The sequence below is a fragment of the Hyla sarda genome, chromosome 10 (genome assembly GCF_029499605.1).
Source record: "Hyla sarda isolate aHylSar1 chromosome 10, aHylSar1.hap1, whole genome shotgun sequence".
NCBI lineage: Eukaryota > Metazoa > Chordata > Amphibia > Anura > Hylidae > Hyla > Hyla sarda.
Genome location: NC_079198.1, coordinates 7,604,160 through 7,676,248, shown reverse-complemented (window position 1 = coordinate 7,676,248; position 72,089 = coordinate 7,604,160). Strand labels below are relative to the sequence as shown.

Below are 72,089 nucleotides of genomic sequence, written 5' to 3'. Positions count from 1 at the left end.
GTAAAATTCATTCACTTTGAAAGCCCAGCGTCCCGGAAAGTTGACATTACTGGTGGACCATATGTTGAGAATGTCCGGTGACAAGGAACCTGGGATTGTGTAGTAGCTGGTGCCATCAATATTGTTTAGCCCGGCCTGAGAAACATAAGAGGGTTTTATTATACAGGGTAGTGTAATAGTACTGCAGTCACAAGAATGGGAGCTGCCACCAATGACAAGTAATAAACTAAAACATGACTATCATTGAAAAAACAATAACAAATGCTCCAGTGCCTGTAGGTGTAAAATAAATAAAATGCCAACAGTTTAAAGTTTGTATCCAAGACTAATGTAACGGAGCTGGATGTGGATCCTCTAACCTGTGTGGCTGATGACTTGGACCGTATCGGGGATCGGAGTCTAAGGTTCTGCTGGTCTTCACTAGAGCCCACCCCAAGGCAGGATAGACTTGCTGCGGCAGGCGACACCTAGGTCACTACCCCCGACATGGCTCGACCACACAGGTAGCTGGGCAAGGCGAGGTACCGAAGGATGAGGCAGTAGCTTAGTCAGATGTAGCAGAAGGTCAAGGCAGGTGGCAAAGGTTCGGAGTCTAATAACGTAGCGGAAGATCTGGATACACGGGAAAGGCTAACAGACTATCGGGGTCACTTAATCTGAGGCTGGGGCACTGAAGATCTGGCAGGGAAGTGTGGGAGGTGCAGGGACTTTATAAGGTAGTGTCAGGGCGGTGACGCTTGCGCCGGAGCTGAGACACAGGAGAGGAGGCGGCAGCGGTATATGGTGAGTGACGGGTCAGGTTTCGCATGCGGGCACGTCATGCAATGCGAATCCCGGCCCCGCCGGCAGACGGGGTCACAGAGACTCTGTGCTCACGGCCGGTGCTTGCGGCCGGAGCGCAGAGCGTAACAACTAAATTTATTCGGAAGCCACTTAGTGGAAACTCTGAAGCGTCTGCTACATGTTGACTCTTCTCAATGGTTTTCAACTATTTGTTTATTTTTTAAACCATAACCTTCAGGTCCAACTTTAGATACTAGATAAATACATTTTAGATACAAGTAACTGAAGGAAGGGAAAGAAAACGAGGAACAAATCTTTTGGTATAAATAAATAAAAATAATAATAATAATTCATAAATTTAATGTAATATTCACCAGTGCTGGAGTTCCACCAAACCCTGTGGTACTGTTCCCCCCACTGGCTGTACCCGTTGTCCACTGGATCTCCGCATAGTTAAATATAGTATAAGTCGACTTTCCATCACTGATCATCACGGCCTGGAATGTATTCACCTACAATGGAGCAACAGAAATTGATAACAAACATGACAAAAGAATAAATAACAAGAACCATTGCTGTAGTGCCATAATCTTTGGACCATAAGTCCCATATATAATCCAAGTAAACATTCACACAAATCCCTTTAACCCCCTAGAGGATGCATGACATACATGTACGTCACTGTGCCCTGGTCTTAAGCGCACAGTGACGTACATGTACGTCGCGCACTTCCGCGATCACCAGTTGACTGCTTTTATCAGCAGTTGGGACTTCATGGATAATGGCAGACATCATCAATCACCATCAATGTTGCAATTGCGGGGGTCCGATGTGCTAAAATGGCCGGCAGAGTTCCACTCACCTGCTTTGGCCGGCTGCTGAGCTCTTCTTCTCTGGTCTACCTTCTAGCAGACCAAAGAAGTAGATCGCAGATAATACTGATCAGTGCTGTGCCTATGTATAGCACTGTTTAGTATTTGCAATCAAGTGTAACTAGTGTATTAGTTTTTAACCCCTTAAGGACCACAGGTTTATCCATTTTTGCACTTTCGTTTTTTTCCCTCATCACCTTCTAAAAATCATAACGCTTTCAACTTTGCACCTACAGATTCATATGAGGGCTTATTTTTTGTGCCACCAATTGTACTTGTTAATGAAATCAATCATTTCACCACAAAATTTACAGCAAACCCTGAAAAAAAATACTTGTGGAGCAAAATTGGGAAAAAAAATTCCATTTTGTAGATTTTGGGGGCTTCCCATTCTACGCGGTGCACTTTTCGTTAAAAATGACACCATATATTTATTCTGTAGGTCCATATGGTTACAATGATACCCAATTATATATAGGTTTTTCTTTATTTTACTACTTACTTTAATTTTACTACTACTTTGCTAAAATTATAACTACATTTATTATGAAGTTTTTATCGGTACCATGATTGTTTTGATCGGACTTGTTTATCACTTTTTATAAATTTTTTTAGGGTATACAAAGTGACCAAAAATACACAATTTTGTATTTTAGAATTTTTTTAAGTGTACGCCATTGACCGTGTGTGGTTTAATCAACATTATATTTTTATAGATCGGACATTTATGCACGCGGCGATACCACAAATGTTTATTTTTATTTACATTTTTTTTCTTTATGGGAAAATGGGGGTTGATTTCAACTTTTATTAAGGAAGGGGTTAAATCACATGTATTCACTTTTTTTTTAAAACTATGTTTTAGCCCCCATAGGGGACTTTTACTTGCAATCCTTTGGTTGCATACACTGTTCAATGCTATGCCATAGCATAGCATTGATCAGTGTAATCTGCACTTGATTGCTCAAGCCTGGATCTCAGGCTTGGAGCAATCAAATGACGATCGGACAGCGTGGAGCGAGGTAAGGAGCCCCCCCCCCCCCCCGCTGTCTTCTCAGCTGTTTAGGACTATTTAGTACTATTTAGTACTATTAGTACTAACCGCCAGTGATTTCTTCCGTTTCTAACTAAAAGGTTAATACCGGACATCAGCACGATCGACGGTGTCCGGTATTAGCCCTGCGTCCGTGGTCTTTAAGGGGTTAAATGCTCCTTTAAGACAGGAATGGTCTATGACTACTTCTTTATATGACTTGTACAAGTTTTACACACATCTTACCTTGTTGGTTGTTGATCCATAATAGGGGACATGATCCCATGTGGCAACAAACACCCACTGGGCTTTGAAGCTCTGATCATCGGTATAATCTCTAATATCAGATGTTGCACGAGCTAGAAGTCCTGTATCGCTGATGCTCTGCCGATAATATATGTTACCCCCACCAGGGTTGTAGACATCAGCCCAGAAAGGAGCTATGAATGGATTATTTATAGATAGTGGGAGACTTTGGGGTGTAAATGATGAAATTGGGGAAATGAACGACAATAATCCATTGTTGTCTACCTGTTAACACAAAATCAGTAATGTTACATCTTGTCAAGATAACACTGTAAAGGAGTACTCTGGGGAACTAAGCCCATAGCACATCCTTAGCCTCTCATGAACTATTTAATTGTCTAAATATCATTCATTAGCTCTATAGAAGCAGTTTCCCCTCTGATCGTCACTTACATGCACAGTGAGGGAATTACATTATCCAGCCATCTACTCTGTCTCTGTCCAAATCCCTCTTTGATAGCAGCCCCCACCCTCCTGAATGACAAAGACCATGTGGTTTCTGCCCTGCCACAATAAGTCATGCTCTTTAGTGCTGAGAACTGGGAAGTGTGTGCAGCCTTAGCCAATCAGACACTGAATCTCTCTCTGCAGTACCTCTTTAAGCATTATTTGTCATCATTTTCCAAATAGACCTTGATGTTAAGACTTCTATATGTGACAATAAGGAAACCTATGTCACACAAGAAATTACCAGCATTTTAAAGGGCATCTCCATCATTTCATGGGATTACTATCTCTGGATGAATACTGTTGACTTTCCCCTATGATATGATACATTAATTATCATTGATGTATAAAACAAAAGCTCTGCCCCTCCTCCACAGCTAATGTAGGTAACAATATTTATAATACATATTAACTAGTAATGCCCTGTATCCTATATACTTACATAAAGATTGGAATAATTACTTCCAAACAAAGGAACGGGTATTGAGAGAGGTATTAATGGTGATGACCCATCATCAGATACTGGACTGAGAACATCAACCGTGGATCCATATGGATAGAGAAGATCTGATGAGGAACAAGACATATATATATAGATCGAACTTCTTCACGTCTTGTCGAACCCCAATGGAAGGAACATATTACTTGTAGATTATATATAGTAAGAGAAGAACTGAAGCAGAAATGATAAAATATACATCTGCTAATCACATCTCATGAGGTTGTGAGATGATGTACCTGAGGGTTGTTGTCTGGTCGTGGAAGAAGACGATGTCACCGTGTCGGCAGTAGATGTCGTTGTAGATGCTTGGTTATTGGTCAACATTGTGGTTGGTGGTGTTGAAGTAGGAGGATGATGGGAAAAAAGAATTGAAATAGTTGTAGTTATTGTTAGTATTACATTAAAGTAACTGTCTGGAGCAGGAGGTGGATGACTGATTTAAAAACATTTTTTTCCTCCGGAGTACCCCTTTAATGTAGTATCGGGAGAAAAGATAAAATTTTCTTTGATCACAATCCACGTAGCCGAAGAGGATGAACAAGCCATTGGTTGACTAATGTATTAAACATATTGTAATAAACATTACATTTATTAAACAACTTTGTTGTTTTTACATTTCAGGGCAATAAAAGCCCATGCAGAATAGATCAACAGCAAATTACTTACCCAGCAGAAGAATAAGTGTCACAGCAAGGACCATCATATTTCGATATGACTAAGGTTCTGTAACCTACAGATGTGGAAATTCTTTCACATTCTTCTATAACAAGAAATAAATAATAAACAATATTAAATTATATTCACTTAACTGACTGTAAATTGTGGCCGAGGAAATGGATAGAAACAATAGATGAAGGAATGTCTTTATCTATTGCGACCAAAGTTCACGCCATGTCCCCGTCGATGGCAAAACAAGCCACGTCGGAACGCTTAGGGTCTATTCACATGGCAGAATGCCGCCTCAAATTCAAAGGGTACTCCGGCAAAAAACATCTGATCCCCTCTCCGAAGGATCTCCAGCTCCGTAGCGAACTCCGCTCCGTGGCAGATGACTGGCGACTACAGCTGCCACGCCCCCCTCCAGTCATGTCTATGGGAGGAGGCATGACGCTGTTACGCCAATCGCTCCGGGTCCCCGCTCCTCCCCGGAGCGCTCGCTACACTCTCCTCACTGCAGCGCTCCGGTCAGATCCACTGACCCGGGGCGCTGCGATACCGCCTCCAGCCGGGATGCGATTCGCGATGCGGGTAGCGCCCGCTCGCGATGCGCATCCCGGCTCCCGTACCTGACTCGCTCTCCGTCAGTCCTGTCCCGGCGCGCGCGGCCCCGCTCCCTAGGGCGCGCGCGCCGGGTCTTTGCGATTTAAAGGGCCACTGCGCCGCTGATTGGCGCAGTGGTTCCAATTAGTGTTATCACCTGTGCACTTCCCTATATCACCTCACTTCCCCTGCACTTCCTTGCCGGATCTTGTTGCCATCGTGCCAGTGAAAGCGTTTCCTTGTATGTTCCTAGCCTGTGTTCCAGACCTCCTGCCGTTGCCCCTGACTACGATCCTTGCTGCCTGCCCCGACCTTCTGCTACGTCCGACCTTGCTTCTGTCTACTCCCTTGTACCGCGCCTATCTTCAGCAGCCAGAGAGGTTGAGCCGTTGCTAGTGGATACGACCTGGTCACTACCGCCGCAGCAAGACCATCCCGCTTTGCGGCGGGCTCTGGTGAAAACCAGTAGTGACTTAGAACCGATCCACTAGCACGGTCCACGCCAATCCCTCTCTGGCACAGAGGATCCACTACCTGCCAGCCGGCATCGTGACAGTAGATCCGGCCATGGATCCCGCTGAAGTTCCTCTGCCAGTTGTCGCTGACCTCACCACGGTGGTCGCCCAGCAGTCGCAACAGATAGCGCAACAAGGCCAACAGCTGTCTCAACTGACCGTTATGCTTCAGCAGTTACTACCACAGCTTCAGCAATCATCTCCTCCGCCAGCTCCTGCATCTCCTCCGCAGCGAGTGGCCGCTTCTGGTCTACGACTATCCTTGCCGGATAAATTTGATGGGGACTCTAAGTTTTGCCGTGGCTTTCTTTCCCAATGTTCCCTGCACCTGGAGATGATGTCGGACCAGTTTCCCACTGAAAGGTCTAAGGTGGCTTTCGTAGTCAGCCTTCTGTCTGGAAAAGCCCTGTCTTGGGCCACACCGCTCTGGGACCGCAATGACCCCGTCACTGCCTCTGTACACTCCTTCTTCTCGGAAATTCGAAGTGTCTTTGAGGAACCTGCCCGAGCCTCTTCTGCTGAGACTGCCCTGTTGAACCTGGTCCAGGGTAATTCTTCCGTTGGCGAGTATGCCGTACAATTCCGTACTCTTGCTTCAGAATTATCCTGGAATAATGAGGCCCTCTGCGCGACCTTTAAAAAAGGCCTATCCAGCAACATTAAAGATGTTCTGGCCGCACGAGAAATCCCTGCTAATCTACATGAACTCATTCACCTAGCCACTCGCATTGACATGCGTTTTTCCGAAAGGCGTCAGGAGCTCCGCCAGGATATGGACTCTGTTCGCACGAGGCGTTTCTCCTCCCCGGCTCCTCTCTCCTCTGGTCCCCTGCAATCTGTTCCTGTGCCTCCCGCCGTGGAGGCTATGCAGGTCGACCGGTCTCGCCTGACACCTCAAGAGAGGACACGACGCCGCATGGAGAATCTCTGCCTGTACTGTGCTAGTACCGAACACTTCCTGAAGGATTGTCCTATTCGTCCTCCCCGCCTGGAAAGACGTACGCTGACTCCGCACAAAGGTGAGACAGTCCTTGATGTCTACTCTGCTTCTCCACGTCTTACTGTGCCTGTGCGGATGTCTGCATCTGCCTTCTCCTTCTCTGCTGTGGCCTTCTTGGACTCCGGATCTGCAGGAAATTTTATTTTGGCCTCTCTCGTCAACAGGTTCAACATCCCGGTGACCAGTCTCGCCAGACCCCTCTACATCAATTGTGTAAACAATGAAAGATTGGACTGTACCATACGTTTCCGCACGGAGCCCCTTCTAATGCACATCGGACCTCATCACGAGAGGATTGAACTTTTGGTCCTTCCCAATTGCACTTCTGAAATTCTCCTTGGACTTCCCTGGCTTCAACTTCACTCCCCAACCCTGGATTGGTCCACTGGGGAGATCAAGAGTTGGGGGCCCTCTTGTTCCAAGGACTGCCTAAAACCGGTTCCCAGTAACCCTTGCCGTGACTCTGTGGTTCCTCCCGTAACCGGTCTCCCTAAGGCCTATATGGACTTTGCGGATGTTTTTTGCAAAAAACAAGCTGAGACTCTACCTCCTCACAGGCCTTATGATTGTCCTATCGACCTCCTCCCGGGCACTACTCCACCCCGGGGCAGAATTTATCCTCTGTCCGCCCCAGAGACTCTTGCCATGTCTGAATACGTCCAGGAAAATTTAAAAAAGGGCTTTATCCGTAAATCCTCCTCTCCTGCCGGAGCCGGATTTTTCTTTGTGTCCAAAAAAGATGGCTCTCTACGCCCTTGCATTGACTACCGCGGTCTTAATAAAATCACGGTTAAGAACCGCTACCCCCTACCTCTCATCTCTGAACTCTTTGATCGCCTCCAAGGTGCCCACATCTTTACCAAACTGGACTTAAGAGGTGCTTATAATCTCATCCGCATCAGAGAGGGGGATGAATGGAAAACGGCATTTAACACCAGAGATGGACACTTTGAGTATCTGGTCATGCCCTTTGGCCTGTGCAACGCCCCTGCCGTCTTCCAAGACTTTGTTAATGAAATTTTTCGTGATCTTTTATACTCCTGTGTTGTTGTATATCTGGACGATATCCTGATTTTTTCTGCCAATCTAGAAGAACACCGCCAGCATGTCCGTATGGTTCTTCAGAGACTTCGTGACAATCAACTCTATGCCAAAATAGAGAAATGTCTGTTTGAATGCCAATCTCTTCCTTTCCTAGGATACTTGGTCTCTGGCCAGGGACTACAAATGGATCCAGACAAACTCTCTGCCGTCTTAGATTGGCCACGCCCCTCCGGACTCCGTGCTATCCAACGTTTTTTGGGGTTCGCCAATTATTACAGACAATTTATTCCACATTTTTCTACCGTTGTGGCTCCTATCGTGGCTTTAACCAAAAAAAATGCCGATCCCAAGTCTTGGCCTCCTCAAGCGGAAGACGCCTTTAAACGGCTCAAGTCTGCCTTTTCTTCGGCTCCCGTGCTCTCCAGACCTGACCCATCTAAACCCTTCCTATTGGAGGTTGACGCCTCCTCTGTGGGAGCTGGAGCTGTCCTTCTACAAAAAAATTCTTCCGGGCATGCTGTTACTTGTGGTTTTTTTTCTAGGACCTTCTCTCCGGCGGAGAGAAACTACTCCATCGGGGATCGAGAGCCTCTAGCCATTAAATTAGCACTTGAGGAATGGAGGCATCTGCTGGAGGGATCAAGATTTCCAGTTATTATTTACACCGATCACAAGAACCTCTCCTACCTCCAGTCTGCCCAACGGCTGAATCCTCGCCAGGCCAGGTGGTCTCTGTTCTTTGCCCGATTTAATTTTGAAATTCACTTTCGGCCTGCCGATAAGAACATTAGGGCCGATGCTCTCTCTCGTTCCTCGGATGCTTCTGAAGTTGAACTCTCTCCGCAACACATCATTCCTCCTGACTGCCTGATTTCCACTTCTCCAGCCTCCATCAGGCAAACTCCTCCAGGAAAGACCTTTGTTTCTCCACGCCAACGCCTCGGAATCCTCAAATGGGGCCACTCTTCCCATCTCGCAGGTCATGCGGGCATCAAGAAATCTGTGCAACTCATCTCTCGCTACTATTGGTGGCCGACTCTGGAGACGGATGTTGTGGACTTTGTGCGAGCCTGCACTATCTGTGCCCGGGATAAGACTCCTCGCCAGAAGCCCGCTGGTTTTCTTCATCCTCTGCCTGTCCCCGAACAGCCTTGGTCTCTGATTGGTATGGATTTTATTACTGACTTACCCCCATCCCATGGCAACACTGTTATTTGGGTGGTCGTTGATCGATTCTCCAAAATGGCACATTTCATCCCTCTTCCTGGTCTTCCTTCAGCGCCTCAGTTGGCTAAACAATTTTTTGTACACATTTTTCGTCTTCACGGGTTGCCCACGCAGATCGTCTCGGATAGAGGCGTCCAATTCGTGTCTAAATTCTGGAGGGCTCTCTGTAAACAACTCAAGATTAAATTAAATTTTTCTTCTGCATATCATCCTCAATCCAATGGACAAGTAGAAAGAATTAACCAGGTCTTGGGTGATTATTTACGACATTTTGTTTCCTCCCGCCAGGATGACTGGGCAGATCTTCTACCATGGGCCGAATTCTCGTATAACTTCAGAGTCTCTGAATCTTCCTCCAAATCCCCATTTTTCGTGGTGTACGGCCGTCACCCTCTTCCCCCCCTCCCTACCCCCTTGCCCTCTGGTCTGCCCGCTGTGGATGAAATTTCTCGTGATCTTTCCATCATATGGAGAGAGACCCAAAATTCTCTCTTACAGGCTTCATCACGCATGAAGAAGTTCGCGGATAAGAAAAGAAGAGCTCCTCCCATTTTTTCCCCTGGAGACAAGGTATGGCTCTCCGCTAAATATGTCCGCTTCCGTGTCCCTAGCTATAAGTTGGGACCACGCTATCTTGGTCCTTTCAAAATTTTGTGCCAGATTAATCCTGTCTCTTACAAACTTCTTCTTCCTCCTTCTCTTCGTATTCCTAATGCCTTTCACGTTTCTCTTCTTAAACCACTTATCATTAACCGTTTCTCTCCCAAATCTGTTCCTCCCACTCCTGTTTCCGGCTCCTCGGACATCTTCTCCGTCAAAGAGATTCTGGCATCTAAAAAGGTCAGAGGGAAAACCTTTTTTTTAGTGGATTGGGAGGGTTGTGGTCCAGAAGAGAGATCCTGGGAACCTGAGGACAACATCCTAGACAAAAGTCTGCTCCTCAGGTTCTCAGGCTCTAAGAAGAGGGGGAGACCCAAGGGGGGGGGGGGTACTGTTACGCCAAGCGCTCCGGGTCCCCGCTCCTCCCCGGAGCGCTCGCTACACTCTCCTCACTGCAGCGCTCCGGTCAGATCCACTGACCCGGGGCGCTGCGATACCGCCTCCAGCCGGGATGCGATTCGCGATGCGGGTAGCGCCCGCTCGCGATGCGCACCCCGGCTCCCGTACCTGACTCGCTCTCCGTCAGTCCTGTCCCGGCGCGCGCGGCCCCGCTCCCTAGGGCGCGCGCGCGCCGGGTCTTTGCGATTTAAAGGGCCACTGCGCCGCTGATTGGCGCAGTGGTTCCAATTAGTGTTATCACCTGTGCACTTCCCTATATCACCTCACTTCCCCTGCACTTCCTTGCCGGATCTTGTTGCCATCGTGCCAGTGAAAGCGTTTCCTTGTATGTTCCTAGCCTGTGTTCCAGACCTCCTGCCGTTGCCCCTGACTACGATCCTTGCTGCCTGCCCCGACCTTCTGCTACGTCCGACCTTGCTTCTGTCTACTCCCTTGTACCGCGCCTATCTTCAGCAGCCAGAGAGGTTGAGCCGTTGCTAGTGGATACGACCTGGTCACTACCGCCGCAGCAAGACCATCCCGCTTTGCGGCGGGCTCTGGTGAAAACCAGTAGTGACTTAGAACCGATCCACTAGCACGGTCCACGCCAATCCCTCTCTGGCACAGAGGATCCACTACCTGCCAGCCGGCATCGTGACAGACGCCTATGTACTAGGCATGAATGGAGGGGGCGTAGAGTGGCGTGACGTGGAGCTTCCGGGTTTCCAGTGGGACCCCCACGATCAGACATCTTATCCCCTATCCTTTGGATAGGGGATAAGATGTTTTTTGCCGGAGTACCCCTTTAAAGCCCATAGACTTCTATGGGATTCCACACTCCCATTCACACTTCTGAATTTCCGCTTGCGGAAATTCAGAAGTGTGAATGGGAGTGCGGAATCCCATAGAAGTCTATGTTCTTTAATCTGAGGCAGAATTCCGCAAGCGGAAATTCTGCCGTGTGCATAGACCTTTACTCTACTAAAGTAAATCATTTTAACCTTGAAAATTCATTAAGCTAAAATATTTGCTGAGAGGTAGATCTGTCCTATAGTTTCCGGATCAACCAGTTACAAACAAAGCAGATTTAAATGTACTTATTTTAGGAATTATTTTCAGCCAGATTGTTCAATTCTACTGGCATCTCTCTTAGGGCAGGAATCAAAAGTAATTATTTGACGGTCTATTGACTCTAGAATGCAGATATGTACAGTCATGGCCGTAAATGTTGGCACCCCTGAAATTTTTCTAGAAAATGAAGTATTTCTCACAGAAAAGGATTGCAGTAACACATGTTTTGCTATACACATGTTTATTCCCTTTGTGTGTATTAGAACTAAACCAAAAAAAGGGAGGAAAAAGAGCAAATTGGACATAATGTCACCAAACTCCAAAAATGGGCTGGGCAAAATTATTGGCACCCTTAACTTAATATTTGGTTGCACACCCTTTGGAAAAAATAACTGAAATCAGTGTCTTCCTATAACCATCAATAAGCTTCTTACACCTCTCAGCCGGAATGTTGGACCACTCTTCCTATATCCATCAATAAGCTTCTTACACCTCTCAGCCGGAATGTTGGACCACTCTTCCTTTACAAACTGCTCCCGGTCTCTTATTGGAAGGCGCCTTTTCCCAACAGTAATTATAAGATCTCTCCACAGGTGATCAATGGGATTTAGATCTGGACTCATTGCTGCCACTTCAGAACTCTCCAGTGCTTTGTTGCCATCCATTTCTGGGGGCTTTTTGACGTATGTTTGGGGTCATTGTCCTGCTGGAAGACCCAAGTTCTCGGACGCAAACGCAGCTTTCTGACCCTGGGCTGTTCAGTGTGACCTAAATCCATTGGTAATCCTCAGATTTCATGATGCCTTGTACACATTCAAGGCCCCCAGTACGTATGTGGTATGCACTTATGAGGGGGACAATGAGCTCCAGTACGCTTAAAAAAGTATTTGTGTACAACACCAGCAGTACACACCAGTGATGCAGCACACAGTCGCTGTGTACTTTCTCTCTCAATCTCACTCCCTACCCTATCAGTGCTTCTAGCCTGGATTTGGGCTTGAGGTGAATCGCTGCTGTAAAAATTCTTTTCTGTGCAACACACTGCTCTCTATCCCTCTCTCTGTGCAACAGAACACTGATGTGACTGGGAAGTGAATCGCTGCTGGAAAATTGTTTTTCTGTGCAACACACCGCGCTGTCTGTCCCTCTCGATCTCTCTGCAATAAAAGGATGAAGTGACTGGCCACAAGATGACTGCCGATTATATAGGGCTGTGACATCACAGGGGTGACTGGCTGCTGATAGACTGCATGCTGCATGTGATTCAGGGTCATCTCGCCTACCCGCCTTCCCACCTTCCCAGCGTTCCTTTCCTCATGTCCTCACATGGGGATCTGCCATTTTAGATGCCCTGGAGCCTGAACCGCACTAAATGGAGTTTAATGAAATGATTTGCGTGATTGAATCGCGGTGATATTCGCATTCGTTGCAAACCGAATTTTGCCTGAAATTCGTAACGAATTCAGATTTGTCAGATTCGTTTCGCTCATCCATACTGTACAGATTTCCTCTCTCTCCAGGGAACTGCATTGTCAGTAAATTAATGGAAGGAGGTATTGACCAATGGGTCATGGAAAGCAAAGGGTTAATAACCACCAGACCCTTCTGTCCTGGGGGGCAAAATCAGACGTCATAATATGAGGTTAATTTTGATATTTGCTATGGGGTCTCCTTTCTTTTATGTGCGCCACTGCATGCTAAGATTAAAGGGGTTATCCAGGAAAAGAAAATCAGAGCTAATTTCTTTCAAAAACAGCTCCACGTCTGTCCCCAGGTTGTGTGTGGTTTTACAACTTGGCTCCATTCACTTTAGTGGAACTAGGCTGCAGAACCACACCCAACCTGGAGACAGAAAGGGAGCATTTTTTTAATAAAATAAATTAGCTCTGTTTTATTTTTTTTAATTCCTGGATAACCTCTTTAAAACTATCATTTGAAGGGGTACTGTGATGAAAAACACTTTTTTTTTTTAAATCAACGGGTACCAGAAAGTGAACAGATTTGTAAATTACTTCTATATAAAAATCTAAATCTTTCCAGTACTTGTCAGCAGCTGAATGCTCCAGAGGAAGTTGTGTAGTTTTTTACCAGTCTGACCACAGTGCTCTCTGCTGCCATCTCTGTTCGTGTCAGGAATTATCTGGAGCAGGAGAGGTTTGCTTTAGGGATTTGCCTGACACAGACAAAGGTGGCAGCAGAGAGTACTGTGGTCAGACTAAAAAGAACTATGCAACTTCCTGTCAAGCATACAGCAGCTGATGAGTACTGGAAGGATTTAGATTTTATATAGAAGCAGGCATCAGTGTCGAGATATACAGATCTTTATGTACAGTATTATCTAAGGCAATGTTTCCCAATCATGGTGCCTACAGCTGTTGCAGAACTAAAACTCTCAGCATGCCCGGACAGCCAATGGCACAGACTAGAGCAGTGTTTTCAAATCAGGGTGCCTTCAGCTGTTGCAAAACAACAGCTCCCAGCATGTCTGTCCGGGCATGCTGGGAGTTGTAATTTTTGCAACAGCTGGAGGAACCCAGGTTATACATATAATTATTTTTATTCTTTATTACATTATTTTATTTAAATAGGGGGCTAAAACATGTAATCTTCTGATTGCATATACTGATCAATGCTATGCCATAGCATAGCATTGATCAGTGTTCTCGGTGCTTTGCTGCTCCTGCCTGCTGAGCAGGCATGGAGCAGTAGATCACCGACAGAGCAGTAGATCGGACGACGGAGAGGCAGGGAGGACACTTTCGTCGTTCGGTAAGCTGAACGGGATATCACGATTTTATCAGGACAGTCCCGATCAGCTCTGCTGAGCTGCCGGGACAGTTTTAGTTTAGTTTTAGATGCCGCTATCAACTTTGATCATAGCATCTAAGGGGTTAATGCCGGGCATCGGCCCGATCGGTGTTGCCCGGCATTAGCCGTGGGTCCTGACTGCCGGTAACAACCGGGACCCATGGGGTTTAACCTGTTCTCCGCTGGTGAGAACAGTTTAAGCCCTGTTAACGGGATGAGGGCGTACAGGTACGCCCTGCGTCCTTAAGGACTCAGGATTCAGGGTGTACTTGTATGCCCAGCGTCCTTAACAGGTAAATAATAATCATCATAATAACAACAACAATAATAATAATAATATTAGTAATACAAATTATATTGATAATAATTTAAAAAACACACCGTTAATATTTTGATATTGTCATATTCTGAAATATCTGATCTAATAAAATATAACCTTTCCATTTACTGTGTATCGCACAATGGACACTGCAAATGAATACAAATAAAGAAAAAAAACACAATGTTTTTTGGTTACCTTGCAATAGACAAAAAAAAAATTATTAAAAAGTTATCAAATAGTCCCATTTACAAAAAAATAGAATAAAATACAACAGATCACTGCAAAAAAAAAGACAACAACAACATAACCCCAGACAACTCCGTAGACTGCAAAGAAAGAAATAAGAGAAAAAAATAATAAACAATTATAAATATGTAAAGAAACTAAAGAAAATGTTTTTGCTGTTCAGATCAAGGCTTCAAACGCTGCTATTAAATAAAAATCTGTCAGCGTCAGTAAGGATTATTAAGTAGAATATTTAGCTTTTGTGTTGTAGCTCTGGTTAGAGACTCTTCCAAATTATTGGAAGTTTTGTGTAAAAAATAACAAGAATAAATAAATATATTCAATACCTTAAAACTTCGTGGGTATTGGAACTTAAGAATGTAGGATGTTTAGATGATTCCATAGATTATTAGATAAAATAGACAGGATCCTTACATAGCGTCTTCTCGATGTCTCTTGGTGACAATACTAAAACATTAGTGAACTCTTCCTACTTAAATTCTATTTGTCACCTGATGGTTATGAGGTGTGTCTGTATATGAAAGGTCGTGCAACAAGAATTTCAAGTGTTTGCACCTGACCCTTTTGCATCGCACACATATACTGTATTGCAAAAAATGCTTTATATAATTGTTTTTTAAAAAAAATATAATTATAAAGGATTTATTTTATTGAAAAGTTTTCACCCATACATCAGTAGATCAGTGTATAGTAAATAAACACAGTGTAAATTGCGTTGTTCCATAAACACTTTGCAAAACAATGCAAAGAAATGACAACAGAAAAATGCAGCAACAAAAAAATTCTTCATGTGTCATGCTAATCCTATCAGGTGGGTTAGGGGTGAAAAGGGACACAGAAAGGGGCAAAGAAGGATGGAGTCAGGAAAATGGAATGGCGCTAATACTCAAACACTAATTTAAAAACACTTTGTAAAAAAAAATTTGGAAATGTATTATTTATTTATGTATTCATTTTGTCTTAAAATAATTGAATATTTACAATTAAAATTAAGTTATAATAATTGCAAGTCATTGAAACTTTACAACACATATCGACAATTCATTGATTGTTTAATCTTTTATTTTAATTGTACAATTGAAATCAACAGTTCATTAATTATTTATTAAATTTAGCTTCATTACCAAATCGTTGAAAAACTACAACTAAACTTTACACTTATTTTATAATTTTTATCTTAGTTGTAAATCATTGAAAATCAATGTATTATTTATTTAATCACTGAAAACTTTCAATTAAAGTTGACATTTTTTTAGTGATCTATATAGTGTATATCTATTTAGTGATTTATTTTATTCTAATTACAAATTACTTAAAATGGACAGTGAAAATTGGCAATTTATAAATGATCTATTAATATTATTTTGATTGCACACAATTAGAATGTATAATTAAATTTGACAATTTATTAATTATTGATTACTTTTTATCTTAGTTACATATAATTTAAAATTTACAATAAAAATTTGCAATTTATTAATTATTGATTCATTTTAGCTTAACTGAAAATTACTAGAATTTTACAATTCATATTGTTTTTATTGGAGCTGAGCTAATTTTCAAAAGTTCAGGTCAATGGCTCGCCAAACTTTTCAAAAAAGTTTGGTTCACGGCAATCAGGATCTTCAGCAATAAAATAACACTTGTATAACACTACTCTAAAGCTGTGTACAACTCTACTACTATTTACAAATAGGTTTTGTAAATTCTGAAAAGTTTAAAAAAATTATAAAGAAATTTCCCTTTTTGGGAGTAGCTACAGTTTTGTGGCTGGCAAGTAATGAAGACGCAATAGCTTTTTCCAAGTGTTTCAAAAATGTTCCTTTTTGGGAGTTGCAACAGGATTGGTGTCCCAAAATTGTAAAGAACAAATAGCTTTTGTATGAATATCAGAAAATAAAATGATCCCTTTTGGGTTCAGGAGTTGTCCTAAATTTCTCCCTTCATGAAAGTTGCAACCGGATTGGTGTCCCAGATTTGTGAAGAATAAAACTTTTACATGAAAAGCTGGAAAAAAATATCCCTTTTTTTTTTTGGAAACATGAGTTGTGTAGGTGTAGGTCTGGCTGGTATTAGCAGCAGAATCTCTATACTGTATTGCAAAAAATGCTTTATATAATTGTTTTAAAAAAAAAATATATTTATAAAGGATTTATTTTATTGAAAAGTTTTCACCCATACATCAGTAGATCAGTGTATAGTAAATAAACACATTGTAAATTGCGTTGTTCCATAAACACTTTGCAAAACAATGCAAAGAAATGACAACAGAAAAATGCAGCAACAAAAAAATTCTTCATGTGTCATGCTAATCCTATCAGGTGGGTTAGGGGTGAAAAGGGACACAGAAAGGGGCAAAGGAGGATGGAGTCAGGAAAATGGAATGGCGCTAATACTCAAACACAAATTTAAAAACACTTTGTAAAAAAAAATTGGAAATGTATTATTTATTTATGTATTCATTTTATCTTAAAATAATTGAATCTTTACAATTAAAATTAATTTATAATAATTGCAAGTCATTGAAAATTTACAACACATCGACAATTCATTGATTGTTTAATCTTTTATTTTAATTGTACAATTGAAATCAACAGTTCATTAGTTATTTATTAAATTTATCTTCATTACCAAATCATTGAAAAACTACAGCTAAACTTTACAATTGTTTTATAATTTTTATCTTAGTTGTAAATCATTGAAAATATACAATTAAAATCAACAATGTATTATTTATTTAATCACTGAAAACTTTCAATTAAAGTTGACATTTTTTTAGTGATTTATTTATTTTATTCTAATTACAAATGACTTAAAATGAACAGTGAAAATTGACAATTCATAAATGATCTATTAATATTATTTTGATTGCACACAATTAGAATGTATAATTAAATTTGACAATTTATTAATTATTGATTACTTTTTATCTTAGTTACATATAATTTAAAATTTACAATTAAAATTTGCAATTTATTCACTATTGATTCATTTTATCTTAACTGAAATTTATTAGAATTTTACAATTCATATTGTTTTTATTGGAGCTAAGCTAATTTTCAAAAGTTCAGGTCAATGGCTCGCCAAACTTTTCAAAAAAGTTTGGTTCACGGCAATCAGGTTCTTCAGCAATAAAATAACACTTGTATAACACTACTCTAAAATTTACAAATAGGTTTTGTAAATTCTGAAAAGTTTAAAAAAATTATAAAGAAATTTCCCTTTTTGGGAGTAGATACAGTTTTGTGGCTGGCAAGTAATGAAGACGCAATAGCTTTTTCCAAGTGTTTCAAAAATGTTCCTTTTTGGGAGTTGCAACAGGATTGGTGTCCCGAAATTGAAAAGAACAAATAGCTTTTGAATGAATATCAGAAAATAAAATGATCCCTTTTGGGTTCAGGAGTTGTCCTAAATTTCTCCCTTCATGAAAGTTGCAACCGGATTGGTGTCCCAGATTTGTGAAGAATAAAACTTTTACATGAAAAGCTGGAAAAAAAAATCCCTTTTTTTTTTTTGGAAACATGAGTTGTGTAGGTGTAGGTCTGGCTGGTAGTAGCAGCAGCATCTCTGGCTGACTGGGGGTTCTTGTACTAGCCAGTGAAAAGCAGACATCGGTGGACTGGTGGTAGTTGTAGTAGCCAGCAGAAAGCAGGCAGTGGTGGACTGGTGGTAGTCGTAATAGCCAGCGGAAAGCAGGCAGTGTCGACAGCGAACAGCCGACATTGGCGGACTAATGATACTTCTAGCTAGACCTTGTGATGCCGCTCCATGTGCTTACTTAGAGCCGTTATTCCAAAACTGGTGGCAAAAGCTATCCTTCTGCTTAGCGCTAGGGGGAAGCAAAGGCAGAGATAATGGAATAGACCATCTAGGATGGATATTTCCATCATGCCATGTAGACAATGAGGAATACACTGACACCATGTCACTGACACCATGGTCAGACACTTCCTCCTTCTCAGAAGACTTGTATGACTTATACAGGCAAGCAATGATCTTGTTGCTAGCTGTAAGGTATGGACTACCCTGGTGTCATCTCAGTGTTTCTAGTACGTTCTTCATTCAGGTGCCAAAACACCATTCCTCCAGCTATTATTACTGCCATTGCCAGGCTCACTGGGCTTGGATTGCTTGTCTCTAGTTTCTACCTAAAATATCACTAACCCAAGTATGGACTTATACCTTTTTAAAATATTTCACTAAAGCAAGGTTTGGATCTTGTGCAGAGCATGTTGTAGGATTTGTGTAAAAGGGGAATTCTGGCCATAGACATAGCCGCTGGGACCCCCACGATCTCCTTGCAGCACCCGCATCTAATCCCGGGCTGCTGCTCCAGTCTCGGAAACCTCTGTGTTTCTGGGACTGGAGACATGACGACACTCCACGCCCCCTCCATTCATGTCTATGGGAGGGGGCATGATGGCCGTCTGGTCTCCAGTCCCAGAAACACAGAGGTTTCCAAGACTGGAGCAGCAGCCCAGCATAGTATGCGTGTGCTGTATGGAGATCACGGGGGGTCCCAGCGGTGGGCCTCCCGCAATCAGACATTTTATCCCCTATCCTTTGGATAGGGGATAAGATGTATATGGCTGGAATGCCCCTTTAAGCTTACAGTTTTCTCCTTTAATGATGTTCAGGAGACAAATTTTGCCAAAGGAGTCTGGCAGTGGCTTTTTTCTATTTCCTCATTGCGCTAAGCATGAAATTGTATGGATGAATTTAGGAGGGAGAGCTTTCATCCAACAGCTACATTGCAAATAGGAAAATAGATCATATCTTAAAGCATACCTGTCAGAGTGCCAAAAAAAAGTGATATGTTACTCAGTACCTAATCCTAATCATTTACATATAATTTTTATGTGTCTAGGACCTATATATCCTGGACAAATAGCATTTATATATTACTTACTTGCTTTGTCTTGTTACCTTGTGGAGGGGGCGTGTCCGTCTCTCTCCCTCACTGTGGATGACTCATCTGCTCTGAGTCTGGGAGCAGCCGGGCAGTCTGCAAATCACTGCACAGTAGTTTTTATGCATACATTTTCTATCTGTTCCTAGTAAAGCTGGATGCTATTCATCATAGCTGTCACTATGTGTATCTATCATTTAGCTTTCACATACTCCTGAATGTCTGATCAGCTTCTTTGTAATTCAGGAGTCAGAGAAAGCTTTGGCTGTTCAAGCATGCTGGGAATTGTAGTTTTGCAAGAGCTGGAGCTGCAGTGTTTATAAAGCATTGTGTTAGAGCAGTGTTGCCTTTAGCTGTTGCAAAACTACAACTCACAGCATGCCCACACATCCTTTGTCTGAAATTTTTGCTAGAGCTGGAGGCTACACAGCTGGAAAATACACAGCTCTAAAACAGAGTTTTACAAAGATTTTATCCCCAGCTGTTGCAAAACTACAACTCCCTAGTTGTAGTTTAGGAACAGCTGAAGGTTGCAGTGGTGCAATGGTGATCTCCTATACTGGATACCAACACACTTTAAGGCCGGTATCCAGTATGCTGCAAAATACAGAGTAGTCTGTCTGCATAAAGATAGATGACCCTAGTGGCGGCTATTTTCATTTTTTACTTTTTAGTAAAATTGACTTTTTAAAAAAAATAAATGTATATTGAAAAAAGTAATCTTATCAGTAGTACTACAAAATATAAGTTTTTCATAATGACAGTGCCTATTTAAGTAGAGTAATGTAAACCTTGTGAGGAATGTTTTTATATCAACTTTAATAGCCCAGGGGCATAGATGAAGGTCAGCCCAATGATTTTCACCGTGTGAGGTAAGTTATCACTTGACATCAATTATACATTTTGGAAACACCGTAATTGAAAGGAATTGGTGCTTGTACCAGGAATATATGTAGCCCTGTCTGACAATTAACACATGTACAATGTATTCAGGAAGTTTTCAGATCTTTTTGCTTTTTTCACATTTTGTCATGTTGCTCCTTGTGCTGAAAAAACAAAAAATGGCCCCGATCAATCTGCACTCAATTCCCTCATAATGACAAAGTGAAAATAGAATTTTAGACATTTTGGAAAAGGAAAAACTAAACTTTTGCAAGGGCATAAGTATTCAGACCTTTTAATATGACACGTAAAATTTATCTCTGGCTCCTCCCATTTCTCCTAATCATCTCTGAGATGTTTCTCCATCTTGATTGGAGTCACCTGTAGTAAATTTAGATTATTGGACAGGATTTGGAAAGCCACAGTCCTGTCTATATAAGGTCTCACAGCTGACAATGTATATCAGAGCAAACACCAAGCCATGAGGGGTAAGAATTGCCTGTAGAGCTCAGGGGTTGTGTGGAGGCAAAGATCTGGAGAAGAGGACTAAACATTTCTGCTGCTCTGAAAGATCCCAAGAGCCATGGTGGCCTCCATAATTCTTACATGGAAGAAGTTTAGAACAACAAAGACTTCTCCCAGAGGAGTCTTTCCTCCATGTTGTTTTAACTGCTTCAGATACAAGAAGAATGGGGCATTGTCCTATTGTTATTCTTCCAGTGTTTTATCATGTAGAAAATTAAAGAGTAAAACATCAGCAGAATCTGGTCAAACAAAAACATTTATTCTTACATTTGACAATTTGTTTTGATATTGTTACATTTTATGGGAAGCGTTTGCACAGTTAATGGGAAACAACTGCAACCAGATTTAAGGCATTTGGAACAATTCATTTTGAACACTGGGTGCGGGCTGCGGGGGTCGGGACGTCACAGTCACATCCCTCCTGACACCACGCCCCCTCAATGCAAGTCTATGGAAGGGGGCACGACGGCCAGTTGTTTCCATTTACAGGATTCCCTTTTGTCAGATTTTTCTTCCCTCCATGGGACCATTATTTGCATACTCTTCATATGAGAAAACCCAATAGGTTGTTAGTGAAATCCTGAACCAATAAGGGTCTGTTCACATGGTGGAATTTCCGCTTTGAATTAAAGCCCATAAACTTCTATGGGATTCCGCACTCTCATTCAATCGTCTGAAATTCCGCTTCTGGAATTTCAGAAGGCTGAATGGGAGTGCAGAATCCCATAGAAGTCTATGGGCTTTAATTTGAGGCTGAAATTCACTCCTGGCCCCAGATAGTCTAGCCCTGATGATCAGACCTCACTCCAAGTCAAGCAGATCATTTAATTTTCCCATCTAATGGGGATTCACACTAAAACTGATCCATCGAAAACTGGTGACTGGATTCTATTCTGCACTTTGGGGTTACATATCAATTGTGAATGAGCAGCTGTCTCTTATAAAGTATCCATTCAGTGTATGTGTGTGCATTACATGCCAAATCATTTATGGTAATCATGATGATTTAGATTGCATTTTTTTGGGTTGTAGAAATAAAGTCTTAGAAAGTTTGTCACTTATGTTTAGCAGTACAATCCCAAACAGGTGCCATGGACTATGGAGACTACACTGTTCCTGACATACAACCACTACCATTACTTATACAAGATGACTCCATCTACCAAGTCTTGTTGCAGTGATGCCTATTGATTGTGAGCAACAGAACCACGACAAGGTCCTTCCCATGTCTGTTGAAAAATATTGGTGGAGCTCTGCTCCATGTCCTTATGTAGGACACCAGAATCTGATAACAGTATATGACATATTCAATGACTAAAATACTTACTGCATCCTTACCATTGAACTCCAATGGAGGAGGTAACGGGTTTATAGACGATATATTTTTTCCTCTTTATTTTTCCAAGCATGGCAAGATGAGGAAATTCATGAAATGCTGATCACACAAAAAAACTAAGCTAAGATCAGTTTAACAAGATGAAAGAATGTACATATAATGCTGGAAAAAATTAACTGGGAAAATCACCCATGATTTAGAAGAGAAGTCAAATTTATAAGCATAGTTAAATAGTAAAATGTTATGACTTTGCTAAAAACAAATGTCAACAATGAAATCATCAATGATGAAAACAGTATAAGGCAAATAATAAATTATTATAAGGTTTTATTATTATAAATCAATATATTATACATTTTATGAATATATAAATATCATCATTATATTTAGATGTTATTTATTTATTATTATTTTATAAGTGGAATTTTATAATATTCAAATGCAAATGTTTATAAGAATTTCCAAGTATTGAATCATCAAGCATTTTTCTGAGGTTAAGGGGAACGTTGCAGTGCAGTATTATTTTTTATTCACTTTAAGTAAAAAATAATAATTGGATTTGTTTTGTTGAATTTATTGAATAAATTGCTGAATGCAAATTTATTTTGTTTACTTTTTATGCAATGTATTTTTATTTGCATCATTAGGTTAGGAGCGCTAGTGCAGATCAATGATTTTTAAGGGAAAAAAATTCCATCACGGCCGCGCAATTGACGCAATAAAATCCATACATTCTTGCCCAACACAGAATATCAAACTACAGACAAACAAAATATGCATAATGTTTAAGAAAAGTTAATAAAACATTCGGAAACTGATATATTTATGACAGTGGTAGTAGAAATAATAATAATAATAATAATAATAGTTATAATCTTTCTTCTATTATTTGATAATACAATTTACAGATAAAAATACATGATAAATTCAATTATAAATCAGTATCAATAATAAGGAAAAAATAATAATTATATTGATTATTACAATTATTTTTCATAATAATATGGTTTAATGGTAGAAATACAGATGCATGATACATTAATCACTTAATAAATAATAATAAATAATGATAATCGTAATAATATTTCCTGTCATCATCAGTTAAAATGGTCATACATACCTTCCCCTGTTCCCCTGCAGGATCTTAAGCAGCTCCTGTTTCTTTCCTTTTGGTCCCTCAATTTTTTTTCTTCTTCCCACTTCTGAGACGAGAGCTCTGTGCCGGATCTGCCCGCTAAGTCAATAACTGGTTATAGTGGGGTCCCATCTTGGCCAGTGATTGTCTAAGTGGGCAGGTCCTACACTGAGCTCTTGATTTGGAAGTCGGCAGAAGACAGGAGCAGTGGAGGATTAAAAGAAGTCTATTGGAAGCTGCAGAGGGACCACCATTGGACAGGGGGTAGGTAAGTGATAGTAGGTAAGGGTAGTAGGTAACTTATGTCGGTGATAGTATTTTCAAAGAACATAAAACCCTAGTAAATGTAAAAAACACCAGCCAAAAGGATTCTTTTTAGACTCAACGATAAATTAGATGGTGTAGATAAACGGAAATGCTCTGATTTTATCACTTACCTATAAATGTTGTTGAATTCTGAAGGACGTTTCTGTCCACATTGAAGGCCCATCGCCCAGTGACATTTATATTACTGGTGGCATTGAGCTGAACAATGGATATCGACTGGGAGTTTGGAAGTTGATAGGATATGGAGAAATCTTCATTGTTCAGACCCGCCTGTGGAGCACAACGTGAGTAACAGGATAGTAGCAGAAATTCACTTAAAAGTTTTATGTAGATTCCTCTTTTTGTACAATTCTAAAGGCTGAATAATGGTCTACCTTGGGTGAAGCTATAGTGGATAAAAGGTAACAGTCCCACTTGGGCTATGGTGACTGAGGGGGCTCAAAGACCTACTAATGGTTTGTTCTCATCACATTTGTACCATCTGTGGCACAGATTCATAAGAGAAATAGGGTGCAGATGTATCTATGCATAGAAAGGCATAGGCCCCATTACCCCTAATTGCCCAAACATAATCAGCTAGTGACTACATTCTGGTCACTTTCCATGTTTTGTCCAGGACTGCTGCATACAAGGCTTCCGAGTCACACACAAAACTCAAATACACTCAGAAAATGACCCAAATGTAGTCACTAGCTGACTATGTTCAGGCCACTGAAAGAACAATAATGGGGCCTGTGCCTCTCCATGCATGAATACATTGGCACCCAATTTTCAAATATTTCCAATGTATCTGTGTGGGGGAAGTTTATGCATTATACATTGTAAACCAGTGAAAGATTTTACATTGGGACTCCGGAAATTAATTATGAAAAAAAAAAAAACACAAAAATGATTATTATATAATATATAATATTCATTAGATTTTACTGAGAACACAAATAAGGCTATTATGCCATTATACATTCATTGCCCTTAGACCGGTGGTGGAGATGTCTACATGGTGTAACCCAAGGGCATAAAAACTCTTGGCCCCCAACAATTCAATCCTGATCATGTATGAGTGCTGAATATATATATATATACATATATATATATATATATATATATATATATATATATAATATATATACATATTGTGTAATTGATTCTGTGCTCCCACTTTTTGAAGTCTGCTTCTATCAATGTGAATAAATATTATTTGATTGCTTACATAAGATACAGGTCCTTCCTGTTCACCGTTATACAAGAACGGCCATTGCAGGTCCAGATAATTGAACAAGAGAAATGTCAGCTTCCCATCTGAGATCAGTACAGCCTGAAATGTATTCACCTGTAGGTCGAGAAGATATAACACATCCTATAACACACCGATAGATATTTATCCTCTACACTGTGATAAATTCAAAGATGAAGATTGGGACTTATGTAGTGTCAGCTCTAGGGGGCGCTAAGGAGCTGCATACTGTCTCATTGTTGAGCTCAGTGTATGAACACTATGCGGTAAGCTCCTTAGCTCCCCTAGTGGCATCATAGAGTTATCATTCAAAGGGGTATTCTCATGGCCAAAAGCATAGGGAGATAACGAGTGGGTTGGTGGGGGTCCGACCGATGGGTCTGAGAACGCAAGAAAGCTCAGCGCTTGGCAATGATTAGAAGTCCCATAGAGAATGCATGCTCCTGCTCCATTTATCAGGAGGAAATTTGTCCTCCGTTCTCGGGATTGGTGGAGACATGACGGAGGCGGCTTTAAAAAGCCAAGTAATGAGATGGGAAACCCCTTCTCATTACTCATAAAAAATCTTAATCCTTCCAATAGTTATTAGCTTCTGAAGTTTTCTGTCTAACTGCTCAATGATGATGTCACGTCCCGGGAGCTGTGCATGATGGGAGAATATCCCCATAGGAACTGCACAGCTCCCGGGACGTGAGTCATCAGAAAGCAGTTGGACAGAAAACAGCAACTCAACTTCAGAAGCTAAGAACTATTGGAAGGATTAAGATTTTTTAATAGAAGTAATTTACTAATCTGTTTAACTTTCCGGAGCCAGTTGATATATAAAAAAAAAGTTTTTGCCTGGAATACCCCTTTAAGAGTAGAACATAATGATGTGTTCATATCACTGTATGCAAACATTTACATGGAAGAAGACGCCGGGTCTGATGGATTTGTTTTAACATGTGGATGCATGAATGGCACTTACCTGAAGAAGAGATGGCACCAGGATGCATTATGGGAAGAAGACAAGCCGGTGGGGGCAGTGTGATGGGCTGTGTCCTGCTGGAGAACCTTGTGTCCTCCATGTGGATGTTACTGTGACCCGTACCACCTGCCTAATCATTATACAGACCAAGTCCCTCCTTCATTGCAGCAGGACCCCATAATAGGAGTGGCCACTTTTAGCAGGATAATGCCCCCTGGCCACACTACAGACTTCAGCAATGGGGAACATGACAAAAAAATGAAAGTGGAGGAACTCGGCCTCCATACTTCCCAGATCTCAATCAGATCGATCACCTGTTTAATCTATGGAGAATTTAGCTCTTTTTAGCTGCCAGATACTACAGGACACCTTCAAGATCTATGGAGTCCAGACCTTGGTTTACAGCTGTTTTGATGGCACCAGGGGATGTACACAACATTAGAAAGGTGTAAATGTAATTTGCAAACACTTGAGAGGAAGGTGCGGAGCAACTCAGCCGGTAAGTTGATAGCAGCAGGATGATTCCCATCACGTCCATTCGGTGAACAAGCAGGGAGGCGGAAGATGGAAACGGGGGAATCAGGCATCGGGCCACAGCCGTATCACACCGTTAGGTACTTCGTCAGGCCCCTGCGACCACTGTCGCAGGGGCCTGACGAAGCACCTAACGGTGTCATACGGCTGTGTCCCGATGCCTGATTCCCCCGTTTCCATCTTCCGCCTCCGGTTGCAGGGGCCTGACGAAGCAGCTAACGGTGTGATACGGCTGTGGCTCGACGCCTGATTCCCCTGTTTCCATCTTCCGCCTCCCGTCGCAGGGGCCTGATGAAGCACCTAACGGTGTGATGCGGCTGTGGCCCGACGCCTTTCCCCCCGTTTCCTTCTTTCGCTTCCCTGCTGTTCACCAAATGGACGTGATGTGAATCATCCTGCTGCTATCAACTTACTGGGTGAGTTGCTCCGCACCTTCCTCTCAAGTGTTTGCACTGTTCATTCATTCATTTCTTGCGTGCAGCATCACCACTAGCAGCACATAATTTGTGAGCGCCAGGCATATCATCGGAGGGCAGATTTATATAGGATATACTGTGGCAGTGCCGGATTCTATTTTATTTTGTGGTTGTATATGTAACTAGCTGAGTACCCGGCATTGCCCGTTTTTCCTTCCTAATCCTTGTTGGGGAGGAAAATCAACAAAGGAGGAAGCTTTTGACTTGATATCCCATCCTCACATAATGTTGTCATACCCCAACCCAATATCCCATCTATATATCCTGTCCTCATATCTCAACCTCATATCCTGTCCTCATATCTCGACCTTATATCCCGTCCTCATATCTCAACCTCCTATCCCGTCCTTCCATCACGACCTCCTATCCCGTCCTCCTATCTCAAACTCATATCCTGTCCTCCTATCCTGACCTCCTATCTTGACCTCCTATCTCGTCCTCATATCACAACCTCCTATCCCGTCCTCCTATCTCGACCTCATATCCCATCCTCATATCCCGACCTCATATCCCGACCTCTTATCCCGTCCTCATATCTCGACCTCCTATCCCTTCCTCATATCCCTTCCTTATATCCAGACCTCATATCCCGTCCTCATATCCCGTCCTCCTATCCTGACCTCCTATTCCGACCTCCTATCCCGACCTCCTTTCCCGACCTCATATGCTGTCCCCCTATTTTGACCTCTTATCCCGTCCTCCTATCCCATCCTCCTATCCCGTCCTCCTTCCCGACCTCCTATCCCGAACTCCTATCTTGACCTCCTATCCTGTCCTCATATCCCTTCCTCATATCCTATCCTCATATCCTGACCTCATATCCTGTCCTCATATCCCGACCTCCTATCCCGGCCTCCTTTCCTGACCTCCTATCCCGTCTTCATATCCCTTCCTGGTATCCCGTCCTCGTATCCCGACCTTGTATCCTGTCCTCATATCCCGATCTCATATCCCGTCCTCATATCTCGACCTCATATCCCGTCCTCATATCTCGACCTCCTATCCCGGCCTCCTTTCCTGACCTCCTATCCCGTCCTCCTATCCTGTCTTCATATCCCTTCCTGGTATCCCATCCTCGTATCCCGACCTTGTATCCTGTCCTCATATCCCGACCTCATATCCCGTCCTCATATCTCGACCTCATATCCCGTCCTCATATCTCGACCTCATATCCCATCCTCATATGCTATCCTCACATCCCGTCCTTATGTCCCATCCATATCTACATACATTTCCCATTGATTTGCATGGGACTTTAAACAAAAACCCCGACCCTCACAAATGGGGTAGTTAAGGGTTAAATTAACTGTCCTATATTTTAAGTGGACATATAAGTAACATGTGACCAAGTATTATCGAAATATCTCCAGCCGTTTGGAAGTTATGCAGTAACATATATTTCCCATTGACTTGTATGGGACTTTAAACAAAGACCCCTTTTTCACCCCCTTAACCCCTTAAGGACCGTTTTCCGTTTTTGCACTTTCGTTTTTTCCTCCTTACCTTTAAAAAATCATAACCCTTTCAATTTTGCACCTAAAAATCCATATGATGGCTTATTTTTTGCGCCACCAATTATACTTTGCAATGACATCAGTCATTTTACCCCCAAAAAAATCATTGTGCGACAAAATTGAAAAAAAAAATGCCATTTTGTAACTTTTGGGGGCTTCTGTTTCTACGCAGTGCATATTTCTCTTTATTCTGTAGGTCCATACGATTAAAATGATCCCCTACTTATATAGATTTGATTTTGTCGCACTTCTGAAAAAAATCATAACTACATGCAGGAAAATTTATACGTTTAAAATTGTCATCTTCTGACCCCTATAACTTTTTTATTTTACTAAGTATGGGGCGGTATGAGGGCCCATTTTTTGCGCCGTGATCTGAAGTTTTTAGCGGTACCCTTTTTGTATTGATCGGACTTGTTGATCGCTTTTTGTTCATTTTTTCATGATACAAAAAGTGACCAAAAATACACTATTTTGCACGTACGCCATTGACCGTGCGGTTTAATTAACTATATATTTTTATAATTCGGACATTTCCGCCGGCAGCGATACCACATATTTTTTTTTTTATTTACACAGTTTTTTTTTTAATGGGAAAGGGGGGTGATTCAAACTTTTATTAGGGGAGGTGTTAAATGATCTTTATTCACTTTCTTTTTCACTTTTTTTTTTGCAATGTTATAGCTCCCATAGGGACCTATAACACTGCACACACTGATCTTTTACATTGATCAGTGGTTTCTCATAGGAAACCAGTGATCAATGATTCTGCCGGTTGACTGCTCATGTCTGGATCTCAGGCACTGAGCAGTCATTAGGCGATCGGACACCAGGAGGCAAGGTAGGAGACCCTCCTCATGTCCCACAGCTGTTCGGGATGCAGCGATTTCGCCGTGGACATCACGAACAGCCCCCTGAGCTAACCGGCATTGTTTTACTTTCACTTTAGACGCGGCGTTCAACTTTGAACGCCGCGTCTAAAGGGTTAATAGCGCGCCGCACCGCGATCATTGCTGCGCACCATTAGCCATGGGTCCCGGTCGTTGTTAGAGACCAGGCCCGACCCGCTATAGAAAGGGAAAGGACTCAGGACGTACGGGTACGTCCTTGGTCCTTAACAGGTTATGGGTTGAATTTAGAAAAATCCTTTCTTATTCCTCGTCTATGTCTTAAAAACAACACCTGTGAAAAGTCAGTGAGTCAGGTCTTCTCTTTTTATATACAGTGGTCCCTCAACATACGATGGTAATCCGTTCCAAACGGACCATCGTTTGTTGAAACCATCGCATGTTGAGGGATCCGTGCAATGTAAAGTATAGGACAGTGGTCTACAACCTGCGGACCTTCAGGTATTGCAAAACTACAATACCCAGCATGCTCGGACAGCCGTTGGCTGTCCGGGCATGCTGGGTGTTGTAGTTTTGCAACATCTGGAGGTCCGCAGGTTGAAGACTATTGTTAGAGGAAGTTGTACTCACCTGTCCCCGCCGCTCCGGACCGTCACCGCTCGTCACCGCTGCCTGGGATGTTGCCGTCCATCGCTGTCACCGCGTCCCCGAGGTGTCCCCGACGCTCCGGCAAGGCCTCTGCTTCCCCGGCATCCTCGCTCTCCATCGCCGCCATCACGTCGCTACGCACACCGCTCCTATTGGATGACGGGACGGTGTGCGCAGTGACGTGATGACGTCGATGGAGAGCGACGACGATGGAGGGGATCCCGAAGAGGACGCTCCGGAGCACCGAGGACAGGTAAGAGACATCACCGGAGCTCACGGGGCACCGTAAACGGCTATCCGGCGGCAGCTGAAGCAGTCTGCGCTGCCGGATAGCCGTTTATGCGATGGCCCCGACATTAAAAAGCATCGTATGTTGATGCTGCCTTCAACATGCGATGGCCTCTGAGACGCCATCGCATGTTGAAATTATCGTATGTCGGGGCCATCGAAGGTCGAGGGGTCACTGTATATAGATTTGACTACATTATTTGATGCAAGACTTAGGGACATGTTAATAAATTAATGTTATTATTCAGGCTACATGATATACACACAACCAAATCTACAGCATGATGGCATCTTACCTTTCCTGATACAGAGTTCAAATAGGGCACGTTTTCCCATGTGGAGACAAACATCCAGCTGGCAGAGAACTGATAGAGACGGAAATGCGCCTTAAGATCGTCCGTTGCTCGTTGCATTAGTTCTGCTTCAGTTTGGTTTACTTCACGATAGTATATGTGACAGCCGGTACATGCGCTGTTATCTATATCTGACCAGTAAGGAGCCAATATGGGAATCAGAAAAGTCTGAAACCGAACATTTATTATTGGTCTATTGAACGACAGGAGTCCATTGTTGTTCAGCTGTAAAGATAAGAAGATTGAGAAGATGTTTAGATCTAATAGGTTTATCATTTCTAGAGGAACATATGTTGAGTGGTTTAGAACCAGGGCCTTCTTTTCTGGTGATCGGTGGAGGTCCCAATGGTCAAACCTGCATTAATCTTCCTCTATAGCCTATTTAGTGGGAAGGTGATACATGCTTTAGGTTGAATAGCCCTTTTTTAAAGGGGTACTCCGGTGCTTACACATCTTATCCCCTATCCAAAGGATAGGGGATAAGATGCCTGATCGCAGGAGTCCCGCAGCTGGGGACGCCAGGGATCATGCACGCGGCACCCCATTTGTAATCAGTCCCCGGAGCGTGCTCGCTTCGGGTCTGATTACGGTCGACCACAGGGCCGGCGGCATGTGACGTCACGCCTCCGCCCGTGTGACGTCACGCTCCGCCCCTCAATGCAAGCCTACGGGATGGGGCGTGATAGCCATCACGCCCCCTCCCGTAGGCTTTCTTTGAGGGGCGGAGCGTGATGTCACACGGGGGTGGGGGCATGACGTCACACGCCACTGGCCCTGCGGTCGACTGTAATCAGACCCGGAGCGAACACGCTCCGGGGACTGATTACAAACGGGGTGCCGCGTGCATGATCAAGGGCGTGCCCAGCTGCGGGACTCCCGCGATCAGGCATCTTATACCCTATCCTTTTGATAGGGGATAAGATGTGTAAGCACCGGAGTGTTAAGTGTTAAAATGTTCACCATCATAGTGTCCATTCATAATAAAGTCAGTTAGGCCATTCTAAATCCTGATATTCCCAATGGATTAAGATTTGCATTTACATTGTCACTAGAAACAATGGAGCTCGATTGGATTTTTCTACATCCCATGATGGTTCCCAGAAACATTGAATGAGCAGGGATGACTGGAATATTACAGCCCTTGAGTATAATACAGGATATAACTCAGGATCAGTACAGGATAAGTAATGAATGTACAGAGTGACCTCACCAGCAGAATAGTGAGTACAGCTCTGGAGTATAATACAGGATATAACTCAGGATCAGTACAGGATAAGTAATAAATGTACACAGTGACCTCACCAGCAGAATAGTGAGTACAGCTCTGGAGTATAATACAGGATATAACTCAGGATCAGTACAGGATAAGTAATGTAATGTATGTACACAGTGACCTCACCAGCAGAATAGTGAGTATAGCTCTGGAGTATAATACAGGATATAACTCAGGATAAGTACAGGATAAGTAATGTAATGTACACAGTGACCTCACCAGCAGAATAGTGAGTACAGCTCTGGAGTATAATACAGGATATAACTCAGGATCAGTACAGGATAAGTAATGTAATGTATATACACAGTGACCTCACCAGCAGAATAGTGAGTGCAGCTCTGGAGTATAATGCAGGATATAACACAGGATCAGTACAGGATAAGTAATGTAATGTATTTACACTGTGACCTCACCAGCAGAATAGTAAGTACAGCTCTAGAGTATAATACAGAATATAACTAAGAATCAGTACAGGTTAAGTAATGTAATGTATGTACACAGTGACCTCACCAGCAGAATAGTGAGTACAGCTCTGGGGTATAATACAGGATATAACTCAGGATCAGTACATGATAAGTAATGTAATGTATGTACACAGTGACCCCACCAGCAGAATAGTGAGTACAGCTCTGGGGTATAATACAGGATATAACTCAGGATCAGTACAGGATAAGTAATGTAATGTATGTACACAGTGACCCCACCAGCAGAATAGTGAGTACAGCTCTGGAGTATAATACAGGATATAACTCAGGATCAGTACAGGATAAGTAATGTAATGTATGTACACAGTGACCTCACCAGCAGAATAGTGAGTACAGCTCTGGAGTATAATACAGGATATAACTCAGGATCAGTACAGGATAAGTAATGTAATGTATGTAAACAGTGACCTCACCAGCAGAATAGTGAGTACAGCTCTGGAGTATAATACAGGATATAACTCAGTACATTATAAGTAATGTAATATCAAGTTTGTTGTTGGTATGTAAAAAATTGGTAAATCACCATTTTTCTCTAAGCTTTTAGAATAATTATGTTTTGGAACAATTATTTAATAACAAATGTTACTTTGTTGCATCCAGAGTTAAAAAGCAGCAATCTCGTGCACTCACATATATGGAGGAATATGTCTTCCCAAAGAGAGGAATTCCCATATTCAGGTTAATTAATGTGGAGCCGTCATCTGAAGATAAAGCCGAAGTATCAAGTCCTTCTCCATATGGATAGAGACATCCTAAAGGGTAGAACACAAGTGGATTAAAACCAATGTTAAGGTGTCATGGCAGATAAAGAGAAAACAAATACAAGATAATTGGGGCTGGAGACCGGTGGTGGCTGAAAATGATGTCGAAGAAAAGAATGAAGTAGACAAATAAGGTGAAGAGAAATGGGAGAAAGAAAAGGAAGAGGAAAGAAGACAAAAAAGTTGAAGAAGAAGAGAAGGAGGAAATAAAGAAAGAAGACAATAGAAATTAGTAACTTGAAGTGAAGAAAGAAAATGAAGATAAGCAATAAGAAGAAGCAAAAAAGGACAGGGAAATGGCAAATAAACAGAGGAGGAAGAGAAAGATGGCATAGAATAATAAGACGATGACGAAGGAGTATAAGAAGAGAAACATGAAGAAAAAGAAGATGAATAAGAAAGACAAAGAGGATAAAGAGGCAAAAAAGAGAAGTAAGGGAGGAAAAAAACTGCATGTATGAGATGAAGAAGAAGAAAAAGATCAAGAAAGGAGAGATGAAGATAAAAGAGAAGAAATAGAGGAAGAACAATGACAAAGAAAATAATTGAGAAGACGAGAAGAAGAAAAAGACTAATAAGAATAAGAGGAGGAATAAAAGGACGAAAAAGACAAACAATAAGGCAATGAATAAGATGAGTAGAAAAAAAGGATGGAATAGGCAAAGAAGGTGATGGAAGAGTATAAGAGAAAAAGACAAAGAAGATGAAAATAGGATTACTAAGGAAGAATACGAAGTATATGAAGGCATTAGGAAGAAAAACATGAAGGAGCAAATGGGATTCGGTGTCCGTCGTGTGTGTGAATGAGGCAGGTGGGACATGTAGAGATACAGCGGTGATTAATGATGATGGAACGGAAGTAACCAGAGAACCGGCCGGTAATAAAACATCAGCTGAGGGAAACTCATAGAACCTTATGATGGCCACATCTCTAGTGTGTAGGGTGGGAAAGTTGTTAATGTCTTGGGAAAAATAGAATATCACAATAGGATAAGTGATGTCGAATCCTGATGAATTGTTCTAGTGATGGACTATAGATGTTTAGAATGAACTAGTAATCTATAAAGGTGATATATCTGTAGGCAGATACCTGGGGATGTACCTTGTTGGTGTTTGTGTACAGATAAGATGTTACATGGTAGATATTTATAGATGAATGCTCTAGTATCATCATGAAAGAAAGTATCCCAAAAACTCTATGGATGGTGTTTGACTTAGACGATTCAGAAATGTTGGGAACATCTGTAGTTTATGCTGATAAATTGCCACAATGTTGTTGTCCATAGACCCATCAGTGATAGAATCAAGATTAGGTATTTCTGATGTACCAACATGTTGGAGTCTAATGTCCCTTTTACGTCTTTCTGTATGGTTGATGCCCTGTGATATACCCTTTATTGATGTTTTTTTTTGGTGTTTAGTACAGAATCCATATAATGCAATCTGTCTAGTGACTAAACTAGGTACTAGTAACTTTTACTTTTTTATATATTTGGGTGTCAAGTGAAGTATCGGTAGAAAAAAAAATGATGGAAAAATATTTCCTGGATAAAAAGGCGCTTCTCCTGGACCTAAGTGTTAAAAGGGTATATTTTATTGGTAAAACAACGCGTTTCAATCCTGGACCAGGATCTTCATCAGGTATAACCACTAATACAAAGGCAGTGAACTATATACACAAGGGCCGACATTTATCATTGTCTTTAGACAGTTTTTTGTGTCTACAAAAGGCGAAAAAAAAAGTGCAAGCAGGGTTTATTTGCGCCTTTTTTGCGCCTTTTGGTTCACACATTTCTGCTGATTTTGAGTTGCAATCCACTAATTTTGGCAATACACATGATATAGAAGGGTTTTATGAACTGCACATTTTTGTGAAAAGGCACAAAAAAGGAGCAAAGCCAATGAAAAGTCTCTAAAACTACACCAGCCCAGATTTAGTTCAGCTTTTTGGTGTATGTCAAGAGAGAAATTTCAGAAAATGTGACCTGCACAAAATTTATCAAATGCTCTGTGACCATTTAATACATTTGGGGCTCCTACACATTACAGCACCCAAAAAAAGGTGTAAAAAAATGCATCTACAATGATAAATGCCGGCCAAAGAATCAATTGCTTCTGGGTTACAGGTGCAACAAGCTGGTTGAAAGAAGCCGTGTGCAAAAACAATGACGGGAGCCACGTGCAACCCCCGGCTACTATGTAAACTTGTTTAGTAAAGTAAATTACAATAAAACAAGTGTCTTCTTACAACCCAAATACAGTGTAATAAACCAAAAAAGTAAAAGAATGTAATATAGACGACCGGACTTAAAGGGGTACTCCTCCCCTAGACATCTTATCCCCTATCAAAAGGATAGGGGATAAGATGGCAGATCGCGGGGTCCCGCCACTGGGGACCCCCGGGATCTCGGCTGCAGCACCCACCTGTTGCAGCTTCCGGGAGCGCTATAGGCTCTCATCCTAACGGCTCCCAACCCTTTGACGTGAGATCGTGATGTCACGACTCCGCCCCGTGTGACATCACGCCCCGCCCCCTCAATGCCAGTCTATGGGAGGGGGCGTGATGGCTGTCACGGCCCCTCCCATCCCTATCCCTAGCCTATCCCCCGTACACCAACGCTGGGACCGTTGTGTGATTGACACACAGGTCCCAGCACATGCGCCCCTTATTTTTCATATGTGAGCGCTGACCGACATTTCTTTACAGATGGGGCGCTCACTCCCACTGTCTGACACCTCTGTGCGCCTGTCCTTCTCCTCTTACTTCTCCCCGTGCAGGAGACGCGTTGGGCTCTTCTGCATTTACTAGAGGCAGAGAACGCTCACTGTCTGCCTCTAGTATTGCCCGGGCGCACGGAGGCGTCAGACAGTGGGAGTGAGCGCTCGCTCTGTAAAGTAATGTCTGGCTCACATATGAAAGATAAGGGGCGCATGCGCTGGGACCTGTGTGTCAATCACACAGTGGTCCCAGCGCTGGTGTATGGGGGATAGGCGTGGTGGCCGCTGGGCACAGCTAACCCCTGGCCACGCCTATCTGACTGTCCGTGGCTGAATATAAAAGTAATAAGAGGGATACAAGTAAGGCTGGAGACAGATTCTACACACCATACTATATGCCCCAATCCTTATGACATTTGCGCTTTGAGCCTATTGTGTAGGGGTGGGACTGTGCAGCCAACATATTGCAAGGAGCATGGGAGATTTATCAAAATCTGTGCAGAGGAAAAGTTGCTGAGTTGCCCATAGCAACCAATCAGATCGCTTTCATTTTGCAGAGGCCTTGTCAAAAATATAAGAAGCGATCTGATTGGTTGCTATGGGCAACTTTTCCTCTGCACAGGTTTTGATAAATCTCCCCCAAAGTGTATAACATAGATCACATATCGGGGTATCAGGACTACAAGCTCTGGGTCCCCGATCATCAGGATGTATACCTCAGAGGCCGGCCTTGATCCCAGGTGACTTACCTATTGATGTGGTTGCGGCTGTGGTTGGAGCTGAGAGACCTGAAAATGTTAAAAACAATCCTGTGATCATAATCAAACATGTACACAATGTATAAAATAGGTAAATAAACCCATGTGGGTGGTATTATTCAGAACTGGGTCCAGATAGGTAGAGTACACTAGGAAGGTCATGACTATCTAAGAAACAAGCTCTACACCCATCATATCAAGGACATGGCCGATGTGGGGCCAACTGTGACTATACCAAGGGCCCACAAATGTAACCAGAGTCAGTCCTAACATGTTTGCTCTTCAGATTGAAACTTTTAAGCACTCACCAATAAGAATGATCAGCATTAAAACGGGAAACCTCATCTCGAATGGTTTCCAGCAACTGGATATCAAGCTGGCCAAGGTCATATTGCTTCACCTACTGAACAGGAAAGGAGAAAATGCAAAATACAAGTGTTCTACAAAAGTACAGTGTTATTTTAGCATTCATTCAGATATGATATGCTTTACATGCAGTACTAAAGATGAGCAAGTTGCACTTTCAGAGAGTGTTAGGTTTGCGGTGAATGGAAGAGTTAAGTGGCACTGCTGTGTAGGGCAACTTAAATCTTTTCTCACAGTAAAGCAGTGATCTATAGCGATAGCTGGTTTTACTGTGAGAAACCAGCAATCGCTATAGATCACTGCTTTACTGTTACCCCTAGCTGGGCTGAGTGCTATGCGTCGGCCCAACAAGGGAAGAGTTAACTTGCACTATGCAGCATTAATTAACTCCTTAGAGGGGGTATACAATATATAGCCTTGGCTATATACTGTAGCCTGTATACTCGTTCCTGCTGTGGCCTCTTTTTATATAGCCTGACCTTTAATGATGATGTCACTACAGAAGAAGATTAAAGACAGGAAAAAGGTTGGTAACTATGGTTCTGTTCACATTAAGCGTTTTTAGTATGCCGTCTTGTTTTACAAAGACATGTTAAAAATTTATAATGTAAACAGACTCTCTTTGGCAGTGTGTCCCCAAACATCCTCCAGCTGTTGCTGAACTATAACTCCCATAATTCCCAAACAGTCAAAGTCTGTCTGGGAATGATGGGGTTTGTGGTTTAGCAACTACTGGAGGCTTTCTTTTTGGGAACATACTTCATTATGGTGCTAAATGTACTAACCCACTTTTTATGTGTTTCTTTTTTTCTCGTTTCAGATACGTGTATGCTGAGGATTATGGTGGTTTGGGCGGACCATGTTGATGACTAGAATTTTTTTTTAAAATATATAAATAAAATGGTTAAAGAGGCCTTGTGGGGTAGTGTTTTTGTAACAATTCTTTTTTGTAATGGTTCATTTTTTATTTTATTTTTATTTACAGGTTAAGTAGTGGAAGCTGTTTTATAGACGGACTCCAATACATACTTAGTATTGGCCGCAAAAACAGCTAGCACTAACCCCCAATGATTCTCCAGGTTCTCAGTGCCACAAAGGTACCGGGAAGAGCTGGTACCCACAGGCTCAGAGCATCAAAAATGGCGCTCCTGGGCCCAGATGGTAACAGGCTGTTGGTATTTAGGCTGGGAAGCTACTAAAACAATGGTCCTCACCCACTCGGGTAAGGGGTTAGGCTGTTTCTGCTTGGTCAGTATCTGGCAGAGAATAAAAATAGGGGCAACCCACACAGTTTTTTAAATGTATTTAATAATTTGTTTGTGGTGCACCCCCCCCCCACCCGGACATATAATGCTGCTACTATTATTAGTATTGAAAAACATTTCATAGTCATAGACATTTCATAGTCCATGCTGCCAATAAATGCTTACCGTATATACTCGAGTATAAGCCAACCCAAATATAAGCCGAGGCCCCAAATTTCACCGCAAAAACCCAGGAAAAGTTATTGACTCGACTATAAGCCTAGGGTGGGAAATACATCATCCCCGCATGTCATCATCCCCCCCCCTTCATCATCACCGCTTGTTAATCCCTTCATCAGTGGTCTTCAACCTGCAGACCTCCAGATGTTGCAAAACTACAACTCCCAGCATGCCCGGACAGCCATCGGCTGTCCAGGCATGCTGGGAGTTGTAAGTTTGAAACCTCTGGAGGTCCGCAAGTTGGAGACCACTTCGGCCTTCGTTATCATCGAGCCCCCCCCCCTTTTGTTTTATACTCACCTCCCCTCGGTGGGAATTAGGGTGAGCTGGTCCAGGGTATCTATGCTGCAGGGACCGTCTGGTCGGGAGGGTTAGTCGTTGCGGGCTGTCCACTTTCACCGGGGGGCCTCTTCTCCGCGCTTTGGGCCCGGCTCCGGACTAGTGACGTTGCCTTGATGACGACGCACAGGGACGTTCATGCGCAACGTCCCTGTGCGTCGTCGTCAAGGCAACGTCACTAGTCCGGGGCCGGGCCCAACTAGTACAAAACAAAGGGGGGGGGGGGGGGGGGTTCTGGATGATGATGAAGGCCGCAGTGGTCTTCAACCTGTGGACCTCTAGAGGTTTCAAAGCTACAACTCCCGGCATGCTGGGAGTTGTAGTTTTGCAACATCTGGAAGTCCGCAGGTTGAAGACCACTGAGAAGGTGGTGAAAAATCGTGCTGAAAATCTTGGCTTATACTCGAGTATATACGGTATATGATCCATTACATCCACACAGTATCCCAATCATTCTGCCATATAGTGCCCACATAACACTGCCATATATTGCCCACAGAATGCCTAAAGAAAACTACTAGGAAAACTTCCTACTATGTTACCCTTTAAAAACCTCCCTGCGCACCGTATGGCAGTAATAATGATGATGCTAGTGGAGATACTTACGGTACTTTCTTCTCTTATGTTTGTCCTTCAGCCCAGACATCAAGAAAGAAAAAAATCCAGAATCCCACCGCCCCGGCTCCTTTTTATACGGTGTCTGCAGGGCTGTGGGTGTTACACAGGGCAGGACATCTGGAAAGTGGAATTTCCGGCACTTGTAGCGATAAGAGAAAGATTAGAGATCAGAGAAAACAAACATTCAGGTCATAAACCAACAAGGAAGATAAAAACGTCAACTAGAGAAAATTATTACCGAAAACTAAGAAATTCTTGTAATTCAAGTCTACCTGGGGCCTGGGGCCATGGCTTCCAAGACGCTTATGATTAATGGCCAGACAATGGTTAAAGGGGTACACCGCTCTAAACATCTTATCCCCTATCCAAAGGATAGGGGATAAGATGTTAGATCATAGGGGTCCCACCGTTGGGGACCCCCGAAATTCTCTGGCCGGCAGCAGCAGCGTCCTGAACACTGAAGCTTCCAGTTTCTGCATTCGTAATGTGGATCTGGATAGGTTGAAGGTTTGGGCTGGGAAGTGGCAGATGAGGTTCAACACTGATAAATGTAAGGTAATGCACATGAGGAGGAAAAATCCGAGCTGGGATTATGTATTAAATGGGAGAACACAAGGGACGACTGACGTGGAAAAGGACTTGGGAGTCTTAGTTAATAGTAAATTAAGCTGTAGTGATGAGTGTCAGGCAGCTGCTGCCAAGGCAAATAAAATCATGGGGGCATCAATAGGGGCATAGATGCCCACGACAAGGAAATAATACCACACATAGAATACTGTGTACAGTACTGGTCAGACCACACATAGAATACTGTGTACAGTACTGGTCAGACCACACATAGAATACTGTGTACAGTACTGGTCAGACCACACATAGAATACTGTGTACAGTACTGGTCAGACCACACATAGAATACTGTGTACAGTACTGGTCAGACCACACATGGAATACTGTGTACAGTACTGGTCAGACCACACATAGAATACTGTGTACAGTACTGGTCAGACCACACATAGAATACTGTGTACAGTACTGGTCAGACCACACATGGAATACTGTGTACAGTACTGGACAGACCACACATAGAATACTATGTACAGTACTGGTCAGACCACACATAGAATACTGTGTACAGTACTGGTCAGACCACACATAGAATACTGTGTACAGTACTGGTCAGACCACACATGGAATACTGTGTACAGTACTGGTCAGATCACACATAGAATATTGTGTACAGTACTGGTCAGACCACACATAGAATACTGTGTACAGTACTGGTCAGACCACACATGGAATACTGTGTACAGTACTGATCAGACCACACATAGAATACTGTGTACAGTACTGATCAGACCACACATAGAATACTGTGTACAGTACTGGTCAGACCACACATAGAATACTGTGTACAGTACTGGGCAGACCACACATAGAATACTGTGTACAGTACTGGTCAGACCACACATAGAATACTGTGTACAGTACTGGTCAGACCACACATAGAATACTGTGTACAGTACTGGTCAGACCACACATAGAATACTGTGTACAGTACTGGTCAGACCACACATGGAATACTGTGTACAGTACTGGTCAGACCACACATGGAATACTGTGTACAGTACTGGTCAGACCACACATAGAATACTGTGTACAGTACTGGTCAGACCACACATGGAATACTGTGTACAGTACTGGACAGACCACACATAGAATACTATGTACAGTACTGGTCAGACCACACATAGAATACTGTGTACAGTACTGGTCAGACCACACATAGAATACTGTGTACAGTACTGGTCAGACCACACATGGAATACTGTGTACAGTACTGGTCAGATCACACATAGAATATTGTGTACAGTACTGGTCAGACCACACATAGAATACTGTGTACAGTACTGGTCAGACCACACATGGAATACTGTGTACAGTACTGATCAGACCACACATAGAATACTGTGTACAGTACTGATCAGACCACACATAGAATACTGTGTACAGTACTGGTCAGACCACACATAGAATACTGTGTACAGTACTGGTCAGACCACACATGGAATACTGTGTACAGTACTGGTCAGATCACACATAGAATATTGTGTACAGTACTGGTCAGACCACACATAGAATACTGTGTACAGTACTGGTCAGACCACACATGGAATACTGTGTACAGTACTGATCAGACCACACATAGAATACTGTGTACAGTACTGATCAGACCACACATAGAATACTGTGTACAGTACTGGTCAGACCACACATAGAATACTGTGTACAGTACTGGGCAGACCACACATAGAATACTGTGTACAGTACTGGTCAGACCACACATAGAATACTGTGTACAGTACTGGTCAGACCACACATAGAATACTGTGTACAGTACTGGTCAGACCACACATAGAATACTGTGTACAGTACTGGTCAGACCACACATAGAATACTGTGTACAGTACTGGTCAGACCACACATGGAATACTGTGTACAGTACTGGTCAGACCACACATAGAATACTGTGTACAGTACTGGTCAGACCACACATAGAATACTGTGTACAGTACTGGTCAGACCACACATGGAATACTGTGTACAGTACTGGACAGACCACACATAGAATACTATGTACAGTACTGGTCAGACCACACATAGAATACTGTGTACAGTACTGGTCAGACCACACATAGAATACTGTGTACAGTACTGGTCAGACCACACATGGAATACTGTGTACAGTACTGGTTAGATCACACATAGAATATTGTGTACAGTACTGGTCAGACCACACATAGAATACTGTGTACAGTACTGGTCAGACCACACATGGAATACTGTGTACAGTACTGATCAGACCACACATAGAATACTGTGTACAGTACTGATCAGACCACACATAGAATACTGTGTACAGTACTGGTCAGACCACACATAGAATACTGTGTACAGTACTGGGCAGACCACACATAGAATACTGTGTACAGTACTGGTCAGATCACACATAGAATACTGTGTACAGTACTGGACAGACGACACATAGAATACTGTGTACAGTACTGGTCAGGCCACACATGGAATACTGTGTACAGTACTGGGCACCAGTGTACAAGAAAGATACAGTGGAGCTGGAGAGGATTCAAAGACGGGCAACCAGAGTAATACGGGGAATAGAAGGACTACAGTACCCAGAAAGATTATCAGAATTAGGGTTATTTAGTTTAGAAAAAAGACCTAATAACTATGTATAAATATATCAGGGGGCCGTACAGAGATCTCTCCATGATCTATTTATACCCAGGACTGTATATATAACAAGGGGGCATCCTCTATGTTTAGAGGAAAGAAGGTTTCTACACCAGCACAGACGGGGGTTCTTTACTATAAGAGCAGTGAGACTGTGGAATTCTCTCGGAGGAGGCAGTCATGGTGGTTAAAAGGGGTCTGGAGGAAGGGTGCCAGCAATGACAGGAGTTGTAGCCGAAGGGAGGGTAAAATCAGTGCAGTGACATGAGGTGCAACAGGATGGAGTGGGATAACAATGACAGAAGGTGCAGCAGGAAGGAGGGTTACAGCAGTGAGAGGAGGTGCTGCAGTTGTGGGGTGACAGTAGGTGCAGCAGGAGGGAAGGTGACAGCAGTGACAGGAAATGCAGCAGGGGGCTTGGGGTTGGCAGCACTGCAAATGGCAGCAGAGTTAACACTTTGTTCCGAACACTGGCTGCGGGCTACTGGGGTTGTGACATCATGCCACACCCCCTTAATGCAACTCTATGGCAGGGGGCGTGGCAGTCGTCATACCCCTCCCATAGACTTGCATTGAGGGGGTGTTGCATGATGTCACGTGGGGTGTGGCGTGACGTCAGGAATGTTCCGAAACTGGGGCAGTGGAGTACCTCTTCAATCATGTGCCCCTGGGCAGGAGCAGGACACTGACCGGATGTAAAGTCCTCTGGAACCTCTGAATGAGGTGAAGTGCTGAAGGAGCTGCCGCCGGCCGCCACCGTTGAGGAAGCACAGGGCAATGTCACGCTCAGCACAGGCAGCTCAGCGCTAGATTCATCATCAACCTTTGCCGCGAAAACACTAGGGCTGACAACACCTAGGCGAACTGTCACCTTGGATTTGTCAAGCCATCATCTCCCAACCACAAGGCCCTGCAACAACCTGTATTGGCCAATTCACTACCTGACTACTACATTTCCTCTCAACACATCCCAGTCAGCCACCGCTAACCTTCTCTTTCAGCCTTTTAAAGTGGTCCTCTGTAGCAACTCAAAAAAGTCACAAACTAGACCTTATTTTTACCCACCTCTGTTGCATATCTAACCTGACGAGAAGATGTCTGATCGCAGGGGTCCCACCGCTGGGGACCCCGCGATCTCTGTGCTGCACTCGGTGTTCGTTTCGGAGCACTGTGTTCTGGAGCATCCGTCGTCACGCCCCCTCCCATAGACTTGCATTGCGGGGGCATGGCCGTGACGTCATGAGTGGGCCGTGTCTGTGATGTCATGAGCCTCTGCCCTGCATCACCAGTCACCTGGCATGGAGCGAAGTTTGCTCCGTGCACCAGATGTCTGGGGTGCTGCAGCCAAAATCAGACATCTTATCCCCCATCCTTTGGATAGGGGATAAGATGTCTAGTGGCGGAGTACCCCTTTAAACCAATCCCATCCCACCTTATTCCCAACCCTACTGCTATACAGCACTAATCCATCTCTTTAATCTATCACTAACCAACGACGTTTTCCTTCTCCATTTAAACATGTAACCATCACACCCAACATCAGAAAGCCAACTCAGGACCCATCCTCCTTGTCCAGCTACCGACCCATCTCACTTCTCCCCTTTGTCTCATAACTTCTAAAATAAGACGTCTACATTGAATTGTCCTTCCACTTTTCATCCAACCCACATTTTGGCCACCTTCTGTCTGTGTTTCCCCCTCCTCTACTCCATCACCAAAGTGGCCAATGATCTCCTGATCACCAAAGCCTCACTCCAATAGTCTGTCCTTCTCCAGGACTTGACCATTTCATCCTTGTCCAGGTAACTATTAAGGCTCAGACCAGGAGAGTCTGGTTCTTGGAGAACTCTTGTGAGCTGCAGATACAATATATATACAGGGGGGGGGGGGGGGGGGCATTTATATGGATACACCTTAATAAAGTGGGAATGGTTGGTGATATTAACTTCCTGTTTGTGGCACATTAGTATATGTGAGGGGGGAAACTTTTCAAGATGGGTGGTGATCATGGCGGCCATTTTGAAGTCGGCCATTTTGAAACCAACTTTTGTTTTTTCAATAGGAAGAGGGTCATGTGACTGATTGGGAATTTCACAAGAAAAACAATGATGTGCTTGGGTTTAATGTAACTTTATTTCATGAGTTATTTACAAGTTTCTGACCACTTATAAAATGTGTTGAATGTGCTGCCCATTGTGTTGGATTGTCAATGCAACCCTCTTCTGTATATACTGCTATATACTACTATATACACCGCAGGAGAAATGCTAGCACAGGCTTCCAGTATCTGTATACACTGCTATATACTACTATATACACCACAGGAGAAATGCTAGCACAGGCTTCCAGTATCCGTATACACTGCTATATACTACTATATACACCGCAGGAGAAATGCTAGCACAGGCTTCCAGTATCCGTATACACTGCTATATACTACTCTATAAACCGCAGGAGAAATGCTAGCACAGGCTTCCAATATCCGTATACACTGCTATATACTACTATATACACCGCAGGAGAAATGCTAGCACAGGCTTCCAGTATCCATATACACTGCTATATACTACAATATACACCGCAGGAGAAATGCTAGCACAGGCTTCCAGTATCCGTATACACTGCTATATACTACTATATACACCGCAGGAGAAATGCTAGCACAGGCTTCCAGTATCCGTATACACTGCTATATACTACTATATACACCGCAGGAGAAATGCTAGCACAGGCTTCCAGTATCCGTATACACTGCTATATACTACTATATACACCGCAGGAGAAATGCTAGCACAGGCTTCCAGTATCCGTATACACTGCTATATACTACTATATACACCGCAGGAGAAATGCTAGCACCGGCTTCCAGTATCCGTAGTTTCAGGTGCTGCACATCTCGTATCTTCACAGCATAGACAATTGCCTTCAGATGACCCCAAAGATAAAAGTCTAAGGGGGTCAGATCGGGAGACCTTGGGGGACATTCAACTGGCCCACGACGACCAATCCACTGTCCAGGAAACTGTTCATCTAGGAATGCTCGGACCTGGCAGATTCCCTGCATTTTTCCAGCAAGATGATGACCACCACATTATGGGTGTCAGGTCCGAGCATTCCTAGATGAAGAGTTTCCTGGAAAGTGGATTGGTCGTTGTGGGCCAGTTGAATGACCCCCAAGGTCTCCCAATCTGACCCCCTTAGACTTTTATCTTTGGGGTCATCTGAAGGCAATTGTCTATGCTGTGAAGATACCAGATGTGCAGCACCTGAAACTACGGATACTGGAAGCCGGTGCTAGCATTTCTCCTGCGGTTTATAGAGTAGTATATAGCAGTGTATACAGATACTGGAAGCCTGTGCTAGCATTTCTCCTGCGGTGTATATAGTAGTATATAGCAGTGTATACAGATACTGGAAGCCTGTGCTAGCATTTCTCCTGGGTGTATATAGTAATATAGTAGTATATAGCAGTGTATACAGATACTGGAAGCCTGTGCTAGGGGTTGGTACATTGACTGGTAAGACTTGCTTACTCTCCATAGACTGCGGGTTGATTTGTTTACACTGTTTCCTATGCTAGCTATTCATATGCACTATGCACTTTATATGACTGCTTTATATCATGTACTGTTGATACTGCTAGCTACTATGTGATTTATTTATTTACTGATAAATCCCTGTTTAATAGTCTATGCAAAATTACCATTTACCGGTCTTGTATCTCCAACTGTGATTGTATGTTTGTGCCTTATTATTCTTATGTATTCTGCTTTTTAAATAATATATGTGTCTAGGGGCGGAGTACCCCTTTAAGGATTCCCTGGTCCGATCACTGCTTTTTGAAGTTTCAGCTTGAGTGTTACGAATGCCTCTGTGATTCTCCAATATTTATTTCACAATGGAGGATATTTGGGGATAGCTGGACCCCACTCACATGGAACCTTACGTTACAACTTCTTCCACTGTTTACTGGTACCAGACGACTTCATACTGAACTGTTCCAATTGGGTCTATTACCAAGACTCATCAAAGGCTTCTTAAAGGCTTAAAGGGGTACTCCACCCCTAGACATCTTACCCCCTATCCAAAGGGGATAAGATGTCTGATCGCGGGGGTCCTGTCACGACTCACGACTCACGACGGCTGTCACGCCCCCTCCCATACACTTGCATTGAGGGGGCGGGACGGGAACCATGAGGGGGCGGGGCTATGATGTCACAAGCTCCCGGCACCTCCTCCAACGTTCGGAACAGTTTGTTCCAAACGCTGAGCAGCGGAGTACCCCTTTAAATTTCATGGACGCTTCTGATCCATTGACTTACTTCGAGACTACTGGAGACACATTTTCCCATGAAAGTCTATGAGACTTATGGCAAATCCATCTGGAGATCATGATAGTCTAAGAGGAAGTCACAGGATCAGAAAATTTAAGGACATCCACCTGTATGGTAGGGTTACGCGGAACGGATCCGCAGCACTGATGATGGACCCTACAGTGTGCCTGCTCATAGCAGCAATACGCCACTAAGCGTGGACACATAGGGGAAAGGATTCATCAAAACCTGTCCAAAGGAAAAGTTGCCCATAGCAACCAATCAGATCACTTCTTTCATTTTTAACAAGGCCTCTGCAAAATGAATCAAAACAGGATGACCGTGAGTTCAGGAGTTAGTCCGGCGCAGAGAGGAATCATCAGGGAGCCAGATAAAATCAGTGGATTTATTAAATGCAACGTGTTTCGCTGCGCATGTGCAGCTTCATCAGAGGCCTGATGAAGCTGCGCATGCGCAGCGAAACGCGTTGCATTTAATAAATCCATTGATTTTATCTGGCTCCCTGATGGTTCCTCTCTGCGCCGGACTAACTCCTGAACTCACAGTCATCCTGTTTTGATTCTACTTCTACCCAGGAGGGCTGCAGTGGACCTTTACTTACATTCATTCTACACTTTACCTTGTTGTGTGTGGGCGCACAACCAACTTTGGTAAGCGGCCTGGGAATTACTGTCCCCTACCCCCACTAACAAGATCTGCTGATCCCGCACATGAGGCGCCTTCCTTCCTCTCTCTAGATTTCTGCAAAATGAAAGAAGAGATCTGATTGGTTGCTATGGGCAATTTGGCAACTTTTCCTTTGGACAGGTTGTGATAAATCTCCCCATATAGTGTTCTGCAAGTCACGGTGTGTGTGCGCAGTGTATGCGCAGTGTATTCGCAAAAATCCCGCTCCCCCTGCTCCTTCAGCTAGGCCGAGAGCAGCCGTGATGTTTGCGAGTACACTGCGCGTACGCGCGGCGATTCACCGAACACTGTGTGTCTGCTCGTAGAGGCAGATTGACGCTAAATGCTGGCACAGCAGGAGGCACACTCTAGGGTCCATCATCAGCGGATCCGCAGCGGAAAATACACTGAAAATCCGTTCCGTCTGACCCTACCCTAAATGGTAATTCATAGCATCAAAGACAACAACCCTAAAGGGAAAAACTAGGCTAAAGGGCCAATATCAACCCAGGGTAAAAAACCCATATTCAAAAAAATGTGTTTTTAATTCAAATTTGTTAAAAAAACAAACAGTTTGAACTGTTTGTGATATATATATATATATATATATATATATATAAATAAATATATATATATATAGATGGTTAGTTTCAGTATGGTGTAACATGTATGGTGATATTTGCTTCTTGTAACTGTATGGCTATCTTTTATGGCTTATATTATAAATAATATAGCGTCGCCACATACCGCTGTGTATCATACAGTAAACATCACATCGCTGTATACTGTATAGTAGCAGAGATTCGTGTCAAAACAACAGGTGTCCCCGCTCTCTTCATAGTCTCCCTGGTGCCCTACGCTTCCTGCTCAGTGAATACTTGTGAGCCAGCCGCAGTGAGTGTATTAGCATCATTGCACCATTGCGTAGCATCACCATTTACCTCCAGTAAGCATAGCATATTGCTGCTTAGAGTAAGGGAGCAGGGACTCCTGTTAAAACAATAGGAGTCCCTGCTTCTTGGCAAAGTGTTGAAAAAAATGCAACCGGTCAACAGTTTTCACAAACCTTTTTTGTGTTTTTTATTTATTTTCTTTTGTCTATATTATGGATTCATATTGAATACACGGCCCTAGATTTATCAAACTGTGTGAGAGGAAAAAATAGAGTGATTTTCCTACAGCAACCAATCACAGCTCAGGTTTCAATTTACCAGAGCTCGGTAGCAGAGCTGTGATTGGTTGTTATAGGAAAATCACTCCGCTTTTTCTCTCACACAGTTTGATAAATCTGGGACATGAAAACTAGGAGGGAACACATACAGAATTAAGTAGTAAACAAAACGTGTTAATTCAACCAGAAAATGTTTTTTTTTCCAATTGAGAGAGAAGTACAAGGCTCTGTGCCTCACTCCCCAGCTTGCTGCCATCTCCATTCTCCATAGACTTATGATGACAACGCTGTCACCTGAGTCAATTACGACTATAAGTTGTATAGGATAAAGGATACAAATATACAGTGACCCCTCGACCTACGATGGCCCCGACATACGATGATTTCAACATACGATGGCCTCTCAGAGGCAGCATCAACATACGATGCTTTTGTATGTCGGAGCCATCGCATAAACGACTATCCGGCAGCGCAGACTGCTTCAGCTGGCACCGGATAGCCGTTTACGGTGCCCCGTGTGGTCCGCTGACGATCACTTACCTGTCCTCGGGGCTCCGGCGTGTCCTCTTCGGGATCCCCTGCATCGTCGGCGCTCTCCATCGTCGTCATCACGTTGCTGCGCGCGCCGTCCCGTCATCCAATAGGAGCGGCGTGCATAGTGACGTGATGGCGGCGACGGAGAGCGAGGATGCCGGGGAAGCAGAGGCCTTGCCGGAGCATCGGGGACACCTCGGGGACGCGGCGACAGCGATGGAAGGCGACATCCCGGGCAGCGGTGACGGTCCAGAGCGGCGGGGACAGTTCAATACAACTTTCTCTAACAGTGGTCTTCAACCTGCGGACCTCCAGATGTTGCAGAACTGCAACTCCCAGCATGCCCGGACAGCCGTTGGCTGTCCGGGCATGCTGGGTGTTGTAGTTTTGCAACATCTGGAGGTCCGCAGGTTGTAGACCACTGTCCTATACTTTACATTGCACGGATCCCTCAACATGCGATGGTTTCAACAAACGATGGTCCATTTGGAACGCATTACCATCGTATGTTGAGGGACCACTGTATTGTAAATATTGTCATTATAAACAACCAGCTCAGCGCCTTAGTGAAAGCCCAACAGCACTAAAGTGGACCTTCGGCTCACCGGGCATGCTTGGAGTTGTAGTTTTGCAATATATAGAGGTTCATAGTTTGGAGACCACTGGTCTCTGACCTCGGAGCAGCCCCTGTGGATATAGTGTCTGGGTGAAAGTGTGAATGAAGTTCCCCGTGCACGCAATTCACAATATTCAGTGTTTTGAAGGCACACAAAAAAGGAAGATTTTCCTTTAGCGTATGAGAGGAGGCAGCATTTCCCTTTGTAGCTTGGATTAAAGTTTAGATAGTCTTAAGGGTAGTTATGACCGATTTATTTTCTCCAGGACTTTAAAGGTTAACTTTAGAAAAATGCAGTCCAATATGAAGACTCTTCTATAAAGAAACCTTTGCAGTTTGACCTTCAGTTGTAGGAGACCACTTAGTAGATTGCCATTATTCAAGGTTTTGTGTGCTACAATGTCCTATAGCAGGGTGTAAGGTAATAAGGTCAATGGCCAAGACGTCATACAGTAATGGCTCCCCAGCCGAAGGCCCTTTAGGATTCCAATTGTTGCACTTGATACTTTTTTTTCCCTTTTTTTTTCTTTAACCCCTTAAGGACTCAGCCCATTTTGGCCTTAAGGACTCAGACAATTAAATTTTTACGTTTTCATTTTTTCCTCCTCGCCTTCTAAAAATCATAACTCTTTTATATTTTCATCCACAGACTAGTATGAGGGCTTGATTTTTGCGCTACCAGTTGTCCTTTGTAATTACATCACTCATTATATCATAAAATGTATGGCGCAACCAAAAAACACTATTTTTGTGGGGAAATTAAAACGAAAAACGCAATTTTGCTAATTTTGGAAGGTTTCGTTTTCACGCCGTACAATTTATGGTAAAAATGACATGTGTTCTTTTTATTCTGAGGGTCAATATGATTAAAATGATACCCATTATTACATACTTTTATATTATTGTTGCGCTTAAAATAAATCACAAACTTTTTAGCCAAATTAGTACGTTTACAATCCCTTTATTTTGATGACCTCTAACTTTTTTATTTTTCCGTATAAGCGGCGGTATGGGGGCTCATTTTTTGCGCCATGATCTGTACTTTTTTTTGATACCACATTTGCATATAAAAAACTTTTAATACATTTTTTATAATTTTTTTAAATAAAATGTATTAAAAAAGTAGGAATTTTGGACTTTTTTTTTTTTTTTGTTCACGTCGTTCACCGTACGGGATCATTAACATTTTATTTTAATAGTTCGGACATTTACGCACGCGGCGATACTAAATATGTCTATAAAAAAATTTTTTTACGCTTTTTGGGGGTAAAATAGGAAAAAACAGACGTTTTACTTTTTTATTGGGGGAGGGGATTTTTCACTTTTTTTTTACTTTTAAATTTTTTTAAATTTTTTTTTTACACTTGAATAGTCCCCATAGTCCCCAATACCATGATTGCTAATACTGATCTGTTCTATGTATAGGACATAGAACAGATCAGTGTTTTCGGTCATCTTCTTCTCTGGTCTGCTCGATCACAGACCAGAGCAGGAGACGCCAGGAGCCGGACGGAGGAAGGAGAGGGGACCTCCGTGCGGCGTTATGAATGATCGGATCCCCGCAGCAGCGCTGCGGGCGATCCGATCATTCATTCAAATCGTGCACTGCCGCAGATGCCGGGATCTGTATTGATCCCGGCACCTGAGGGGTTAATGGCGGACGCCCGCGAGATCGCGGGCGTCGGCCATTGCCGGCAGGTCCCTGGCTGCGATCAGCAGCCGGGATCAGCCGCGCATGACACGGGCATCGCTCCGATGCCCGCGGTTATGCACAGGACGTAAATGTACGTCCTGGTGCGTTAAGTACCACCTCACCAGGACGTATATTTACGTCCTGCGTCCTTAAGGGGTTAAAGGGGTACTCCACCCCTAGACATCTTATCCCTATCCAAAGGATAGGGGATAAGATGTCTGATCGTGGGGGACCCTCGCAATATAGCGTGCAGCACCCACTTGTATCTGCTTCCGGCAGCGCTGGAGGTTCTGGCTCCCGACCTCGGGAACGGAAGATCGTGATGTCACGACTCCGCCCCCGTAGAGGATGCCCCCTTGTCATGGTTATTGGCCTAGGTATAAAAAGATCACTAGAAAGATCTCTGTGCTGTTCATTCATATATTTGGTTCACAAAATAAATTCTTAGGAATAGATTTTAGCCAGTACCAAAGTGCAAGTAGCAATTCACAGGGGGGTACAGATAAAAAAAATAAAAAAAACTTTTAATCAGATGCTTAAAATCCAAGAAAACACCCCACAAACAAGAAAACACACAAGCCTAGGACAATGCCAAGGGCACAAGTTATAGGGATTACAGATGATATAACCCTATATATATGTATATATATACATATATATATATATATATATATATATATATATATATAGACAAGAGTATTGTGTTATCAATCAGCAAAGTCTAGATAGCTGGGAGAATACAGGCGGAAATGCAGGGGGAGGGTATCAGGCGGAGGAGATGTAAAGTAGAGTAGCCATACAAAGTCCCTGTCAGGGAGATGTAGTATAGTCCACCCCAGGTCCCACAGGGACCGTCGGGGCACTCGCCCTAAAAAGGGCGACCCCTGCCCCGAGCTACCTCTTGGACTTCACCCTAAAAAGTCCCTATTGGTCAAAATAGAGCAGCCTTGCACTGGTAAGCCGACGCGTTTCTGTCACGTGCAGTGGGTTCATCAGGGGTTAACCAGGAAGCGACCAAACACAAGGCTCACAAAAACTGATATGAAGACCAAACACAAATGTCATAAAAAAATCTAAATAGGAAATATAGAGGTGAGATACACGGTACACGCTACACAAAGGTTAGTATAACTGCAATAATATTTATGTAATATAAAATTACACGAAATTGAATACTATAACTACTCATAAATAGTGTTGGGCGCGAATATTCGCATTTCAAATTTTTATTGTTAATATCGCAAATTTGCGAATATATTCGCTATATATTCGAAATTGCGAATATTCGCTTTTCCCCCCGCATATGCGCATATTCCTTCTTTTCACTTGTGGGCCAATTAGAATGATGCATATACACTTGTCAGAGGTTATCAGCAACATCCCTAGCAACCAATAGTAAAGTTGCTCACCCCCCCCCCTCACTGTTTTCTTCCTCGAATATGCGATTACAACAAATACGCAAAATTTGCGAATATAGGACGAATATTCATCTATATATTCGCGAAAGATCACAAATTCGAATATGGGCAATGCCGCTCATCACTACTCATAAGGGAGCTCACTGTACACAATGGGGGAGATTTATCAAAACCTGTCCAGAGGAAAAGTTGCCCAGTTGCCCATAGCAACCAATCAGATCGCTTCTTTTATTTTGCAGAGGCCTTGTTAAAAATGAAAGAAGCGATCTGATTGGTTGCTATGGGCAACTATTCCTCTGCACAGTTTTTGATAAATCTCCCCAAATGTTCACACACAATACTATCTGTATGTATCCATATATCTCTATGTATAACTGCGTTGTCTCAGTTGAACTGGTAAATCCTGCTTTACAAGTTAAAGCTAGAAAGTGAAAGTTTAACCTTCAACTACGAAAAAGAGAAACGAAACACAGAGAATAATAAAAGAGAAAAGACGCTGAGATTGTTCGAAACCTCACGGATACAAAAGGTAAGAAACAATAATAATAACATATATGGGGTGTGAGGGGCACCGCTGTGGGGTCACCATTCCCCTATACATGCGTGCTGCCATGTCGGCTCCGATATGAGAAACAAGTATAAGCTTTTCAATGCTTTTATAGAGATGTGGTGCTCACGAAAATGATGGGTGGAGTAGTATGGGGCAGATGAGGGTAGTAATTCCTTGGGAAAAGTCTTTAGTGCAGTCACAGATGGCATTGTGAGCCCCTGCAACTTTAGAAACTGAGGGCCTGCATTATAGGTGATAGTTCTAAAAGGAGTACTCCGCCTCAAGACATCTTAACCCCTATGCAAAGGATAGGGGATGAGATGTCTGATCGTGGGGGTCCCGCCACTGAGGAACCCCGCAATCTCGGCTGCGGCACCTCAGACATCCGGTGCATGGAGCGAACTTCGCTCCGTGCCGGATCACTGGCAATGCCGGGCAGAGGTTCAAAACGTCATGGCCACGCCCTGCTCGTAACATCACGACCACACCCCCTCAATTCAAGTGTATGGGAGGGGGCGTGACAGCTGTCACGCCCCCTCCCATAAACTTGCATTGAGGAGGTGTGGCCGTGACATCACGTCTCTAAACAAACGCCGGGTGCAGCAGTGAAATCGTGGGGGTCCCCAGCTTGGGGACCCTCGGGATAAGATGTCTAGGGGCAGAGTACCCCTTTAAGGCAGAGTGTCTGCAGGGTTGTACCTGTGGTGTCTTGTGCAACAAGAATACTTCAAATACGCAGGTATATTGCAAAACAGGAGTAAAATTCACTCAAAGTTCACTTTGCACAATCCAGACAATATATTCTCTTCATAGCTCAGGGCTCTAATGTTATAGATTGCTGTTATTGGTTGCAGTTCCCTTTAAGTCCTCTGAGAGACGTAATTCTGACCAATAATTTCTCTGGCTATGCTGAATGCACTTTGGCGATGCTCATGGCGATACATAGACAGTCTGCTATAGATAATTCTATACTAAGCAGGGCCTACACAGGTTTGCTAACTGGTCAAGATACAGGTGATTATGACGTGTAAGCCACACAGAACTAACTCAGACTGGAAGCCTCTGAAGAGTTAAGTGCTTGCAGAAGGGTCCTTTCCCAGCTCTTCTCTTTTCTGTCTAGAAAATTCTCCCTCTAGGAGCAGAAACAGGATAATTGAGACACTCATGGGTAATACCTCCTGATTGCCGCACAGTTCAGTGATCAATGTGAGTTGTTGGCAAAGCCAGAATTGTTCACTCAAGTCACAGGTTGTAGTTCCTACCTGCAATGACACGTACACCCAGCAGTCTCTACATACTGATATCTCTGTGGAAGTGTTTCACAATTAGCATGCCTCCAGCTGTTGCAAAACTACAAGTTCTAGCATCCTGCAGCAGATCAATCCATCTGAAGTAAACCAGGCACTGCCCAATATCATTCCTACAGCAATCATGGTGGGGGCAGCATCATGTCTGGAGGAGACCAGGCACTACCCATCACCTGCCCAATACCATCCCTACAGTGATCATGGTGGGGGCAGCATCATGTCTGGAGGAGACCAGGCACTACCCATCACCTGCCCAATACCATCCCTACAGTGATCATGGTGGGGGCAGCATCATGTCTGGATGAAACCAGGTACTGCCCATCACCTGCCCAATACCATCCCTACAGTGATCATGGTGGGAGCAGCATCATGTCTGGGGGAAACCAGGCACTGCCCATCACCTGCCCAATACCATCCCTACAGTGATCAGGGTGGGGGCAGTATCATGTCTGGGGGAAACCAGGTACTGCCCATCACCTGTCCAATACCATCCCTACAGTGATCATGGTGGGGGCAGCATCATGTCTGGAGGAAACCAGGTACTGCCCATCACCTGCCCAATACCATCCCTACAGTGATCATGGTGGGAGCAGCATCATGTCTGGGGGAAACCAGGCACTGCCCATCACCTGTCCAATACCATCCCTACAGTGATCATGGTGGGGGCAGCATCATGTCTGGGGGAAACCAGGTACTGCCCATCACCTGCCCAATACCATCCCTACAGTGATCATGGTGGGGGCAGCATCATGTCTGGGGGAAACCAGGTACTGCCCATCACCTGCCCAATACCATCCCTACAGTGATCATGGTGGGGGCAGCATCATGTCTGGAGGAAACCAGGTACTGCCCATCACCCGCCCAATACCATCCCTACAGTGATCATGGTGGGGGCAGCATCATGTCTGGGGGAAACCAGGTACTGCCCATCACCTGCCCAATACCATCCCTACAGTGATCATGATGGGGGCAGCATCATGTCTGGAGGAAACCAGGTACTGCCCATCACCCGCCCAATTCCATCCCTACAGTGATCATGGTGGGGGCAGCATCTTGTCTGGAGGAAACCCATTAAATCCTGGTGTGTAAACCTTGTGGCCTCATCCCCAAAAAGACTGGAGGTTGAAATTAAAGATAGAAAATAGATGTTGAAAATGTTTAATTATCTGAAGATTTTCTGAATGCACTTGTAAATGGGAGGAAATCAATCGTAAGAAAAAGTATACAAAGGAAACCTCTGCAAACACAGGGAGAACATACAGACTTCATGCAGATGTTGTCTTCGGTTGATTTTATATCTGCCAAAATACTGCCCCCTGCAGCCAGGGCAGAAATATTCCACCTCACTTCTTAAAATCTGCATAATTGTCTTAGATAATTGGATTTGGATCAGTATTTGTAACTTTGGCTACTGCTGCAGTCTTCATGTACGTGTTCGTATTTGCTCTTGCAGTCAGTAAATAAAGGCGTCTCTGCCTAAACAATTTTACTCAGATTTGTTGGTTACAGCAGACGGGATTTAAGGTATGAGAACATATGTTGTATTTTAATATGAATTTTGAAGGAGGAATTTCTCTTATTTTTGTGCAGTATATGTTGCAGAGTAGATGGACATTCATGTGCAATGTCCTGCAGCCAGATATTCCCTATTCATTGTATGATGTCTATCAGATGGGACTGTTCTGTTCTCTCAGTAGTTATGTCCTCTTCTTAGCTTAGCTGCTGCTTTATAATAGTCTTATCTTTTTACCATATACTTCAATAGTTTTAGATATGGTACCGCTATGGGGTTTACAGTAAGGCCAGTTCAGGGAACATCTGTAAAGGTGGCCACAAACATGGGAATACAGCTTTTTCTCCGGACTTCTCCATATGCTGACATTTAATACATGTTTATTTATTTCAGTGGGAAAGAGGGGAAAAAAACATTGCCAGATCCCTCTAGCAGGGTCTTCTATCCTATGGGGGCACAAGTTTGGTGTTAAAGGGGTACTTTGCTGCTCAGCATTGGGAACAATTTGTTTAGAGCGCTGGAGCCTGCGCTGGGAGCTCATTATGTCATAGCCCCGCCCACTCATGATGTCATACCCCGCCTCCCAATGCAAGTCTATGGGAGGGGGCGTGACGCTGTCACGCCCCCTCCCATAGACTTGCATTGAGGGGGTGGGGCGTGATGTCATGAGGGGCGGGGCTATGGCATCACGAGCTCCCATCTCCAGCGTTCGGAACAGTTTTTTCCAAACGCTGAGCAGCAGAGTACCCCTTTAATATCCTCTGAAATCTCCATTGAGTCATAGTTGAATAATCCCCATTACTTTATGAAGCCTACTGTTATGGATCCAGACTGTTAAAGGGTAACTCTCATTAAAAAATGTTTTGCTATTGCACTCTTTATGGTAAATAAAAAATATTTCTAATATACTTTGTTTTAAAAATAAATAAATGAAGTTTTCTATGTCCAAACACAGAGAGTGCAGCCTGGAGTGCTGAGGGGGGGGGGGGTGTCCAACCTCATCCAATCATAGCTCCTCTCACATTTAATTGCCATATGCTGTTGGTTGGACACCCCCCCCCCCCCCCCCCCCCTCAGCACCTCGGTTGTAAGTCTGTGTATAAGATGGGGGAAAAGGTGCTCTTGATCTTTTTTAAGCACAAATAAAACATAGAAAACTTCATTTTTTTTTAAACAAAGTATATTAGAAATATTTTTTATTTACCATAAGGAGTGCAATAGCAAAAAAAAAAATTTCATGAGAGTGCCCAATATGTGAAAGGCATCACATTTATTTATTTTATGTCTCAAAATACTGGTGCCAGTGCGACTACATAGGCTTCTCTGGGGAGACGTGCAGTCTGATCGGGAAGGTCATGTTAAATATATATATATATACAGTACAGACCAAAATTTTGGACACACCTTCTCAAAATCTGTCATTTTCTAGATTCTAGCCACCTTTTGCTTGATTTTGATGCCTTCAGTGTGAATCTACAATATTCATAGTCATGAAAATAAAGAAAACTCTGAATGAGAAGGTGCCCAAACTTTTGGTCTGTACTGTATATATATATATATCCCCTTCTGTTTCTCCATAAGACACTTTCATGTACTCTATTATTTTGGTATAATTATTATTAGAAGCTCATTGGTCAGAATATTTCCTTTCAGACATTTCAGATCTTCTCAAACACCAGGAAAGATGTCAACTAAATGTGTAAGTATACAGTAAGAAGGAATGTATCCATCATTAGATGTGATCTATAGAACTGACATTTCCTTTTCTCTTTCCTCCCCTTCATCTTCTATCATTTTTCTAATTCTTCTTCTTCATCTTTCCCTTTTTTGTTTTTCTTCACTTTTTCCTTTTTTCTGTCTTGAATATAACTTCTCTTCTACTTCTGCTTCTTCCGATTCACTCCCTTTATATTTTTCTTCTTGTTTTCCCTGTTTCTTCTCTTTTGTGGTCAATTTCTTCTCATCCTCCTTATCTTTTTTCCTCTCCTCTCTTCTCCTTTTTATCCTCCTTTTTTGTCATCTTTTCTTCTCTGCAGAAGATCTTCTTTGCAGAGAGACAGACCGCTACAAGATCTTCTCTGCAGAGAGACAGCCCGCTACAAGATCTTCTCTGCAGAGACAGCCCACTGCAAGATCTTCTTTGCAGAGAGACAGCCTGCTACAAGATCTTCTCTGCAGAGAGACAGCCCGCTACCAAATCTTCTCTGCAGAGAGACAGCCCGCTACAAGATCTTCTCTGCAGAGAGACAGCCCGCTACAAGATCTTCTCTGAAGAGACAGCCCACTGCAAGATCTTCTTTGCAGAGAGACAGCCTGCTACAAGATCTTCTCTGCAGAGAGACAGCCCGCTACCAAATCTTCTCTGCAGAGAGACAGCCCGCTACAAGATCTTCTCTGCAGAGAGACAGCCCGCTACAAGATCTTCTCTGCAGAAAGACAGACTGGTACAAGATCTTCTCTGCAGAGAGGCAGACTGCTACAAGATCTCTGTAGAGAGGCAGACTGCTACAAGATCTTCTCTGCTGAGATCAAACTGCTACAGGATCTTCTCTGCAGAGAGGCAGCCTGCTACAAGATCTTCTCTGCAGAGAGACAGCCCGCTACAAGATTTTCTCTGCAGAGTGACAGACTGCTACAAGATCTTCTCTGCAGAGAGGCAGCCCGCTACAAGATCTTCTCTGCTGAGATCAAACTGCTACAGGATCTTCTCTGCAGAGAGGCAGCCTGCTACAAGATCTTCTCTGCAGAGAGACAGCCTGCTACAAGATCTTCTCTGCAGAGAGGCAGACTGCTACAAGATCTTCTCTGCAGAGAGACAGCCTACTACAAGATCTTCTCTGCAGAGAGGCAGACTGCTACAAGATCTTCTCTGCAGAGAGGCAGACTGCTACAAGATCTTCTCTGCAGAGAGACAGCCCGCTACAAGATCTTCTCTGCAGAAAGACAGACTGGTACAAGATCTTCTCTGCAGAGAGGCTGACTGCTACAAGATCTTCTCTGCAGAGAGGCAGACTGCTACAAGATCTTCTCTGCAGAGAGACAGCCTACTACAAGATCTTCTCTGCAGAGAGGCAGACTGCTACAAGATCTTCTCTGCAGAGAGGCAGACTGCTACAAGATCTTCTCTGCAGAGAGACAGCCCGCTACAAGATCTTCTCTGCAGAAAGACAGACTGGTACAAGATCTTCTCTGCAGAGAGGCTGACTGCTACAAGATCTTCTCTGCAGAGAGGCTGACTGCTACAAGATCTTCTCTGTAGAGAGGCAGACTGCTACAAGATCTTCTCTGCTGAGATCAAACTGCTACAGGTTCTCCTTAGTAAATGAGGCCCATAGAGTGGGACTGAGCTGCGTCTGCTCTTTGACACCACCCCTTTCTATAGAGGAGCAATACACATCACCGAGCCTCCTCCCAACCAGTACACTGCGATCGAGCAAGGAACACGGGCAAAATGGAGGAGGCCCAGTCATGTCTATCGTCAGCAGGCTGCCTCTCTACAGAGACGATCTTGTAGCAGTCTGCCTCTATGCAGAGAAGATCTTGTAGCAGGCCGCCTCTCTGCAGAGAAGATCTTGTTGTAGTCTGCTTCTCTGCAGGGAAGATCTTGTAGCAGGCTGTCTCTCTACAGAGAAGATCTTTTAGCAGGCTGTCTCTCTGCAGAGAAGATCTTGTAGCTGGCTGTCTCTCTGCAGAGAAGATCTTGTAGCAGGCTGTCTCTCTGCAGAGAAGATCTTGTAGCAGTCTGCCTCTCTGCAGAGAAGATCTTGTAGCAGTCTGCCTCTCTGCAGAGAAGATCTTGTAGCAGTCTGCCTCTCTGCAGAGAAGATCTTGTAGCAGGCTGCCTCTCTGCAGAGAAGATCTTGTAGCTGGCAGTCTCTCAGCAGAGAAGATCTTGTAGCGGGCTGCCTCTCTGCAGAGAAGATCTTGTAGCAGTCTGTCACTCTGCAGAGAAAATCTTGTAGCGGGCTGTCTCTCTGCAGAGAAGATCTTGTAGCAGGCTGTCTCTCTGCAGAGAAGATCTTGTAGCAGGCTGTCTCTCTGCAGAGAAGATCTTGTAGCAGTCTGCCTCTCTGCAGAGAAGATCTTGTAGCAGTCTGCCTCTCTGCAGAGAAGATCTTGTAGCAGGCTGCCTCTCTGCAGAGAAGATCCTGTAGCAGTTTGATCTCAGCAGAGAAGATCTTGTAGCGGGCTGCCTCTCTGCAGAGAAGATCTTGTAGCAGTCTGTCACTCTGCAGAGAAAATCTTGTAGCGGGCTGTCTCTCTACAGAGAAGATCTTGTAGCGGGCTGTCTCTCTACAGAGAAGATCTTGTAGCAGGCTGCCTCTCTGCAGAGAAGATCCTGACAGTTTTCTCTCGGCTTTAGTGCCCGCATTTGTGTTGCACGCGGAGTGCAACACAAATTGCGACAGTCTTCACCCAAAAAAACACAAGGCTTTTCAGAACCCTCCAATTTCTCTGAAAAAAAAAGGGAATAGGAAGTTAATCACAACATTAACTTAAGTGTTCGTTGTCCGTCCGTCTGCCCTTTACACTTCTTCCTCCTTTGTCTTCTTCTTCTTCTGCTCCTTTTTCGTCCTATTCAGTTAATTTCTTGATCTTTGCATTCTTTTCCCTTCCTCTTTTTTGTTTACTCTATTTAGTCTCCTTTCTTTTCAATTTTTTTTTCTATTTTGTCCATTGTCCTCTACTTATTTCTAATGCCTTCTTTGTCCAATTTTTCTCTCTCTCACTTCCTTTTTATAACTGAAATGCTAAGATAGATAGATGATAGATAGATGATAGATAGATAGATAGATAGATATAAGATAGATAGATGATAGATAGATAGATAGATAGATATGAGATAGATAGATAGATTGATATGAGATAGATAGATAGATAGATAGATATGAGATAGATAGATAGATATGAGATAGATAGATAGATAGATATGAGATAGATATGAGATAGACAGATATGAGATAGATAGATAGATATGAGATAGATATGAGATGGATAGATAGATATGAGATAGATAGATAGATAGATATGAGATAGATAGATATGAGATAGATAGATATGAGATAGATAGATAGATATGAGATAGATATGAGATAGATATGAGATAGGTAGATATAAGATAGATATGAGATAGATAGATATGAGATAGAAATTAGATAGATAGATATGAGATAGATATGAGATAGATATGAGATAGATGGATAGATAGATATGGGATAGATAGATATGAGATAGATAGATAGATAGACATGAGATTTTTACTTGTGTTGAACGCATTTTTATTATTACTCTTTAGAAATATTTTAAGCATTGGACAAGTAAAGTCTGGAGCAGAGTGAAGAGATATTGGGCTCGGTATTCGGCAGATCTCACCCTTCTTCTCTTGGTTGTAAACGTGAGTTGAAGTTTTCCTTTTGTTTTGTTCTGACATCTGGGAACATTGTGACTCTATATAAAGACATCGCAGGAAATTAGATAAGCGAGTAATGTCATATAAGGAGACACCCTGTGTGTATTTCATAAGCATTTGTGGTAACTACGGGGAGGATGAGCATTCTGCTGCCGGATAGCTGGGAGTAGTAGTCCTTCACCTGTTATATCACTTGGCAGAATGGTATAGCTAAGCTGAGGTTTCCTGTGAATCCCATAGTGCAAAGTGCAGGGATGAGACCTCGGGACATTAGGATTCTGTGAAACTTGAACAACTTTTCTGAAACTTCCTGTGCAACTCCAATATGATGCCGGGGCTCGGAATGTTACTGCTTTTAGTGCAGAGGAGTATTTAGTCACTGTCCCTTTAAATGTTAAATAGTTTACCCAGGGATCAAGTCTTGGGGAAGAAAGTGAGGGAACTCACCTGAGATTTCCATGCAAGGGCTTGTCCCGCAGGACTGCGTCTAATGGGCACGGTGTTCCTGCTGTGGAAAAAGTGTAGAAACTCAGTTCCCACGTGTTTCTGCAGGACTTGAGCCCTGAGTTTACCCTCAGCACATGTACAGGTTGGCTCACTCTGGTGCAGTGCTTTTATGCGCATTTTACTTACACATTCGGATTGCGGCACGGAAGAGATAAGTGTATTACAGAGGAGCCCTTGTTCAGCTTAGTTTTTCTAACAAAAACAAAACCCCTTCTTGGAGCTGAAGACTTTCAGACTTGATTATAGAACGAGATTCCCTCCTAAAAAGAACACTTTGGCCTAGGTATAGATTACGGAAGCAAGAACAAGGCTAGGAGATATTGCTCTGGCCATCATTCATCTACAACAAGCAGAAATTATAGTAAATGAAATGGGTTATCCAGGAAAAAACTTTTATATACTGTCACGATTCGGCTTCCAGGTAGTGGATCCTCTGTGTCAGCGAGGGATAGGCGTGGACCGTGCTAGTGGACCGGTTCTAAGAGGCTACTGGTTTTCACCAGAGCCCGCCGCAAAGCGGGATGGTCTTGCTGCGGCAGTAGCAACCAGGTCGTATCCACTAGCAACGGCTCTACCTCGCTGACTGCTGAGAAGGCGTGGGACAGAAGGACTAGGCAGAGGCAAGGTCAGACGTAGCAGAAGGTCGGGGGCAGGCGGCAAGGTTCGTAGTCAGGATGGGTAGCAGAAGTTCAGGTACACAGGCTTTGGACACACTAAACGCTTTCACTGGCACAAGGCAACAAGATCCGGCAAGGGAGTGCATGGGAGGAGGTCAGATAAAGGCAGGGAGCAGATGGAAGCCAATTAAGCTAATTGGGCCAGGCACCAATCATTGGTGCACTGGCCCTTTAAGTCTCAGAGAGCTGGCGCGCGCGCGCCCTAGAGAGCGGAGCCGCGTGCGCCAGCACATGACAGCAGGGGACCGGGACGGGTAAGTGACCTGGGATGCGATTCGCGAGCGGGCGCGTCCCGCTGTGCGAATCGCATCCCCAACGGCCATGACAGTGCAGCGCTCCCGGTCAGCGGGACTGACCGGGGCGCTGCAGGGAGAAAGACGCCGTGAGCGCTCCGGGGAGGAGCGGGGACCCGGAGCGCTAGGCGTAACAGTACCCCCCCCCTTAGGTCTCCCCTTCTCTTTGTCCGGTAACTGCCTCCCCTGGGATGAGGACACCGGGAAAGAATGGAGGGTTTCCTCAACGGCAGGCAGTACAGCAGGAGTGGGGATGGGGAGGGAGGGCAGAGGGCGAGGCCTGGCACGGGGCAGTGTGACACCAGGACGGGGGCCATGGGGAGGCACAGAGGCTTGCCTGACGGGACTGGGAGGGGGGGAGAGGCACTTCCTGTGGCAGGCAGAGTCCCAGTTCCTGATCTCCCCGGTGGTCCAATCAATGGTGGGGGAATGAAGCCGGAGCCAAGGCAGACCGAGGAGGACCTCAGAGGTACAGTTGGGGAGAATGAAGAACTCAATCCTCTCAAGGTGGGGTCCAATAGACATGAGGAGGGGCTCTGTGCGGTAACGCACGGTGCAGTCCAATCTGGCTCCGTTGACCGCGGAAATGTAGAGCGGCTTGACGAGACGGGTCACCGGGATGCTGAATTTATTAACAAACGACTCCAAAATAAAATTTCCAGAGGCACCGGAGTCCAAGCAGGCCACGGCTGAGAGGGAGGAGTTGGCTGAAGAAGAAATCCGCACGGGCACCGTGAGACGTGGAGGAGCAGACTTGGAACCAAGAGACGCCACACCCACGTGAGCTGGGTGCGTGCGTGCGTTTCCCAGGCGTGGAGGACGGATAGGGCAATCCACCAAGAAATGCTCGGTACTGGCACAGTAAAGACAGAGATTTTCTTCTCTACGGCGATTCCTCTCTTCCTGGGTCAGGCGAGACCGATCCACTTGCATGGCCTCCTCGGCGGGAGGCCCAGGCGAAGACTGCAAAGGATGCTGTGGGAGAGGTGCCCAGAGATCTAAGTCTTTTTCCTGGCGGAGCTCTTGGTGTCGCTCAGAAAAACGCATGTCAATGCGGGTAGCCAAATGGATGAGTTCTTGGAGGTTGGCAGGAATCTCTCGTGCGGCCAGCACATCCTTGATGCGACTGGATAGGCCTTTTTTAAAGGTCGCGCAGAGAGCCTCATTATTCCAGGATAGTTCAGAAGCAAAAGTACGGAATTGTATGGCGTACTCGCCAACGGAAGAATTACCCTGGACCAGGTTCAACAGGGCAGTCTCGGCAGAAGAAGCTCGGGCTGGCTCCTCGAAGACACTCCGGAGTTCAGCGAAGAAGGCCTGGACTGTGGCTGTGGCAGGATCATTGCGGTCCCAGAGCGGTGTGGCCCAAGACAAGGCCTTTCCTGAAATAAGGCTTACTACGAACGCCACCTTAGACCGTTCTGAAGGAAACAAGTCCGACAACATCTCCATATGCAGGGAACACTGAGACAAAAATCCACGGCAGAGTTTAGAGTCCCCATCAAATTTGTCCGGCAGGGACAAGCGGAGGTTAGGAGCGGCCACTCGCTGCGGAGGAGGTGCAGGAGCTGGCGGAGGAGATGGTTGCTGCTGTAGCAGAGGCAGAAGTTGCTGTAACATGGCGGTCAACTGCGACAGCTGCTGTCCTTGTTGGGCAATCTGCTGCGATTGCTGAGCGACCACCGTGGGAAGATCAGCGAGACTTGGCAGCGGCACCTCAGCGGGATCCATGGCCGGATCTACTGTCACGATTCGGCTTCCAGGTAGTGGATCCTCTGTGTCAGCGAGGGATAGGCGTGGACCGTGCTAGTGGACCGGTTCTAAGAGGCTACTGGTTTTCACCAGAGCCCGCCGCAAAGCGGGATGGTCTTGCTGCGGCAGTAGCAACCAGGTCGTATCCACTAGCAACGGCTCTACCTCGCTGACTGCTGAGAAGGCGTGGGACAGAAGGACTAGGCAGAGGCAAGGTCAGACGTAGCAGAAGGTCGGGGGCAGGCGGCAAGGTTCGTAGTCAGGATGGGTAGCAGAAGTTCAGGTACACAGGCTTTGGACACACTAAACGCTTTCACTGGCACAAGGCAACAAGATCCGGCAAGGGAGTGCATGGGAGGAGGTCAGATAAAGGCAGGGAGCAGATGGAAGCCAATTAAGCTAATTGGGCCAGGCACCAATCATTGGTGCACTGGCCCTTTAAGTCTCAGAGAGCTGGCGCGCGCGCGCCCTAGAGAGCGGAGCCGCGCGCGCCAGCACATGACAGCAGGGACCGGGACGGGTAAGTGACCTGGGATGCGATTCGCGAGCGGGCGCGTCCCGCTGTGCGAATCGCATCCCCAACGGCCATGACAGTGCAGCGCTCCCGGTCAGCGGGACTGACCGGGGCGCTGCAGGGAGAAAGACGCCGTGAGCGCTCCGGGGAGGAGCGGGGACCCGGAGCGCTAGGCGTAACATATACATATACATGCCGCAGCGAAGTCCCGACTCGGCCGGCGATAGTCTGAGCAGCAGTGTGAAAACTCTTCAGGACACAAAATTCTTCACTACACCGGCACCTGCTGCCAGGGCTGAAAACGTCACACTGCCGCTCAACCTATCACCGGCCGAGTCGGGACTTCGCTGCGGCCGGTGATTGGCTGAGTGCAGTATGACTCGCCAACCATCTGCAACCAGGAAGAGGATTGCGGCAGAGACCGGAGCGGGTTACCGGAGGCACCGTGGGAGAGAAGGAAGATATGGGGCATTACATTTTTTTTAACTGCCGGGTATATGACGGGCAATTTTCCTATTCCAGAGTTCTCCTTTAAATAGTCACCTAATGATTTAAAGGGGTACTCCGGTGGAAAACTTTTTTTTTTTTTTTAAATCAACTGGTGACAGAAAGATAAACAGATTTGTAAATGACTTTTATTAATAAATCTTTACCCTTCCAGGACTTTTTAGCAGCTGTATGCTACGGAAGAAATTCTTTTCTTTTTGAATTTCTTTTTTGTCTTGTCCACAGTGCTCTCTGCTGACATCTGATGCCCGTATCAGGAACTGTTCAGAGCAGGAGAAAATCCCCATTGTAAAACTATGCTGCTCCGGACAGTTCCTGATACTGGCATCAGGTGTCAGCAGAGAGCACTGTGGACAAGACAAAAAAGAAATTCAAAAAGTATAGAATTCTCTCTGTAGCATACAGCTGCTAAAAAGTACTGGAAGAGTAAAGATTAATTTTTTTATAGAAGTCATTTACAAAACTGTTTAACTTTCTGGCACCAGTTTATTTAAAAAAAAGTTTTCCTCCAGAGTACCCCTTTAATAACGGGGTTATCCGGCCTAAGAGCAGCACCCGAATTTTATGTAGGGCTGCCTATCCAGTCTCGGAAAGCTCTTTGTTTCTGGGACTGGAGGCGTGACATAACATTACGCCCTCTTGTGATGTCATGCCACGCCCCCTCCATTCATGTCTATGGGAGGGGGCGTGACGTCTGTCACACCCCCTCCCATTGACATGAATGGAGAGGGGGTGACGTGACATCACGAGGGGGCATGGCTAGCTTTCACGCCCCCTCACATAGATATGAATAGAGGGGGCATGGCGTAATGTCACGAACACGGCAGCCCAAAGCTTCCCTGTTCAGAATGCCGCGGTGCCGGCCCAAAGATCGCTGGGGCCACAGTGGCTGGACCCCCGCGATCAGACATCTTATCCCCTTGGATAGGTTATAAGATGTCTATGGGCAGAGTACTCCTTCAAGTCTTATCAAATAATCTTAAATAGGACATATGATGGAAATGCGGAGCTTACACGTGGTGACTATAATACTCAACCGTTCTCTCATCTTCAGGTTCTCATCTGTTACCATTTGTCCAGTAAAAGAAACGAGTTAGATAATGAGCGGAAAAAATTGGAGATCAAGCAGAGACTGCTAGAGGCTGAACGAGGCCGACTAGAGGCCGAGAAGAGCCAACTGGTGGGTGAGCGGCGCCAAGTCCAAGAGGAAAAGAAAGAGATACTGGGGGCGTGGAAGAAAATCGCGGCCTTACAAAGTGAATTTATGAATAGGATGAAAGACATGATGGACAATGGGAGAACAACGGAATACGACGAAGGCCCATATGACTTCTACATAAAAATAGCAATGAAACTCTTCGATGTAACTGCTTCAGTGTCAAAATACTTTCTTTAAATAAAGAGAAATTATGCAAGATAATCAAAACTGGGTGAAATGGTTAATGGGTATATCTAGTTCTAAATATATCTTTATTAATTTGATTTTCTGATGCAGTACTCCCAACCACAGGGGCATAACTAATGGTACATGAACCCGGGTGCAAAAGATAAGTCTGCCCCCCCCCCCCCTTTTTTTGTAATATCTTGCCCTGGCAGCGTTCGTTATCTGCAGGACACCGCTACCTGCCAACCATCAAAAACATCGCTATCCGAAGTCCACCAAGGTCTGCAAAGGAGGGTGAGTGGTGCTGTGCACCTACACATTGAGACATTGTTACATCGCCGACACAGCCTTGAGACGTTTACCTGAGATCGCAACTAGTGTTGAGCGGCATAGGCCATATTCGAATTCCCGATATTTCGCGAATATATGGACGAATATTCGTCATATATTCGCTAAATTCGCATATTCGTAATATTCAAGTTTTATTTTCGCATATGCGAATATTCCCGTATGCGAAAATTCACATGCCAGCCTCACACAGTAGTATTAGAGCCTTCTTTACACCACACAAGCTGGAAGAAGAGAGGGATGATAGCTGTGATGTTTACTGTGGGAAAAAAATAAAAATATTCGTGATTACGAATATATAGCGCTATATTTGCGAATATTCGCGAATTCGCGAATATGCGATATTCGCAAATAAAATTTGCATTGCAAATTTAGTTGCTATTGCTGCTACAATTGACTCATAGGATTCATTCAATATTCAACACTGGATATATTTGGATTAATTATCTGCTTGATTAACTGTGAATGATTTGTGATTATTGAAAGAGACTTATTGCAAACTCACGACAGTGGATATTAGCAATATATTTATTGATTGGTGCTACATAATAATCTTTTATCTTTTATCATATTTACAACTAGCTAATATATACCATTTATCTCTGCAAGGGCCCTGCATAGTGATTGGTCATTTTATACACTATATTATATTTTATATACTATATATTATTAATAAATTCTAATTTAATTATAATTACTGGATCCACATCTCTTCTTCTTTTTTCCTTTCTATACTTTATTCCCTAGTGCTCTTGAGGACTGGTACTCTCCATATTCATTTACAAACCTGTTTAACTTTCTGGCACCAGTTGATTTAAAAAAAAAAAAAATGTTTTCCAGTGGAGTACCCCTTTAAGGTTAAAATGGGATTGGTCCTTAAGGGGTTAAAGGGGTACTTCATTGCCCCAATATTCAGAACATTTAGTTCCGAATGTTGGGTGTGGGCTGTGAGGTCGTGATGTCACCTGCGAATTGGTCCTGCAAAAAAACAATCCAGGTATGGGTCTGTGGATGGAAATAGAAGAGCTATGTCATTTAAAAGATGAGGAAGATAAAACAATGAAAAAAAAAATTTAAATTAAAGGGGTACTCCTGCGCCCCAGCCTTCTGAACATCTGGTTCTGAAGACTTGGACCAATGGCCATGGTCGCCACGCCATGGCCATACCCCCTGGTGACGTCACACCACGCCCCATCCATTGATGTCCATGGGAGGGAGCATCATCATAGACCCATAGACATCAATGAAGGGGGTGTGGTTTGATATCACGAGGAGGCGTGGCTGTGATGTCACGACCATGGCTGCTGCTTCAAGTCTTCTGAACCAATAGTTTGGGCAATTCGGCGCATGGCAATACCAAATACGGATATTTTATAGAGTGACTTACATTTTTTTTTTTTTATCAGGGAAGGGCTTTTATATAATTTTCAAACTTTGTTTATTATTTGTTTTGCATTTTTTTAAGTCCCCATAGGGAACTGTTATGCAATTATTAGGTTGCATCCTCTGTACAACGCTGTGCTATAGCACACCAATATATTGTGAAATCGGCGCTCTACTAGTAGAGTCTGACTGAGGCAGATCGTCTTAGAGGATCAATGGTCAGCAGCACAGAGGTAAGGGGCGGAGCTCTTAGTGCACGTTCTCTGTAGATAACTCAGTTTAAGCCATGTTGGGATAAGGATTTAAAGGGGTACTCCTCCCCTAAACATCTTATTTCCTATCCAAAGGATAGTGGATAAGATGTCTGATCGCGGGAATCCCGCCACTGGGACCCCCATGATCTCTGTGCAGCACCCGGCGTTCTTTTAGAATGCTGGATGTGGGCAGCAGGGGTCGTGACATCATGGCCACGCCCCTTGTGATGTCACACCACGCCCCCTCATTGCAAGTCTATGGAAGGGGAAGTGGTAGCTGTCATGCCCCCTCCCACAGACTTGCATTGAGGAGGCACGGCGTGATGGCACAAGGGGCGTGGCCGTGACAGCATGATCACAGTCACCCGTTACAAGCGCTGGGGCAGCGGAGTGCCCCTTTAATTTTACTACACATAAATGGAGGAAAAGGCACAAACCTTATTGTTTCTTCATATCCACATGGACTTGGAAATTCTACTGAAATTAACCGATTAAACAACAGTGGCCCACATTTATCATTGTGGGTATAAGTGAAAACATTTTCCGATTTTCAGAGTTTTCAGTGGCTTTGCGCCTTTTTTGCGCTTTTTTAAAAAAGGCGCAGTTCATAAATCCCTTCTATATCATGTGTATTGCCAAAATCAGTGGATTGCAACTGAAAATCAGCAGAAATATGTAAACAAAAAGGCGCAAATAAACCCTGCTTGTGCCTTTTTGTGCCTTTTGTAGACACAAAAAACAGTCTAAAGACAATGATAAATGTCGGCCAGTGTTCTTTTCTTTATTTCCTACAGAACAATGGATTCATTATAAGACACATCCTCCTTCCTTGTTTGCATCACTTTTGTTATTGCTTATTATGAGGACACATTGTACAAAATAATATATATATATATATATATATATATATATATATATGTATATATTGGATCCGGGTCCTGTAAATATCACAGCAGGTAACACCGCCCAGCAGACGAATGCAGACAACCATTCCATAGCTGCAGTTTAATAGGTAAAGCTTTATATCTACTCACTTTGTTATTGTTCTGTATTATTTGTATGTTTATACTTGTGTTTATATAGATACATTATAACTAGTCCGTAATGTATCTAGGTCATTATTAGTCCTTCTCCAATCTGCACAAGACATGGGCGTGCTGACATTCTCCGTGGTCTTCTTGGTGGCTGGTGAGTATTTAGTTTATTTATATATATATATATATATATATATATATATATATATATATATATATGTATATATTATGATTTCTGGTTTCCTTAAGTTGCAAACATTTATAAACAGGTAAATGAATATACTGTCTAAATGAAAAATTAACAAAAAATATGCTTTTTCCCCTCTACCAGTTCTTAAGTGGCAGACCGACGGCTACGTTTTACCCACAACAAGTAAGCAGAATGTATAGTTACTAAGAAAAACAAGATATGTAACATGTTCTGATTAAATAATGTGAAGAGAGAAAGAGAGAGGAAGAGAAAGAGGAAACCTCCTGCAGAAATAGGAATGAAAGGGAAAAAGAAAGAAAGACAAAGAGGAGATCTGCAGATAGAGAGAAAGAGACAAAGAAAGATGAAAGAAGGGAAGAAAAGAGAGAGAGAGAGACAGAGAACGAGGAAATCTTCTGCAGAGACAGAGAAATAGAAGGGAAATAAAAGAAAAAGAGCAAAGAGCAAAGAGAGAGAGAGCGAGAGAGAGAGAGAAGAGCTGTAGAGTTGGATCCATACAAAAAAAGACAAAGGGGAGAGCTACTGCAAATAAAAAGGTTAGGAAAGCTACTGTAAAGAGAGAGAAAGGGAGTGCTGCTAGAGAGCTGCTGCAAATAGAAAAAGAGAGAAAAGCTGCTGCAAATAGAAAGAGAGAGGAGAGCTGCTGCAAATAGAAAGAGAGAGGAAGCTGCTGGAAATTGAAAGAGAGAGGAGAGCTGCTGCAAATAGAAAGAGAGAGGAGAGCTGCTGCAAATAGAAAACGAGAAAGGAGGACTGCTGCAAATAGAAAGAGAGAGAGGATGGTTGCTGCAAATAGAAAGAGAGAGGAGCTGCTGCAAATACAGAGAGAGAGGAGGGCTGCAAATACAGAGAGAGAGAGAAGGGAGGGCTGCTGCAAATAGAAAGATAGAGGAGAGCTGCTGCAAATAGAAAGAAAGAGAGGATGGTTGCTGCAAATAGAAAGAGAGAGAGGAGCTGCTGCAAATACAGAGAGAGAGGAGGGCTGCTGCAAATAGAAAGAAAGAGAGGATGGTTGCTGCAAATAGAAAGAGAGAGAGGAGCTGCTGCAAATACAGAGAGAGAGGAGGGCTGCTGCAAATAGAAAGAAAGAGAGGATGGTTGCTGCAAATAGAAAGAGAGAGAGAGGAGCTACTGCAAATACAGAGAGAGAGGAGGACTGCTGCAAATACAAATACGTGCAAGTAGAAAGAGAGAGAAAAGAGCTGCTGCAAATAGAAAGAGAGAGAGAGAGGAGAGCTTATGCAAATAGGTGGAGAGTGGAGGGCTACTGCAAATAGAAAGATAGAGGAGGGCTACTGCAAATAGGAGGAAACCTTCTGCAAATAGAGAGAGGAGCAGAATATCAGTAAAAAGGGCCTTGGAAAGCGTATTGTCCCTTTGAGTATTTATTTATTTATTCGTGAAGTCAGTTGTGATGGTCACTTTGATGGACGTTATTGATGGGGTCTGGAACAGTCAATGGCCAGACTGGAGGGTGAAGTGCATGTCCAAGTAACAGTCCTTTTTATTTAT

General features: G+C 43.7%; 1 protein-coding gene across 1 annotated transcript; it reads right to left on the bottom strand.

Annotated features, from left to right (window-relative positions):
* Nucleotides 1–12,885: 12,885 nt before the first annotated feature.
* Nucleotides 12,886–43,502, bottom strand: LOC130294259 (sushi, nidogen and EGF-like domain-containing protein 1). Its single transcript, XM_056543855.1, has 10 exons — nt 43,443–43,502; nt 39,241–39,391; nt 36,754–36,848; nt 36,437–36,475; nt 32,839–32,960; nt 30,394–30,675; nt 24,799–24,918; nt 23,699–23,858; nt 22,129–22,225; nt 12,886–12,940 (listed from the first exon to the last, which is right to left on the bottom strand). Exons 3-10 carry the CDS (start codon nt 36,833–36,835, stop codon nt 12,886–12,888), a joined length of 957 nt encoding a protein of 318 aa, XP_056399830.1. The 5' UTR covers nt 36,836–36,848; nt 39,241–39,391; nt 43,443–43,502.
* Between the last annotated feature and the right edge of the window lie 28,587 nt (nt 43,503–72,089).

What these genes read in the sequence shown, in the direction of transcription:
- LOC130294259 (XM_056543855.1), bottom strand. Translation starts at nt 36,835, where the DNA reads ATGACCTTGGCCAGCTTGATATCCAGTTGCTGGAAACCATTCGAGATG. An exon ending in AGGAAGGACCTGTATCTTAT is followed by an intron (nt 23,859 to 24,798) that starts GTAAGCAATCAA and finishes TGTGCTCCACAG; the next exon opens with GCGGGTCTGAACAATGAAGA. An exon ending in GAATTCAACAACATTTATAG is followed by an intron (nt 22,226 to 23,698) that starts GTAAGTGATAAA and finishes TTGTGTGATCAG; the next exon opens with CATTTCATGAATTTCCTCAT.